Genomic DNA, 60,948 nt, shown 5'->3' with positions numbered 1-60,948 from the left:
GCATGAAGCCGCCCGACCCCGCGGAGCAGCGGCAGCGGCGGACCCCGGCGGCGGCGCGCGGTCGGAGCCGGGCGGCCCGGGAGCCAGCGCCCCGGTGGATGCGCGGCCGGGGGGCGGCCCATGGGCCGGAGCTGAGGCTGCCCGGGGCGGCGGGGCGCGGGGCGGGGGGCGCGGCCGAGGCCCGCGGGCGGCGGCGCAGGAGGAAGCGGAGGAGGACCGGCGCGCGGGGCCCCGGAGGCGGGCAGCGCGCCCCCGCCGCCCCCGCCCCCGCCGCCGCCGCCGCCGCCGCCGCCGCCGCCGCAGCCCGGGGCTCGCCATGCTCCTGGCCTCGGCCGTGGTGGTCTGGGAATGGCTGAACGAGCACGGCCGCTGGCGCCCCTACAGCCCGGCCGTGAGCCACCACATCGAGGCGGTGGTGCGCGCCGCGCCCCGCGCCGGGGGCAGCGTGGTGCTGGGCCAGGTGGACAGCCGGCTCGCGCCCTACATCATCGACCTGCAGTCCATGAACCAGTTCCGCCAGGACACGGGTGAGCCGGCGCCCCTCCCCTCCCCGCCCTGGGACCCCGCGCCGCGAGCCCACCGGGGCGCACCCGCCCGCAGCTCGGTGCTCCGTGTCACCGGGAGGTGGTGGTGGAAGGGGGCGCTTTGCTCCCTGCCGTCCTCCCGATCAACATCCCCCCGCTCCTCGGCCAGCAAATGTCGGTGCAAGGGGTACGGGCGTTCTGGTGGTGCAAATGGAGCTTCCAGCGAGCCCCGGAGAAGCCCCCCTTCCGCGCCCGCCTTTAAGCGCTCGGTGGCCCCAGGTACTCCCGCGTGGAAATAGACCCGAGGGCGGGCGCAGCCCACCGCTCCGGCCGCCGGGGGAGCCGCCCTGCTGCCCTCCTCACGCCTCGGCTGACCCCGCTTTGCCTCGCACCCCCCGCCCCCCCCGGCACCCACCTTACGGCCTCCAACCCCTTCTGCGTGGGATGCCTTCCCACGGCGGGGCCCTGGGGTGGGAACCCGGGGAGGGCAGAAGGGGTTCCCTGAAGGTGTGCGCTGTGCTCTGCTCTGGGAACGGCAGGCACCCGGGAAGGTGCCTGCAGCTGGGGGATCCCGGGGCACGAAAGGCCCTGGGTGCTGCTGTGGCATTGGTGGCTGCCGCCTGTGCCCTCCAAGTGCTGAAGCAACAGGCCAGAGCAGATGGAGGGGGAGGCGGAGGGCCGGCTCGGAATGCCTGGCAGGGCAGCCGCTCCCTTTGTCTGGGGAGGAGGGGGAGGAGGTGGATTCCTAAGGAGAAAGGGTCCCCAAGCTTCCTCCTGAAACCATCCCCTAGCAGGGACACTCTGGTCTCCCAGAGCACAAGCCCTTGTCTTCTCATGAGAATCAAATTGCCACCGGGGGGGCCACCACGATCCCACTTCCCTGCTGACCAGCCTTTCCAGGTGGGAGCAAGGCAGAAAGCCTGCAGGGAGAAGGTCAGGATGGTGGGTCACCCGCAGGGCAGTCGGACTTGTCTTGGCTCAACTCAGGGTGTCCAGGCTTAATTAAGGACCTGGGATGGGCCTGCCTCTCCAGAAGTCTCTTCACTGCGGGTTGGGGGCGGGGAGGTTACTTCTGGAATCTGGGTGGGCTTTCCCAAGAGTGTGGCCCAAGAGCCTGGAGGAACAGGTGTGGTGGGGTGGGGCTAGAGAGGATGACCCAGGGAGTCCCAGAGGATCAGTGAACAGCTGCTTGAACAGGGCATCCCGGCCTCCTTGGAAAGCCCCCACATCCTGTGTGCTAATTAGGATTGTCATGGGAAAAGGGTGTCTCTCCACTCTCTTGTCCCCATCTTTAGGCATAACTCCCAGCAGCCTCTTTGCCAGGGACTTTGCAGCTCCTGGCCAACTGAGTAAAGCTTTCTGGGGGAAAGGATTCCAGAAGTGTTAGCATCTGGAGGAGGGGCTTAAACCCTGGTGAGAAAGGGAGGGAGGTGGAGCTGAGAGAGACTGGGCAGAGGAGGGAATGAGGAGGAATGTGGGGAGATTGAGAAAGAGGATTAAGTGTGGCCAAGGAGGAGGGAGAGAATGTAATTGGGCAATTGGGGTAAAGGTTGTGGAGGTGAAAGGGGGGAGGCGGCAGCTTGGGGGAGGAGGAGGGTGGCTGCTGAGCCCTTGGAGGTGGGACCAGGGAGACACCTGACGGGACATTCCAACCCTGCTCAGAATAGACAGGCAGATTTTAGCTTTTCTGTTTCAGACTAAATCTCTGCAGCATGAAGAGAAACACCCTGGTGACACAAATGTCCCAGCCCCTGTTCGACATTTGGGGAGGAGGTGAAGTTTAATCAGTGTTTAGGGGTATCTTAGACGGGAATGAAAGGCATCCTCTCGACAGATGTGAAGTGACAGAGAAAATGGGGTTGAGGGATAGAAGCTATGGTCCCCAGGTCTGACCACCCTTCCCTGAGACCTGGCTGTCCAGGGCCTGATGGCTTCTCAGATTTTAGACCAGAGCCAGGGAGCTTGCTAGACCCTGCCTCATTTTACAGAGGGCCTCAGGGTCTGTGTGCATTCCTTTCCGTCTTAGAGGCCACGACTCCGACGGCTTAGGTTTCGTGCTCTCATGCTAGTGGTCAGTGGGTGAGCGGGTGCTGAGCGCCTTTCTCCCAGTGCCAGGCCCTGCGCTGGGTGCCGAAGGCACTGGGCTGCATTCCCAGGAATGCCAGGCTGTCAAGGAGCTTGTCAAAGCAGAATAGAATCTCTGGGTTTCTGGCTCGGAGCCCCCTCCTCTCCCTTCTCTGCCAGCAGACACACAGTTCCTCTCAATATAGCTCATTGATGAGACCACGACAGGGTAGGAACTTTATACTGCCGGCACCCAGGCAACCTCGGCCAAGCCCTGGCAATGTTTAATTAAATTACCCGCCATCCCCAAGCCGCAGTTTGAAGCTGGGAACCAGAAACATCCCCATAAACAAAGGAGAGCTGGAAGTCCCCTGCCTAGAGGCGAGTCCTCTCTTTTTTTGTTGCCTCCTCTGTGTGGGGACATTTCCTGACACGGGAGCTTTGTCTCTCCAGAAGTTGCCTGCCCTGCTGGGAGTGAGGCCTCAGACTCTGGGCTCCCGGGGCTCCAGTCTCACCCACCCTGTCTCCAGGGAGATGGCTGGGAGGGTACAGATACCCTCTGCTGCTTTGTTTGCCCTGGGCCCTTCCTCCCCACGAGGCCTCTGGGTTTGAGGTTATTTGCACTCTATGCTGGTCCCCGCCAGTGTTTTGGGAATCTGAAAGGAGGGAGGAGACGGGGCACTCGAGGGGATGGTCTTGGCTGCTTCCAGAGCCTTGTTTGGGTCCATCTACGGGTCATTTGCCTTGACCGGGCTCACCTTTTCTGTCGTACGGCAGTGATTGGAGGACTGTCCTTCAGCATCCCTGTCTCTTGTATCTTCCAGCACGTCTGATCACCAGCACCTCCAGGCTCCAGCAGCAGGACATGGGGAGGGAGCCCCAGGCTGGGAGTGGGGAGACATGACCCAGGCTCTCACCCCACACTCACTGGCTTCCTGGGTGACCTTGAGCAAATCCCTTAGCTGCTCAGTCCTCATTTTTCTCTGGAGGATGAAGAGCAGCCTTAAGATTGCTCTGGCTCCTATCCTGCGTCATGCAGATGGGCAGGTGGATTGGTTCGGCCCCTGCGAGGGCAAGGATACTGCTTAGCAGTGGCGGTGGTACAACGCAGAGTCCTTTCCAGCTCAGAGTTTTCTCGGCAACCTTTGCCTCTTTTATGTCTTTAATGTGGTGAGAAAGGTCAGATGGAGAGAGATGAACAGTTTTGACAAAAGCTGATTTTTAGGTCCTCACGATACTCTCTGCCCTGTGTGAGCCAGGGGTGGAGCACGCAAGTGTCACGAGGACCACATGGTCGATACAGTGTGGGGGACACTCCAAGACCATTGCACACATTGTCTTGCTCAATCCTCGATCTTAGGAAGGACCTGCTGTCCTCATTGTATAGGAAGGGAAACAACTTGGAAGAGATGAATTGCTCAGAGTTTTACAGCTAGTTGATGGCAGAGCTGAGATGCCAAATCAAGTGTCCCATGCTCGGCTCTGTCATTGGTGAACACTCCTGGAGCGCCTACTTCATGCAGGCGCTGTTCCAGGCATGTGGAATATCCCAATAAGGAAACATCCAGGGCTTTGCCCTCGTAAGACATTCCAGTGGGGCTGAGGGGGGCTTTGGAGAGGCCTGGAGTGGGACACAGTGATGCACAGATGTAGGAAAAGTGCCCTCGAGACTGGGTCGTGCGTGGAAGGTGTTTCTTTTGTATTTCCCAGGAGCCAAAACATCTCAGGTGCTTTGTAGTACAGGTGTATGAGTTGCCAGGAAAAACTGATTTTCTTTCTCTTTCTCCCTGCTTAGTATATGAACAGTCTTCATTCCTATCCCATTAGAGGCCTTTTCTTTGGGTCACTGCACCCAAAGGACTAAATGGATTCCTCAGATCATCTAGTTCATGGTCCTGATTATAGAGGAGACCAGACTAGCTGGCACATTCCTGCTACAGTGGTCTCTGAAAACAATCAGAGAAGTGAAATCCCACAACAAAATTCTTTTCATCCCACAAGTTTGATTCTAAAGTCTGCCTTCCATCTCTCTTGGCCTGCTGGGGCTGAACCGAACTCAGCAACTTTCCCTCCAAAAACCAACTCTTCTTCATGACACCCCTCTACCTGCAAACGGTGCCAACTTTTTACCACCTGCCCTCAGGCAAGAACTTAGGATTCTTTGACTCTGTGGTTCAGAGGCTTGTTGGGGTGCCCAGTGCATAGAGGCACATAGACCATGTGACCAAGCTGTTGAAATTAGCGTGCGTGGTGAAAATCCACGGGGGGTGTTCACAGTCAGATTCCCAGGCCGGGGCCCCAGAGATGCTGATGACTCCTCATACGGCCAGGGGGTGCTCTAGAAGGTGGTGCTAACCTGTACCCCCGGAGATTCAGAAGCAGATGATCCTGGAACCTCCCTTGGAAAGCATTCAGCCACTTAAGGTCAAGTTCTACCCACTTCTTCTCGGTGGGGTCCCTCTAGTCTGTCACCTCCCTCTCATTTTCAATGCCAACACCCTCATTACTTCTCACCTGGAACTAATTAACCGAGCAGCTCTGGTCACGTCACTTCTGTGTGTCACAGACTTCACTGGCTCCTCATTGCCTACAAATAAAATGCATCACAACCATTCCAGAGTGTCTATGCCTTGGCTCTAGCATGACTTTCCAGGTTTATCTTCCTCTCTGCCTTCTATTTTCCCCTACTCCTGACAAACAGATGTCCCTTTTATCTCATACATTCCCTTAGAATTCTCTGACACCCCCTCCTCTAGCTATTCACAGAGCCCCTTCTCCTGAAATGCCCTTTTTGCCTCTTGAAATTCTCCTTCTTATTCAAGCCTTATGGTACTTGTCATCCATTTCTTGAAATGTTCTCCCAACCATCATTACATCATTTAGTCAATCAATATTTTTTTAAAGATTTATGTATTTATTCATGAGAGACAGAGAGAGAGGCAGAGAAGCAGGCTTCTCACGGGGAGCCCGATGTGGGACTTGATCCCGGATCCCGGGATCAGGCCCTGAGCCAAAGGCAGATGATCAACTGCTGAGCCACGCAGGCATCCCAGTCAATCAGTATTTATGGAGCTCCTAGGACATGTCAGGCATGGGGGCACGAGCATGAGGAAACCCCTGGATGCCTCCTGTCATGGGACCGGGAGTCCAGTGAAGAGAGACAGACGTTCCCCAAATTGAATCACACCAATAAGCGTGTAACTGCACATCAAGATAAATGCCATTAAAAAAAAATAGGAGTGGGAATCTGATCTGGTCAGGGCAGACGGGAGATGTTTCCTTGAGGAAATGAGCTGAATGAACCCTGAAGGATGAGCAGCAGTGAGGATGCCAGAGTGGGGGAGGGTCCAGCATTGTGACAAGGCCCCGAGAGGAGAAGCATGTCAGAGAGCTGAGACTCGAAGAAGCCAGAGTGGCACAAATCCAGATAGAATGTATTGGGGTGTGAGATGGATGCAGAGATTGGGGGCTGGGATGGGGGTCAGGTCCTGACCCAACGGGAGGTCAAGGAAGAGATTTAAGCATGGAGGGGACATGGGCGGATTTTCTTGGCCCACGTGCGTTTTGTTGGCACCCTTCTTCTGGCATATTCTGCTTCATAAATAGTCATTTGCACAGTTGTCTAGTTTTCGACTGGAAGCTATTTGAGTAGTGCCTGAATTCCTCATAGCAGCCAGTGGGGACTCAGCGATATGGGATAAGTGATTAAATGCCGAAGTAGCCAGAAGTCTTCAATCATCACAGCAGGTTCATGGAGTTCTGGTTACTGCCCTGCCCCGTGCTCGCGCTCGGCACTAGAGCACAGAGCTGGATGGTGGTGTCTCCACCTCCACTCCAGGTCCTCGGGTACACAGCAGGCAGGCAGAGGCAGACGTGCACACCTGCTGAGGGAGGGCTTGGATTGGGAGAACACATCAGGAAACTGGTCACAGGACCCGAATGAGGACGGTTTCAATAGGTACAAATAGCAAAGGAGGGCATTTCAGGGGGCGAGAGCTGGCGAGTAGTAGGTGAGGGACACAGGAGGATAGAAGAGCATTTGTCTGTTCACCCTAAAGAAGACCGGCTTGGGGGAGCTAAACCTGGAAGGGTGTGGAAAAGCCTCAGCTAGCTTCCCAAAGTTCTGGGGCAGCTCTCCAGCATCTCTGGGATCGATAGCACTGTTGTCAAGGATGCCTCTTAAGCACATTTGTGAGCATTGGACAAATGCATTGCCCCTGCTTCCCTGGAGAGAATAGAGAATAGGGTCCTTTAAGCTCTCTAAAGTCAATCCCCTCGTTTCTAAAAGGTGTATCCTAGGGTTGCCATGAAGATCATATGGGCTGAGCTAGGCGCCTCCTAAATGATAAAGATAGTAGAAGGAGTTATATATAACCTTCTCACGCACACACACACCCCACACATCCTCTGAACTAAACTTTTCCTCTGACTTCTCCATTCTGCTTAGACATATAATAGAAAATAAATGACTGTGATGATCAACCAACTTTTATTGAGCTCTTGTCCTGTGGCAGGTGTTATTTTCATGCTTTATAATCCTTCCTTCCTTTAATCCTCAAATCCACGCTTTGAAGTAGCGACTGGGGGGGGGACCCAAGCAGAGGAGGAAACTGAGGCTTAATCACACAGCTGGAAGGGACAGAGTGTCCGCTGTTGGCCCCGAAGCCTGTGCTCTTTGTTTCCCCCAGCTACTTAGGAAGGAAATGGAGGCAAACCAGGAACTAGTGCCCACCCCCCCTTCTTCCTCCTCTCTTCCTCCCATTCCACCCCCCCCCCACTCTGGTCCCCCACCAGAGCTCCTGGTGCTGAATAGGGGATTGTTTTGCTTCTCCCTCCTGCCTCTGAATGTTGATGTTTTGGGTCATTAAGGGGCTCAGAGTTGGGTGGGGGGCGGGTGATGACCCTGGCAAAGGCCTGAATAGCCATTGTTCCTTTTCTTCCCCCCTTGAATGGAATTCTGTCCTGGGTCTTGGTGTCTCCCTCTGGGTTGGAGTAGGGGGTGGGTCAGAGGCCTGCAAAGGGGAACCTTTTCCCACCACTTTGATGGATAGGGCTTAAGCTGACAGATGCGAGATTCGAACACCCTTGGAGCCCTCTTAGGCCCCCTCACCCTGCCTTGACCCAGGCATCTTCAGCCTTGATGTTGATAGCCATGAAATGAGCCCTGATTGGGCGTGAGTCTGAATGCGAGTTTGGGGGTATGTGTGGGGGGAGCAGGGCAGGGGGATGAGAAAGAGGCAAAAGTTATAGGCTTTCCTTTCCCTCCAGACCTGCAAGTTCTTTCCCTTATGCTGCTTCCCCCTGCACTAACCCTGGCCCCTTCCCTGTGCTCCCCCCTCCCCCAGGGAGACAATCCTATCTTTAGGAGGGTTTGAGCTTTTTGAAAGAAAATTGTTAGAGAAATAGAAGATTATTATGATCATTATCATTGTTTTGATACCAGATTTCATGCTCGAAAGTTAAGAGTTCTCTCAACCTGATTTTCTATTTTTGTTTTTACTGCACCCTTAAAAGGACAGAGGGTGAGCTCTAGCTCCACCAAGGCTGGGGTGCCTTCCTGGAGGTGGTGTCTTCTTCCTCTGCCCTCTAGGCTTTGTTCTTTTCCTTCATATCCCTCCAGGCAGGGCCACTTAGGGGAGAAGTGATATGATATTTATGAGCACCTACTAGGTGTCAAGAGCCTTAAGGGCCTCATGCAAATTATGGGGTTACGAGAGATCCAGAACCTGGCACATACAGATATGTATTTGTTGCATAAATAAGTGGGTCTCAATTAATTTCCACAAACATTCTACAAAGGACTCACTGTCAGGGAAGGAAAGGAAGTTGGGGAGTTTTATATAAACTCAGGAGTGACTGATTTGGCTGCAGCCAAGGTCTCCCGACTGCAGGTGGACAGGTGCTCTTTCTGGTTCATGGCACTGCCCCACAGCCTTCACTGCTCCCAGCGAGTGCATGCTCCCCAAGGCGGGAAGGGGCCCCATTTGGGGTGCATACCTCAGTAGGCAGCAGCGGGCCACCCCGCAGTGGGACTGGCTCCAGTTTGCCAATGAACCAACACAGTCCAGGTTCATTCCTTGCTGACCCTGTCCTCTGTCCCACTCCGCAGGGACCCTTCGCCCAGTTCGCCGCAACTACTACGACCCGTCCTCAGCCCCCGGGAAGGGTGTGGTGTGGGAGTGGGAGAATGACAACGGTTCCTGGACGCCCTACGACATGGAGGTGGGCATCACCATCCAGCACGCCTATGAGAAGCAGCACCCCTGGATCGACCTCACTCCCATCGGCTTCAGCTACGTCATCGACTTTAGCACCATGGGCCAGATCAACCGGCAGACCCAGCGCCAGCGCCGCGTGCGCCGGCGCCTGGACCTCGTCTACCCCATGGTCACCGGCACCCTGGCCAAGGCCCAGTCCTGGCCCACCAGCCCCGCGTCGGCCCCCGCGCCTGCCGCCCCGGCCTGCTCCTGCCCGCAGTGCGTCCTGGTGATGAGCGTCAAGGCGGCCGTGGCCCACGGGAGCTCTGCACCGCTGCAGCCCCCCGCGGCCCGCAAGAACCTGCCCCCCGTGCCGGGCCCTGGGGCCAAGTCTCCGGACGGCCTGGGCACCATCCGGGCCCCGGTGAGGACCGTCCCGTCGCAGGCGATCCGGCGACAGGCCTCCAGCACACTGGCAGGGGGGACCGTGGGCTCTCCTGCCAGTCCTCCTGGAGCCAACGGCAAGACCGGAAGGGTGGCCCTGGCGACTTTAAATCGGACCAACCTGCAGCGACTGGCCATTGCCCAGTCCCGGGTGCTGATCGCCTCCGGGTAGGTACTTCTCTGGGTGCCTCTGAGCGTTTACTCACCCGGGCCGATCTGGGTCAGAGATGAAAGAGGGGCTGCCAAGATTTAGGCTGTTTGTCCCTCTGGCTGCAGGTGGGTAAGGGTGGACCTGGCCTCTGGTGTCCATCATATCTGACTTCTTTTTTTTTTTTTTTTAAGATTTTATTTATTTATTCATGAGAGACAGAGACACAGGCAGAGGGAGAAGCAAGCTCCTTGCAGGGAGCCCGATGTGGGACTCGATCCTGGGACTTCAGGATCATGCCCTGGGCTGAAGGCAGGCGCTAAACCGCTGAGCCACCCAGGGATACCCAATAGCACCTTCCTTATCAGGGTTGTCAGGAAGATTCAATGAGATCCTCAGTGTATAGCCTTAGCCCAGGGCATGGCACATAGGAGGAGTCCGGTCAGCATTAGCTGTCATTCACATGTCATCTGTTGGAGGTCCTTGTTGAATTGAAGTCAAAGCTGAGCAGAGTCTAACACCCCCGCCTCATTTCTGGCACCCTTGGCAAAGGCCGAGTGACCCCCATGCCAAAACTGAGGGAAGGGACCCCCAAATCACTTTAAATCTCACCAAGGGGGGCGGCAGCCTCTTTATGTCTGCTTTCTTCCCCCTGCCTGCCAGTGGGACCCGAGCGAGAGAATGGGGCGGAGGTCCGGGCATGGCCATTTCAAAAGGACTATAGAAACAAGCTTTATTTCTGCACTGTTTTCCTGAAAGGGGAGGCCCCGCCCTACCCCTCTATCTTCCAGCCCTTCCCTTTTTCTACCTCTTACCAGCACCCTCTCCCCCACCACCATCTTCTCCTCCAGTCTTTCTTGGCCATTTAATTAGCGTGCTCACTGCCTTTGTCTGGCACTGCCATCGACCTTCTGTCGTGGAATGGCCCCGTCCCCTCCTCTGCCTGTCCGTGAGCTCTTCAAGCAACTTTCCCACGGAAGAAAGGAAGACCAGGGAGGGCGGGAGAGGTGGGCTGAAGAGCAGGGTTTGTGGGGGAACAAAAGACCCTGTGAATTATTCAGAGACACAAGCAGGGGGTTTCTAAAGAGAATAGAGGGGGGCTGTGTGGTGGGGGGCAGGAGTCGCCCCTCTGGCCCTCGCCTCCAGAATCGAGGCTTCTCGATCTCTGGCGAGACTTCGGTTGCTGGAGAGACAAGACCATTGTCCGGCCCGAGGATTCCTGCCTCGGCTCACGGACTCGCAAAAAGACACCACTTCTCACCATGGTATCTGTGGAGCTTTTCTCCTGCCGTCGGCCCCCGTCTTCTCCTTTTGCCAGCTCTTCTCTTTTCTTAGTTTTGTGTTTGAGGCACAGAAATGGAAGCAGAAATGGAAACTGAGAACAGCCCGGCAGAATGGGGGAGGGTGTCTTCTGATGGTTAGGCCAAGACGGCTTTGGCTGAGCGGAGTCGTGAGACGCATACCAGTCACTGGGGTGCTGATTTCTGGAAGGAGGGCTCAGGCACGCACAGCTGGGACTGCAGCTGTGTGCGACCAGCGGGGACTCCTGGGCCACTTGCATGGTTTCCATTAGAACCCGTCACCTTGGGGGAGGGCGGATCAGGTGTTGCAACCAACAATCCTAAGTACTGCCCCACCACCCAGCTTTACACTTCACCCTCATGTCTTCAAGAGTCTGAGAAAAGGCTTTATCAAGCCCAACTTCCTCTTACAGTTGGGAAACAAAAATGTAAACAACCACCCCATTTACATAGGGCTTGCCTGTTTACTGAGTATTTGACCCAGATCCTAACTCCTCACAGGGACCCAAGGGCAGAGATGTAGGGTGCCCTGTTACAGATGTGGTAGCTCAGGATGTGGTCATCGAAGTTCATGGAGGCAGTGTGACTCCCCCAAAGGCACAGAATCCAGTGCCAGGCTGGACTGGAAGGCAGGTGTCCTGACCCCTGAAGGCCCCTGCCCCCCATACCCTTCTGTGTCCCATAAGCAAACGTCCCCCTCCTCCTCAAGTTCCCTGCCACCTCCAGACCCTACTGGACACGTGGTCCGTTTCCTGGAAAGGTGGGGACCCTGCCCCCCTCCCGGTATTCACTGAAGTCTGGGGTCCTCATGTGGACCCCACCCAGCCCCCTCCCCCAGTTCTTGGGCTGTGCTCTGGGGATGGGACTCTTTCCTGGTTCACCAGATTGGGTGTGGAAACCTGCCAGTCCAGTTTGTGGGAACAAAGGTGCCTTTTGTCCCCCAGATCACAGCTACTTATCAGCTGGAGAGGGGCCCTTGGAGCTGGCTGGGGGAAGGCAGGTGCGCGGCTGGGCTGCGAGCGCTGCCCCCTGGTGGGGGTCCCGGAAATAGGCACAGGCCCAGGACCCTTCCCTCCCAGGCTCCAGACCAGCCGGGGTGGGGGACCCAGGGCTGTGGGGGACCCAGGGCTTAGGCGGCCGCCTTGCTCTTAGGCATTGCTTAGGCTGCCTTGCTCCTGGCATCTGTAACTCCGGACCCTCACAGGCTCACAGGTAGGGAGACTGAGGCCCAGAAAAAGTTGAGGGAGGTTGTGAGGAGTAACTGGCAGGGCTGGGTCTCGACCCTGGTTTTCCTGACTCCTGGCCCCACGAGTCCAGAAGCAAGGCTGGACCTCTTTTCTTGGCCAGCTTTCTTTTGTGTTGACTTTGGCTTTTCCTTGACCCCCATCCGAGTTGGATTTTTCCTGGGGAGGAAAGTAGCCTGTGGGGGCTACTCCCACATCCGTTCTTCCACATGCTTCCCATCCTCCCAGTACATGTCCTCGTCCCGGGAAGGGTCACAGGCCCTGGGAAGACTAAGAGTAGCCAGGGAAGCCCCCATCCCTGCAGGCTTGTTGGGGGACAGACAGGCCCTCCTGCAGCCTTGAGGCCCCTCCGACTCCTCTTTCTAAGTCGTGGGTTTATCCCATCTGCTCTCTGAGCTCCCACCTTCTCTGTCCACAGTGGGGGTGATAGAAGATCTGCGCAGACCCAAGAGCGCAGCTTGCCAATGGCTGCAACGGTGGGATCTGGAACCAGATTTCCTGGGTTTGAATCCTTAGCTGCGTGGCCTCCCTCAAGTTTGCCCAACCTCTCTGTGCCTCCACCTCCTTGCCTGTTAAAATGACGTTAATAGTGATAGCACGTCCTGCGTGGGTTGTTGGAAGTCTCAGATGGACTCACACGTTCGGAGAGGTTACACCTGGGCCCGGTACCAGGTGAGCTCTGTGCGTCTTCACCATGACCTCATGTGGAGGAAGGCCCCGGGCTTCCCTGTTCACCGCTGCATCCCAGGCTCTGGTGGGACACCCCACATGAAGTAGGGCTCAGTATGAACGGGCAAATCAAATAATGCACAATGTAAAGGAACAACCGAATGTGCCCTGCCCCCTCCTGTCTCCCCAGCACCACCCTGCCCCCACGGCAGACCTGCTGGCTTCTCAGGCTCTCGGGCTCCTGGAGCCACCTGTGACCCCGTCCGTGTGTCTCCAGACCCACTTTTCCTTCCAAGCCCAGCCATGGAAGCCTGGGTGGCAGGGGCGATGGCACAAGACTCAGCCCCACATGTCCTTTGTTTTTCTCTTCGGCGGCATCGTGGGAGGCCTCGCCTTTCCCAAGCAGCTGTGCAGACTCCTCTCCAGCCTGGCTCGGGTTTCTGGGGAGAAGGACAGAAAGAGGAGGAGGCTTTGCCTGATATTTAGATTTCTCCGGGAAAAGGAGGGGTGACAGCTGTTGGAGCAATGGTTTCCCAATGTTGGGCTGGGGCTGGCTGGATCTGCATCCTCTCCACGAAAGCTCGGGAAAATGCAAGTTCTTGTGCCCCACCGGTAGGAATTCTGATTCAGGGTGCTTGTCTTTTTAAAAGCTTCTCAGGGGACTCTTCTGTACACCCAAGTTTAAACTTGCTTCTTCATTTATCATCCGGTGAGCTAATACTCACTGAATGCCTGCTAGTGTCAGGCTCTGAATGAAATAAAGATATTTGCCCCTATAGAGCTTTGATTCTGGAAGGGGAGATAATAAAGAAACAACTTATTACTTTTTTTTTAAATCGTAAAGTTCCATGAAAAAACAATAGAGTGAGGTAAGAAGAATTGAGGTGGGATGGGAGGGATGCTTTGTATTAAATCAGATGGTCTTAGGAACCTCATGAAAAGTTAAGCCACAACTGAAGGACCTGGAGGAGGAGGCTAAGCAGATACCTGCTGGTAGAGCATTTCAGGCAGAAGGAGCAGCATATGCAAAGGTTCTGAGGAGGGAGCGTGGCTGGCATTTGGGAAGAACAGCTGGAGCAGAGTAAAATGGTGTGTGACATGTGGAGAGAAAAGGGAGGTGAGGGCTTGAGCATGGAGGGTTTGGGCAGGCCATGCAGGGCTGTGTAGGCCTCGCTGAGACCTTGAGTGAACTGAGGAGCCATCCTGAGTTTGGGGTTTTGAGTAGAGGGGTGACCTGGTCTTAGATTTTAAAGGTAACGCTTCTGGCACCCTGGGTGGCTCAGATAAACATCTGACTCTTGATTTTGGCTCAGGTCATGATCTCAGGGTTGTGGGATTAAGCCTCAGTTTGGGCTCCCCAACTCAGTGAAGTCTGCTTGAGATTCTCTCTCTCCCTCTTCTTGCCCCTGCTCTCTCTCTAAAATAAATAAATGAAATCTTGGGACATCTGCGTGGCTCAGTGGTTGAGCGTCTGCCTTGGGCTCAGGTCATGATTCGAGTCCCCCATCGGGCTCCCCACAGGGAGCCTGCTTCTCCCTCTGCCTGTGTCTCTGCCTCTTTGTGTCTCTCATGAATAAATAAATAAAATATTTTTTAAAAAATAAATAGAGGTAACCCTTTTGATTGCAGTGCTAAGAACTGACCCTGCCTTTAGTAGGGGTAAGTAGTTTCTGTGTGAAAGGGGAACCCCTCCGCAGGTGAATTTTTTTGAGGTTCCAACACTGATCCATTTGTTCCCACTTGTCAAAACCATAACGTATGTACTCTTGCCTTCCGCAGGGTCCCCACCGTGCCAGTGAAGAACCTCAATGGGTCCAGCCCTGTTAATCCTGCCTTGGCAGGTAAGAGAAACCCTGGGCTGCCCTGGCTCAGGGCAGAGAAATGGAAGCAGTAAAGTAGGTAGTGAGCATTTATAAAAGAGAAAGAATGAAAGTACATGAGGACTTTAGGAGTGGGGTTGGAAGTGCAGGAAGAAGGTGGGGAGGACCAATAGCTAAGAGCAGAGCATGCTGTTGAAGTGTGTGAATGCATCTATTTCTGGGCAAAGCTGCAGGTCAGTGGAAAGTAAGTGAGTTACGGGAGCTCTGCTGGGAAGCGGGAGGGTAGGTTGTGGGATGCTGGGAGCAAACTCTGCAGTCCTTCCTCATGCCCTGCCCTTCCAGGAATCACTGGGATTCTCATGAGCGCAGCGGGCCTGCCCGTGTGTCTTACCAGGCCCCCGAAGCTGGTCCTCCACCCGCCCCCGGTCAGCAAGAGTGAAATCAAATCCATCCCAGGGGTTTCCAATACGAGCCGCAAAACTACCAAGAAACAAGCCAAGAAAGGTATGGGCCTCCCTATCTTAAGGGGTACGGGTGTCAAAGGGCCTGGCCTTGGCTCTGCTGCCATCACTGAAGGGCATACCCATGGCTTCACCCTCTGTGCCTTTATTTCTGCATCTGCTAAGTGGGGCCCAACTACCTGTTCTGATGATTGTACCCAAGTGGATCGATGGTGTCTGAATCTGATGGAGACAGTTTAGGAAGTATAAAAACGTAGTACAGAAATAGAGGAACACAAACCCATGAGGTGTGATGCAAATAAAATATGATACAGAGGAGGAAGATGACTACAGCACTAGAGCCAAAGCAGACTGGATTCAAATCCCATCTTTGAGGCACCTGGGTGGCTCAGTGGATGAGCATCTGCCTTTGGCTCAGGTCGTGATCCCAGGATCCTGGGATCAAGTCCCACAACAGGCTTCCCGGAGGGAGCCTGCTTCTCCTTCTGCCAATATCTCTGCCTCTCTTTGTGTGTCTTTTGTGAATAAGTAGATAAAATCTTTAAAAAGAAAATAAAAATCCCGACTTTGCTGCTGGCAAGTCACATGACCACAGAGAGCCTGTTTTCATGGCTTTCTGAGGGAGTAAAAAGCTCACGACCAGTACTGGGCAGGTATACATCCTGCTGGAATGCATCCACAGCTGTTAGGGGGATAACGCCATCCTGTGTCCCTCTAGACCCCTAGACCCTGGTCACACGAACCTTCCTCCAGGGCTCCTTCCCAGCCAGTGCACAACCCTGCCGCCTGGGTTGTGTCTACACTGCACCGAAGGACCCCACCTCAGCTCTGCGGCTGGTCCTTCCAGCTGAGGATGTGGGTTGTTAAATGTTTTGCCAGTCACTCCAAACCCCACCTTGCAAACTTGTTTTAAAGTGTCAGCGGGGTCGCAGGCATATCGTAACTTGGCCCAGGGCCCGGCAAGGAATAGGCTCTCAGTTAATAGAAGCTTAATTCGGGGATCCCTGGGTGGCTTAGCGGTTTAGCGCCTGCCTTTGGCCCAGGGCGCGATCCTGGAGACCCGGGATTGAGTCCCACGTTGGGTTCCCGGCATGGAGCCTGCTTCTCCCTCTGCCTGTGTCTCTGCCTCTCCCTCTGCGTGTGTCTCTGCCTCTCTCTCTCTCTCTCTATGTCTATCATAAATAAATAATTCTTTTTTAAAAAAATAGAAGCTTAATTCTTAGAAGCAGGACAGTAGGAAGGAAGGGCCTGCATCCCGGCTTTTGGCTTTTGGCTTCCTCAAACCCTGGCCCCGCTTTCCCACTCCATCAAAAGTTATCTGCTTAAATGAACTCGAAGGCCTTGTTCATCATCTGATGGGAAATGACAGCATTTCACACTTTCCCGCTCTTCCTGTGATTATTAATAGCACACGCTGGGCCCTTACTTGGAGAAGCGCTAAAGGACTGTGGGTCCGTTAGCTCGTTGACTTGTCTGAGCAGCCCTCTGAGCAGCTGCTAGGGCTCTTCCCTATTTTATAAGTGAAAAACAGATGCTCAGAGCCACTGAGAGAGGTGCCTAGGGAGGCGCTGACCCTTTTCAAGGCTGTGTCATCCTGCCTCCAGCCTTCAGACTGGCTGCCTCCCCCGGGCCAGGCCCCAGAGAAACTCCAGCATTGCTGCAGCCTGACAGGATGCTTCCCCGCTGCCGGGCTGTCTGCTGGCTGAGGCAGCCTCATCCCCGGCCAGGGAACACCATCCTGAACGTGTGGGCCTCACTTCCCAGTTTCCCGTGAAGATAATATCGCTCAGGCACCACAGTATCAATCGAGATGGTACTTAGCACTTTGCAAAGGGAAGTGATAATAAGCCTACCTCATGGGTTTTGTTTTTGTTTTTTGTTTTTTTTTAACATGTAACAGTTTACATGGTGCCTTCAGCTGTCACCCCAGCACCTCGTTTGAGCATGCCCAGGCTCTGATTCTGTGGAAGACAAACTCACTCAGCCTATCTCACTCGGAAAGTGGGTTTGTTGAAAATAGGCCCCCGGGGGATGTCGGGTGTGGGGGGGGAGGGGAAGACTGCAGGACGTAAAGACAGGCCCAGACACCTCCCACCTCCCTGGACACCTCTGTCTCTCTTTCTCTCTCTCTCTCTCCTCCATCTGCTGAGTCCCTTTCGGATTCTTAAATCCGATTGCAGAATGGATTCCTCTTCTTTCCTGCTTGGAGCCTGGGTGATAACTCTTCTGTTTGGCATGCCCGGCTTGACAGGGCTGTTTGATCCCTCATCTCTGTCTGGGTGGCCCACCAACCATCCTGTCCCCCCCACAGGTAAAACCCCAGAAGAAGTGCTGAAGAAGTATCTGCAGAAAGTCCGGCACCCACCAGATGAGGTGAGTCGCAGGGAAGCGGGGCGGGGTTCACCCACAGGCATTTCCTCTGCTGGGCTTTTCCGGAGGATGCAGCGGGAGCAGCTGTGTGTGTCCTGACTGGTACAGAGCCAGTCAGAGCCGACCCAGGGCCCTGGTCCGAGGTTTGGTGGTCTGGAGCTGCAGACACCCCTTGACAGCAGCCCTTACCCTCAAGCCACTGTTCAGGAAAGAGCTGATTGATTCTCAACTATGTTACTGTCAACAGTCTGAATTTCAGAAGAAAGTATTATAAGCTATAGGAACTGACTTTTTTTTTAATGAATTAATTTTTATTGGTGTTCAATTTACCAACATACAGAATAACACCCAGTGCTCATCCCGACAAGTGTCCCCCTCAGTGTCCGTCACCCATTCACCCCCACCCCCCGCCCTCCTCCCCCTCCACCACCCCTAGTTCATTTCCCAGAGTTAGGAGTCTTTATGTTCTGTCTCCCTTTCTGATATTTCCCACACATTTCCTCTCCCTTCCCTTATATTCCCTTTCACTATTATTCATATTCCCCAAATGAATGAGAACATACACTGTTTGTCCTTCTCCGATTGACTTACTTCACTCAGCATAATACCCTCCAAGGAACTGACTTTTTAAATGGGTTCAGTGTAGATCAGTGGTTCTCAGCCAGAGGGGATTTTTGCATGTCTGGAGGGGAGAGGGAATGCTCACAAGCACTGGCCCACCTGGGCCCAGGAAAGCCCCCTCAGTGAAGAATTCTCCAACCCCAAATGCCAGCAATGCCACGGTTGAAAAATCCCCTTGTAGACTTACTTAAATAGCAGAAATAGCAGCCCCTCTGGTACACTTGAGATAAAATTCCTTTGCAAACATTCAGCTTAAAGGGTCTGTCAGCCAGAGTCCGTTTCCTACACAAGTCACTGGAGAACACAAAGGATCATGTATCATCATAGCCCTAGAGGACACTACAGCTTTGTCGGTGAGCCCCATGTAGCACGCATCAGCCCCAGCAATTATTTTCACAATTGTTCTGTTGTGTAAAGTGAGATGAAGCTATATTTAGATTCCCAAAGGCAGGTATGCATATATATATATATATAAATATATATATATCCCTCGGTTTGTGGGCTTTCTAGAAGAGTAGAAGTGACCGCGCACCTGACCTCCGATCATACAGGAATCACCACGAAGATGCTCCGGCCTCCCAGGCCGGGTTGAGAGCTGACGGCCTCTCTGCTCTCTCCTCTCCCATCCCCAGGACTGCACCATCTGTATGGAGCGTCTCACGGCCCCCTCGGGTTACAAGGGCCTGCAGCCAACGGTCAAGCCTGACCTGGTGGGAAAGCTGTCCAGATGCGGCCACATCTACCACATATACTGCCTGGTTGCCATGTACAACAACGGCAACAAGGTTAGTGCCAGCCTGTGGGGCTGCTGCCACCGCCCACGCAGGGCCCTGCAGGAGGAAGAGTGTAAAGGCCCTCTTGGGGTTAAGCCCAGGTGATTTGGGGAGCCTCAGAGGCACCCCAGGGTAGGTGGACTGATGATTTTTTTTTAAGATTTTATTTATTTATTCACGAGGGACACAGAAAGAGAGGCAGAGACACGGGCAGAGGGAGAAGCAGGCTCCCTGCAGGGAGCCCGATGCGGGACTGGATCCTGGTATTCCGGGATCACGCCCTGAGTCAAAGGCGGATGCTCAACCACTGAACCACCCAGGCACCCCAGGACTGATGATCTTGACTGTTCTCAGCAAGATCAGGCCTCCACAAAATTATAATGTTGGCCAAACCAGTCTTAGCCAACTGCCCCCAATCTCTACACTGGGTGTGATGGTCTGAGAGGTGTAGCCTTCCAGTCCCCGAAGGCTCTGGAATGGGTCCTTGGGTCCATGTCTGGGTCCATGACATGGGTCCACGGTGGCATTCATTACTACCTGTGTAGGTAGATTTCCCAAATCAGCCTTTTTTACCCAGGGCTAGTGATTTTTAGTTATAATTCATTTTCTTTGAACAATTTCAAAACGCCCTTAACTGCCCCTTCAGAGGCATTAGAGACTGTTGCCAAAATACCCCTGGTAGCCTGTTTGAAGCCCACTGTTGGAGGAGAGAAGGCTGTTTGTGATGCTCGTCTTGTCCATTATTGATGGTGGATTGGTATTCCTCCATTGGGCTGGTTCCCAGGAACCCGGGGAGCCTCCTTAGATGATAACTGTCTCCTGACACTGTCCAAGCTTTCACTAAAAAGCCACTTTTCTCCTGTTCTTTGCTGTGCCTGGAATAACCATCACTCACCTATCTCTGTGAATTCAAATCCTGCTTGCTCCTCCAGACCCAGCTTGGATCGCATCAGAGTCTGAGATTTCCCTGCTGTCCCCAGCTTCTTACTGATCCCTGCTGCCATAAAAGTCTGGCTTTTGAAGGCTGCTCCATACTTCTCCTGCTGTGGGAAAAAGTAGAGGCAGGAGAGGCAGCTTGAACCCTGGCTTGGTCATGGAATGACCTTGGGCAAGGTTTTCAATCTGTCTGAGATTTCATTTTCCATCTGGAAATGGAAATAAAACAATACCTACTTTACAGGGTATGATCACCATTATTATTCAAATTACTATCTCCTTGATATTAAGGCTGTACATTTTCCCCCTTCATCTTTATATTGCCCTGTGATTTCAGTTCCCATAGCGCTGACCTTGGGATCTTTCTCTGACTCAGAGAGTTCATGCTTAGTTGTTGATGGATGCTGCCTGTCTACATCTGATGCTCACTTTCCCAACCCTAGGTTAAAAGGTTTCACTGGGACTTTGCATTTTAAGAGGTTATTTTGGACTGAGAGGGGTTTTGAGCCCATTCATTCCCTTTTTGATGACTGTTTTCGGGAATAATCTAGCACCTCTTTGCATTTATTTCCATGAGGCTTCAGAGATATTTCTCAAGATGCTATCCTTTATTCTTTTTACACCAATACTTTGAAGCATGCATTTTTAAATTTTCTTTGCACAGAGGGGGGAACAAAAGTGCCCAGAGAGAAATGAAGTGATTCACACCCAACGTCATGCAACAAGTTAAAGCTAGAGCACTGAGCAAGACCCTAGTTCTTGACTCCAGCCTTGGGTTCCCGTTCACTGACCACATGAAGTAACTGTCTCCATTGCCCTGGATACAAGTTAGTCTTTTAAATTCATAGAGACTCGTTGACAAGTCCCTAGACAGCTTTGCAGAGGATGTTTGTCCTCCTGAGATGGGGCAGATGTCCTGGAGAGCTCCTGTCCGGGCTGTGCGACAGAGGTGTCTGCACATGTTACTCCCTACCCACGCCTTCCTTCTCACCCACTTTCTTCTGGAAAGCTTGGGAACAAGGTCTCCTCCCACCCAGTCAGGCTGAGACTCACTGGGCCCCCACTGTGAAGCTACCGCCTCTTATGTCTCTCTCCCCCACCCCCAACACAGCCACCTTGGTGCAGTGCGGAGCTGCGGGGTTTATACATACGGGGCCCCTCGCCTAAACGAGCGGCCAGTCCATTAACTGTTGTGCCTCGGTTCTCCTTACCGTAGAAGGGAATCGTTTTTAAGGCTAATAATAAGGCTGGGGCACCTGGGTGGCTCAGCGGTTGAGTGTCTGCCTTGGGCTCAGGTCATGACCCCGAGGTCCTGGGATCGAGTCCCGCATCGGGCTCCCTGCAAGGGAGACTGTTTCTCCCTCTGCTTATGTCTCTGCCTCTCTCTCTGTGTCTCTTATGAATAAATAAATAAAATCTTTAACAATAATAATAAGGCTAATGTTCCATTTTAGCCATTATGAGGTAAGACCTAAATAAAGAAGACATAAACGCTGCTGTAAGGTTTATTAAGATGCTATAACGAGTGCTCACTCCCTCCTTCACTGTGTGTGCAGAACTTATCCTCCCTCCTTGGAAGCCAATTCACAGCTCTTCTTTAGGGATCATTTTCTTAAAAGTCAGCTTCATCTACTCCAACACATGCCACCTGCTTTCTCTTTTCTGAGCAGTGGTTTCCAAACCTGTATGGACACTAGACTTACCACAGAAATTTTTTTGTTTTGTTTTGTTTTTTAGAAATTGTTAAAGTACAAATGACGTTTAGATAAAACACGTAGGGCTTGACACTTTCTGTGGGTTATGTAATTTAATCCTTCCAATAACCCAGAGAGATAGATACTATTATTTTTCTTGTTATGTCAAAAAAAAAAAGGACAAAAAAGGACCCAGAGAGGTTAATTTGCCCAAGGTCACACAGCAAGTACATGGCAGTGCTGAAAATCAAATCCAGGCAGTTGGACTTCAGAGTTCTTACTCTTAACCACTTTGTTCTGTAGCCACTCCCCCCAACTGCCCCCCACCCCCCGATGCTTGGCATTTCGACAGGGGCTGCTCTCTAGTGCTTTGTTGTTCATCCCACTCATTGATACTCAGCAGTTAAATAATGATTTAACCTGTCCGAATGAGCTGGTCTCCCTTTCCAGGCTGGGATCTGTCTAACACATCCCCCAGTGTGGAGCTGAGTTGTGGAATTTACTTATTTGGGTGTATTTTATTCCTCTGGTCCCTTTACTTGTGTTTCCTTCCAGCACTGGGTGGGGAGGGACTTTCTAAAACTGTTTCCCAACCTGGCTGTTTCTGTCTTGTCCCGTCAGGATGGGAGTCTGCAGTGTCCCACGTGTAAGACCATTTATGGAGTGAAGACAGGCACCCAGCCCCCGGGAAAGATGGAGTACCACCTCATCCCTCACTCCCTGCCTGGCCACCCCGACTGCAAAACCATCCGGATCATCTACAGCATCCCTCCTGGCATTCAGGTGAGCTCACTCTCAGCCACTGGCTACTTTGTTTTGTTTTTATAGTTTAAATGTTTGCAGGTGATATGTGTGTCTTAATCCGTTTGGGCTGCTATAACCAAATACCACAGACTGGGTGGCTTTGAAACAACAGAAATTTATTTCTCACTGTTCTACTGGCTGAGGAGTCTAAGGTCCGGGTGGTGGCAGATTCACTGGTAAGGGTCTGCTTCCCAGTTCATAAATGTCTTTTGGCTGTGTCCTCATGGCAGAAAGGGTGAGGGAGCTCTCAGGGGGTCTCTTTCATGCGGGCACTAACCCCATTCGTGAGGGCTCACCTTGTCACCCACCCAAGGCCTCACCTCCAAATACCACTACCTCGGAGGTTAGATTTCAACCCATTCGTTTCAGAGGGACACAGACTTTCAGTTTCTAGCATTCCATCCCTTCCTGTCCTTCTTGCGTGTAAGATACATTCTGTTCTGATAGTGCCCAAAGTCTCACCTGATTGCAGCATTACTAACTCTATAAAGCCTATATCCAAGGTGTCGCCTACGTACCGTGTACATCAGAGGTGAGCGAAACCCCAAGTACAAGTAGTTCCTTTCCAGGTGGGAAGCCAATGAAATTGCACAGGTTGTGTGGTGGAGCCCTCAGGAACGGGATTGGTGCCTTTGTCCCAGAGCACCCCCACCTCCCAGGGCCGCCCCTCTCCGCTTCCTGCATTGAGGCCACACGGAAAAGACAGCTGTCTGTGAACCAGGAAGTGGGTGCCCACTGGACACCGGCTCCACTGGCACCGTGGATGGCCCAGCCTGTGGAACTTGTGAGAAACACATTTCTGTTGTTTGAGCCACCCTGTCTGTGGTATTTGGTTACAGCAGCCTGAAAGGGCTAAGAGAATTTTGTGCTATGAAAAGTTTCCTTTCGGGATCCCTGGGTGGCGCAGCGGTTTGGCGCCTGCCTTTGGCCCAGGGCGCGATCCTGGAGACCCGGGATCGAATCCCACATCGGGCTCCCGGTGCATGGAGCCTGCTTCTCCCTCTGCCTGTGTCTCTGCCCCTCTCTCTCTCTGTGTGACTATCATTAAAAAAAAAAAAAAAAAAGGGTTATTTAAAAAAAAAAAAAGAAAAGTTTCCTTTCTCGCATCTACACGGCCTCACCTCCTGTGCCCAGCCTCTGCCATTGTTCTCACTGTCATATGTATCCCCCAGGATTGTCTCTGCCTGTGCAGCGAAGATTGTTTCCGCCCCTTTGTGCACAAAGGATGACATGTTAGATATACCTTTCTGCATCCTGCATTTTTCAATTAACAATATAGTTCGTAGATCTTCCCATATCCATGTATCTTCCTCATTCCTGCTCAGCTCTGGGTGATAACCCATCATATAAATGTACCATGATTTATATTCTGCAGTCTCCATTTGATGGGCATATATGTGGATTGTTTCCAATCCTTTGCCACAACAAATAATGCTGTAATGAATACCCTTGAATGCGTGTGAGTACATCTGTAGAATAATTTTCCAGAAGTAGAATTTCTTTGTCAAGTCATATTTGCATTTTACAATTTGATAAATGTTCCTTGGCTTTGATTTTTGGAGGCATTTCTCTCCTCTTTTGATTCTTTGAAAGACAGTCCTAAGGAACCAATGGAGCAACATTCCTACCAGTAAATACAAATGTGTTCCTTCCTGCACACATTGCAGCTTTTTCTAAATGATCTAGGGTATTTACTGGCTTCATTTATTTGGCAAATATTTATTAGTTCACCCTTCCTTCCTCCCTCCTCCTTGCCTTCTTCCATTTTGTCTTTTATTCTTTTTTTAAAAAGATTTTATTTATTTGGGAGAGAGAGAGACTGAGAGTAGGGACAGGGGGAAAGGGGGGCCCTGGGCCCTTACCTACCACTAAGTAGGTAGCCCCCCATGCAGGGCCTGATCCCAGGACTCCTAGATCATGACCTGAGCTGAAGTCAGATGCTTAACTGACTGAGCCACCCAGGCACCCCTTATACACTGGAAGATGGATTATGGGCCGGGCATTTTCTAGGTGCTGGAGAAACAATGATGCTCCCCTGAAGTCCCTATTGTAGTGGGATAAGGAAGCCAATACATAAATGCACAACCAAGGTACTTCCACCTATGTGGAAGAAAGAAAACAAGAGGGTGTGAGAATCTGTAAAAGAGTTCAATAAAAAACATGGTTCTTCCTGGAGGGTCTTACCAGCCAGTCAGGGAAAATAAATACACATCAACTAAACTACAGAGCAAGGTGTGGTGTGCACCACTGATAAATATGGTGGGAGGCCACACAAGGTCTCCAAAGGGTGATAGACCTGGGTTCTGACTGCTGGCTGACTCTTTATTGGCTGGGACTTTGGACAACCACTTGACCTGGCTGAGCTCAGTTTCTTTATCGGTACAGCTGGGAGCCTCCTGTGCAGGAGTTTTGTAAGGATCAGAGACCACTTTTGTATGTGGAGACTGTGGTACTGGGCAACGTGCTCAGGTGCTCAGTAGCTGGTCACTGGCAGTCCTTGAGTTTGCTACCTGTCAGGATAAGGAAGAGAGCTTATGTCTGTCTGTCTGTCTGTCTGGGAGGATTGGAGGAGCCTTTCTAGTACAGGGCACATGGTAGGAGAGCCTGGAGAGCCATGAAGAAATGGAGGAGAGCATTTTTAGTGGGAGGACACAGTGGAACTATAGCAGAGAGGAAGTGGGGGTATTGGAGGCCCATGAGGAAGGGTTTAATTTGGGGTTTGCAACTTGCAGAAGTGGAGGATGGGAGGAAAAAGAGGGCACATGAAGGTTGTAGAAGACTTGACAGTGAAGGAGGACTGTGGCCAGGCCCTGAAAGGACACCAACCCTCGGAGGGCTGTAACTTTGTCAGGCTGTGGGGAGTTCTGGGAAGCTGCTGGGCATGACTAGCATCATGGAAAGGTGTGGTTGGGAATGTGCTTCAGGAAGGTCAGCCCGGGAGAAGAACGAGGGGTGACCTGATAGGCCAGTTAGGAGACCACTCTGGTCATGGGGCCTGAACACAGGAGGCGCTGGCGACAAGGGAGAGCGGAGATCTGGTTGCATGTGGGGGCCTCTGAGACTCCTGGGATGATTGGAGGCAACCAGTTGGGATGGTAGAGACATGACTGACCATAAGGGAGTTGGGAGAAAGCCAGTGGCCAAGGAGGCAAGTACAACAGACTGAAGTCCGAGAGGATGGGGCTTGGGGAGAGGCAGCTATTTGGCAGGAGGCTCTTTGTCTCCAGGATTGAGGAAGGACGGGGGTACTGGGGGTAGAGGTGCCCATGGCACCTCCAGTTTGAAAACCCAAGCTTGTGTCAAGGGAAATGCAGCTCTTTGGGTCAGGACAGCCACTCTGTGCACTCGGCCCCGACGGTCAGCAGGTGGACACCCAGTGCCACGTCCCTCCCTGTCCTCAGAGAGCCTAGGGACCGCAGGGGCTCGGGCTTCCCCGACAGGTGGAGAACTTGAAGCTCCGCCTTCACTTCTGAGAGCGGTTCCCTGGGGGAGAAACTGCGGGGAGTTTGTGATTTTATCATTATTATATTATATTATTATTATATTGGTTTCACCTAGAAGGGGTTTTCCAAAGGGTTCCACAGACCCATCCCTGATCAGAGATGCTCAGAAATCACAAATATTTGGGTGGGACGGGAAGGGGTTGGGGGGATGGAAGCGCTGTGGTACTGGGAGAAAGTCCCTCCCTTTTCCCCGAGTTTCTCAGGGGGCCTGTGGACCCTTTCTGGACCCTGATCAGGATGCCTGCCTCCCGGCTGAGTTCTGCTTCAGTTTCTTTCCCACCCAAGCAGCCTGGGACTGCTTGCCTGCTTGGGGGATTGCTGCACAGCCACGTTCAGTGCAGTATTATTCACATTATTCCCAAGAGCCAAGGCTGGGAGGAAATCTAAATGTCCATTAGTGGATGGACAGACGGATAAAGGTGATTGCAGGGCTCCTGGCTCAGAAGCACTTTTGTTATTCTGAGTACTTCAGAGGTAAGCAGTTCACCATGTGCCCCAGGAAATCTAGGCTTAAGTTTCGGCCAAGCCTTTGGAGAAGCCCTGGAACTGCTGTTGCTGTCGTTGTAAAACAAAAGAGCCAGCATAGCTGACGGGTGATGATGTGCTCATACTGTGCACCGGGGTCAAGCACACTTAACATGCATACCCTCCCTGTTTAAGGCATGGGGACCCACGCCCCAGGAGAAGGCTCCAGCCAACACGTCTGGGAGGGGGTAGCTCGGAATCCAAGCCCAGGGCATTCACTCCACAGCGCATACGTGAAACCGCCACTCCCACAGTTTTGGGATCTGTTCTGTGTCTAGACACTGTGACCATTATTATTGTCATCATTATTTGAGTTGCTCATGGTCTGCACCCCTTTGTTAAAAATATTTTGAAAAATGCCCCTCACTGTCTGTCTTTCTGCTTTCAGGGGCCAGAGCACCCGAATCCTGGGAAGAGTTTCAGCGCCCGTGGCTTCCCACGACACTGTTACCTCCCGGACAGCGAGAAAGGGAGAAAAGTAAGAGCCGGAGTCTGGGTGGGGTGGTGGAGGATTTACAGCTCTGACAGGGCCCCAAGTTTTGCTTCCTGCCGTGCTGGGTCTCTTTTTATTCTAGATGCACATGGTAACAGGATCGTATTTGAGTAACCCTAGGTTAGGGGGGCTATGATTAGAATTCTTTTCTCTTGCAGGGTGATGGGGGCAGGGTGTTTTCCTCACCTGGATATTACTGGCAATAATTCATCTATTTTAGGATCCCTTCTATCAGGCTTTGCTGCTTAGCAGCTGGTCCTGGGACCAGCACCAGTAGCAACACCTAGAAGCTTGGTAGAAATGCAGAACCTTAGAACCTACTTCATTTTAACAAGATTCCGGTGATCTGACAGCAGGTTAAAGCTTCAGAGGCATGGCTCTAGGGCAGGGATCTTAATTTGCGGGAGAGTATTTTTTTAGTGTATTTTTGTATTCTATAACTGTCCCAAAAGGCAGAGGGAAAACTCACTGGCTTTCTGGATTCCCAGTGATTCATGGTCACATTTCAGTAGTTCTGTAAATTGTAAAATTAGAATAAAGTTTTTATGTTCATTTTTCTGTGGCTAAGGGCAGAAAATCATTGGATTTTCAAAACCTTGCCTAATCTCAAAAAGGATAAGAACTACTAGTCTAGGGGGCTGTTGGGTCCCTTCTTGTGGGGTGCTAGGGGCAATGCTGGGTAAGAGGTGGATTTTAGCTAGCTTTCTCCAGGTCATGCTGTGTAACAAATAGCCTCAGTCTCCGAGGCTGACTTCAACAAATGTTTATATCTCATGAGCTGCTATGAGTCCGCTCACTCTGCTCCATGTGACTCCATGTCTTGGAATCTAGGCTGAAGGAGCAGCCCTTCTGTGATCTGTGCCCTTCCCATGGAACAGGGCTGCAAACCAAGAGAGAATCCAAGTGGAATGGTACAATGCTAATAGAGTTGCCGTTGAAAGCTTGATGCTCCTACTCACATTTCACAGAGCCCAGCAAGTCATGGGCATCACGCAAGGAATGAGGGCGTGAACTGCCTACAAGGGGCCCCTTGGGTCACATGGCAAAGGGTATGGAAATGTTCTCCTCTTACAGAGGAGGAAGCAGATAATTTGGAACAATGAGAAAATCACCCACATCATAAAGATGGGTCCAGTGCAGTGTCCTTAGATTAGGAGTCAGGATTAGTCGTCCTACCTCCTTGCTCTCAATAGCCACACTTCTGTACCTGAGCCCCAGATTGACAGTCCCGACTGCTGGCTAAACATGTCCACTGTGAAGGCCGACTGCTGAAACTTGAATCCTGGGGCATCTGGGTGACTCAGTGGTTGAGCGTCTGCCTTTGGCTCAGGTCGTGATCCTGGGGTCCTGGGATTGAGTCCCACATTAGACTCCCTGCAGGGAGCCTGCTTCTCTCTCTCTGTGTCTCTCATGAGTAAAAAAAGAAAATCTTTAAAAAATTAATTAATTAATTAATCAAACAAACTTGAATCCTCTTGCCAAGAGCTGCTCCTCTTCCAGGCCTCCTTCCTCGTGTTAATGACATACCCAGGATCCCTGGGACCCAGACTGGACACATTAGTGGACTCTTGCTCTGAGCTACCACCCTACTCAGGGCAGTTTCCCTGTGAACTGCCTGCTAAACCACTTGACTCCTTTTCTAATCATGCCGCCACTAACCTAGTAAATACTTTCATCTTTCATCTGCCACCAGATTAAGTATCCTTTTTTTAAAGTAAGCTCCATGGCCAGCATGGGGCCCATTGCAGGGCTAGAACTCAGGACCTTGAGATCAAGACCTGAGCTGAGATCAAGAGTCAGATGCTGAACAGACTGAGTCACCCAGGTGCTGCTCCCACCCCTCGCCCCCCTCCAAGTTAGGTATCCTAAAGCACGGTTTCTAGCATCAAGCTTTTTTGTTGAAAAGAAATAAAGTAGAAAAAAAACAAAAAATTGTTCTGATATCTTTCCCTTCCTTCTTTACAGTGTACAGTCTTCTCAGCTTAGCATACAGAACCTGCTACAGTGTGGGTCTAAGCCTTCCCTTGCACTAATTCCTCACCTTTATCTTTCATTTGTCTGCTGTTCCGGGGCCCTCACCTTGGGCTCTTGCACAGCAAGGTAATAAGAGCCTGGGTTTTGGAGCCAAACTGGCCTTGGTTCGAGTCCTAGTTTTGCAATTTATCAGATGCAGAGACTGGCATAAAGATTAACATTCTGAAGTCTTGGTTTCCAGATCCATGAAACAGTGGTGATAGCTTCTAGCTGTATGGACAGGATGTTATAAAAATTAAATGAAAGATGCATTTGTAAAATGACCAACATGGTGACAGATGTTGTTGTAATTATACATGCTTTGGCTCATATTTATTTACTGTGTCTTGGTGTCCTTTTCTACTGATAGACAGTTGACCCTTAAACAACTCAGGGGTTAGGGATGCTGACCTCCATCCCCCTGAAGTTGATATCTACCTGTAACTTTTTTTAAAGATCTATTTATTTATTTGAGAGAGAGAGAGAGAGAGAGAGGGAGGGAGTGGGGGTAGGGGCAGAGGGAAAGAATCTTCAAGCAGACTCCCCTCTGAGCGCAGAGCCCTACCCAAGGCTCCATCTCAGGACCCTGAGACCATGATCTGAGCTGAAATCAATCCAACACTTAACCACTAAAGGCCTACTGTTGACTAGACACCTTGTCAATAACATAGGTAGTCAATTAACATATCTTTTGTATGTTATGTATGTGATCTACTGTATTCTTACCATAAAGTAAGCTAGACAAAAGAAAATGTTATTAAGAAAATTGTAAATTTTGTAAAAGTTTTTATAGTACTGTAAAAAAAAAAAAGACTGCATATAAGTGGACCTGCACAGTTCAATCCCATGTTGCTCAGAAGTCAACCATATTCACACCTTCCTCTCCCTCCGACACTCAATTCAGAAGCATCTCTCTCCATGAAATCTATATGGATCTGCATCTAAGAGCCAACAGAGTAGTCATTCAGACCATGGACGGGAAAGTCAGGCAGGTCCAAAGTCAAGGCCTCCCTCTGCACTTACTGGCTGTATGACCAGGGCAGGTCTTATCCTATTGAGCATCATCTGCAGAAGGAAGGTTCATGAGAATACCTATTGTATCTGATTGTTGGAACTACTAAATGACCCAGTGCTTGTAAACGAACACTCAGGGGAAGGTTGATCATCTTTCTAACCTATGCTGTTGTTATTGCTGTGACTGTTGTAATTCCCCACCTCCAACCACGCTGATGGTAGTTCTTTTGTTTTTTAAAGATTTATTAATATTTGTGTTTTTTTAGAGAGAGACAGAGGGAGAGAACAAGGAGAGGGAGAGAAGCAGACTCCCTGCTGAGCATGAAGCCTGTCTCAAGGCTCAATCCCATGACCCAAGCCAAAATCAAGAGTCAGATGTTCAACTGGCTGAGTCACCCAGGTGTCCCATGGTAGTTCTTTTTTTTGAATCCGGGGCATTTTCATCGGGTGCTTTCTTCATGCTGGTTAGGGTGTGAGGCAGTTGTCTTACTCAACAATGGTGTTTTTTTTTTTTTTTTTTTTTTTTTTTACAAATTTAGGTGAATTAGAACATTCTACAAGCCCTAACACCTCTCTGAGCCTCACCTATGAAACACAGATGATAATAGCCCCTGCCACATCTGCCTCAAAGTATGGTTATAGGGGCTAGGTGAGCAAATAAATATGAAATAGCCTGGTCGAGGTCACAGCATTTCAGCCCCGTCTCTGGGGAACTATGGCACGTCTTTAGCTGTGTGTGCACTACTACCACATTGTGGGGGTGGTGGTAGGGGAGGGCACAACTTCAGAAGCTCTCGGATCATACGTGCCTTGAATTCCTAGGTTCTGTCTTGTACCCTTGATGTTGGTAGCTAACATTGGTTGAGTAGCACGTGCCAGGCAGGACTGTGAAAGCACTGGTAACGTTTAGCAGGTCATAGCATTGCCATTTTGTAAGGAAATCAAGGCTCAGAAAGATGACATAATTTGTCCAAATTCACCCAGTTTGTTGGCGACAGAGCCCAGACTTAACTTGTGGCTCCCTGACTCCACACCTAAACTCTCTCTTCACTGTGCCACTTGGGGCATCGTGATGCAAGAAGAGGTGTACCCTCGGCAAGACTCTACCACCCAAGGCATCATCTTTTACTAACACTAAATGTGTACCTTTGGTCTCCTGCCTTGACTCACTTAGGTGCTGAAGCTACTGCTTGTGGCCTGGGATCGCCGCCTCATCTTTGCCATCGGTACCTCCAGCACCACAGGCGAGTCAGATACGGTCATCTGGAATGAGGTCCACCACAAGACGGAGTTCGGCTCTAATCTCACAGGTCATGGCTACCCAGATGCCAATTATCTGGATAACGTGCTGGCTGAACTGGCTGCCCAGGGCATTTCTGAGGACAGCACTGCCCAGGAGAAGGACTGAGCTGGGCGGGGGGTGGGGTAGGGTGGTCTTTGGACCAGGGAGGGCTGTGGGGACCACAGGGCAGGAAGCGGGAGAGTCAAGATGGAGGTTGGTGCCATGCCCTCCCAACTCCCTCATCTCCCCTTCTGTCCTGTCCCCATACCCCATCCCTCTCAGCCACGGGTGGGGAGCGAGATTGAGTAAGGTGACGTCATTCATAAACCTCATCCACCACAAAGGGGACATGGGATGAGGGCCATCCTCGGTCTATTCCCATGGAGTTTTCGGTGCTGGGTAGGCAAGAACCCCCCCACCCCCCTAAATAGGGGGCATGGTCAGCACACTTAGGGTATGGACAGTGTGTGAGCACTCCATACCCTGGCCTTGTGAAGCCTGGGGTTCAATACCTCAGCTGGCTTCTTGCTGCTTCCACTCTGCTTCGAGAGCGGAGTTTCTGCTTTTCTCTCCTCCTCTGGAGGCGAGGAGCTCTCACTGTGCAAGATTGGGGGGCAAAGGGGTGAACCGCTAAACTGCTGTGACATCAGAAATCGATGCCTCGGTGTACAGCGAGGAAGCACTTCTCGCCAAGAGGGTCAGGGAGGCAAAGGCTTCTGGGAGCACATTCAGCTCCCATAATAGTCCTTGGCTTCCCTGGGCCCTCCCTCCTCAAATTTTTGACCTGTCCAAAGAGGCATCCGGTTCTCTTGTGTGGATGGATGGACTCTGGGATTCCTCTCAGGGGTGGCATCCCATGATGTTTCCAGCCCCTCTCTGATCAGACCAGAGTCTGCATCCCACTTTGCATCTGAACTGTCCTCAGGGAGAGGAGCCCATAAGCCTTCTTCCCAACTCATCCCAGACCAGCTCAAAGATTCCATGAGTTTCATCCAGTCACTGTGAGTAGAGCCCACGCTGGGCTCTGTGCCATCTGTGTCTGTGCAGATATATGTGTGTGTGCGTGTGCACCACTGGGCCAGGCTGGTGGACGGTCCCATCCTGTTCTCCCATTCTGTTTTGCAACTGTCAAACTCCAGTTCTGATAGGGATCAAACAACCAGGCTGTGGTTCCTTGACTCTTCTCACCCTTTGCCAACCTGCCCCATAGCAAACGTGGATCTGGATGGTAGTGATCACGCATCTTGCTAGTTGCCCCAGGGAACTGTGCTTGGGGAGATGTGTAAGATGAGGGCTGGACTGACCCCTTTTTATATCTCTTTGGAGATTGGATCTAACCATTTTATCCAGTCTTGTTTCTATGAGGGCTCTGATTTGTCTCCATGCACGTTTGCTAATCAGAGCCCAGAGGTGGTGCTGGGCCCCTCATCTACTACAGATTGGCCTAGAGCATGGAGGGAGGCTTTTTAGCTCATTCCTAACAGGATTGGGACCACATCATGGTCCAGTCCACCCTGCATTTGGGTTGTGTCCCAAGACTCTGTCTGTCCCCTCCCCAGCATTCCTCTTGCTTTTTGCTCCCCTTAAGGAATGAATTGGAGGTCAGGGAGGAGAGAAGGGGGAATCGAGAAGGGAAACCCAACTCCCCCTTTGAAAGTGGGTTCTTTGAACTATGTGTTTGGGGGAAGTTCCTCTGGATACTAATTTGAATTTATATACCTCATGTTTTGGGGGTTTGACGTATATATATTCCATATATATTTCATAATATTCAGAAGGTTTTCGACGCTAGAAAAATTGAAACAAAAGAACCTTCAGAAATGGTACTTAAGTTAGAACCTGAAGCCAGGCTTTCCTGCAGACTGGCTCCGTAGCTGCTTGCTGTTCATCCGCAGCCATTTTGATGTTGGTGTGGCCGGTGGATTCACCTGAATGTCTCTCAGTTCCTTGGGATGTGCTGGTGCTGAGCCTTTCCTCATCCTCCCCATTTGCTGTCCGGATGCTACTGGCTCCAGCAGAGGGAGCCCTGGTAGGGGGATCCGTTCCTGACACCTTAGTTCCAGTTTCTCCCATCAGCCGCCATCTTATCGCACCAGCGGACCAGAACATTGGGCCTGAGTTCACCGCACCACAGGGCACAGTTTCCTGCCATAGTCAGGAGGAAACACCTGAACTCAGTGGAAGGGACGTCACCGTGGTGTTTCATATCACACCCGTGCCCTTGGCCAGGCTACCGTGTACCAGACATCGCTGAAGGGCCTCCTCGTAGACCATCTCGGCCTCCAGTGGGAGGCCTGGGCCAAGCGTCTGCTGAGCTTCTCACCCACAGGGATGAGGAAACAGACTGAGGGTCGGTGGGTAGAAACCCACAGCTGTGGAGCAGGTGGGGAGAGAAAGAAAATGCTCTGTGACACCTGGCAGTGGGCAGCGGTTTCCCCACAGGAGGCAGAAGAAGGGATGCAGGGGGAAGGGGACAGCAGGCGAAGAAGGGAGAGGACTCAGAGGGGGCCAGGCGGGCAGCGTGCCAGGGGCAGTTCCACGTTGAGAGTAAGTCTTCATACCTCCAAGCCTTCCCTCCTGGGATGCTGACTGTGTTTGTGCCCCAATTCCCTACCCCCCCCCACCCCAAGGATGCTCCGAAGGGGCAACCACATCCTCATGCTGCCCTTCTTGCGGGGCTTTTCGGGCAGAAGGGATCTTGAATCTCTTTCCTAACACTGTGCCTGGCAAAGAGGGGAGCGTCCCTTTGCCCCTTCTCCCTGCCAGCCTGGAAAGGCACAGTGTCGGGCTCAGCGAGAGCCCTGCCGGCAGAGGTCCTGAGCACCCACCGCCCCCGACATAGGATGTTTTCCCACCACTGTTCTCGTTGTGTCCCCTGGCCCGCGCGGGGAATCCCATGCCTTGCCTTTCATGCACCAGCAGCCTAGTTTCTCCCTCTTGAGTCTCCAGGGATGACAGATGGGATTGCGGACAAACTGTCAGATGCCCGTCCCTTCGAGGTTAATTGTGTATATGTGGTTGTGCGTGCCTTTGTGTTTCATACCTGCTCCCCAGCCCTTTTTTGTAAAACTTGGATTTCTCTGTGGTTTTATACTTGGTCGAAAGTACTCGTCCTGGTATTGCACGATTGTGTGCATGAGAGGGTAGGGGGCAGTCCCCGTGTAGCACAGGAGAGGGCCCTGTGCCCTTTTCTTGTCTGTGCTCACTGGCATTTGAGTGGGGGATTCCTGGGAGAGGGAAGGTGAATGTCCTGATGTAAATCATTGTGACTGGTGTTTTGAAGTCCTTGGTGTTGCTCTGTGAGAGGACATCGCCACCTGGTGCTCACGAGGTGTGTGTGCAGAACAATAAATGGCAAGTGAACAACCACAAATTGCTGTTAACCTTCTGCTTTTTTGCAAATCAGGGTACCTGGATATGAGGCCTGCGGGCCACCTCCCCAAGTCTGTGAGCAACCACAAACCCTGAATGGGGGTGGGGGAGTCCCTTTTCTCTTACTTTCCCCCCACATCTGTCGCACCCACACATTTCACCAAGGGATCTGGCTTGACTCCTTGTTCCTCTGAAGAAATAGACCACACGGCAGGGGAAAATGTAAGTGAATCTATGCGGGAAAGAGCGCCTTAAAATACGAACATGTGCTTCTTATGGTTCCCTCCACGTGACTATAATACAGGACGTTCCAACAGTTTGCAGGCTGTTGCTCAAACACATGTTTAGCATTAATCCTGCTGCTAACACAAACACGAAACGCAAATGCAAATGCAAAGCTGCCCTTGTCACCCAATGTGTCTCTGTTTCTGAGCGTCTAGGGAGTGCGGTTTTTGCACAAGCTGGGGTTTGGACTTTCCACAGAGCCCAGCTTGAGCTCCTGGGTCAGGACTACAGAGCCTGTGAACTCCTTGCTCTGGGTTCTGACTTTGCAAAATGATCCGATGACCGTAAACTGCAAACCGTCCCACCCCACCCCGAGTTCTCGTTTCCTGTGGATGAACGGTCGGTACAGCATGTTCCTTAAGTACACATTTTAATGCACATTTAGGCATAATTTTATTAGAAAGCTAAGCTTGTGAAGAAGTTTTATTTCAAAGGGCAGTTAGTGCATTGAAAGTCTGAGAGCCTTTAGCTGTACTTTGTCTCTCTAACTCAGTAATCCTCAAGGAATTCATGGGGAATTTGCAGAAAAGTGATGAGCTCAGCTGAAAGTTACCCACAAAACACCCAGAGGTTTTAGAGAATATTTTAATGCTTTAAGTGGTAGGCTCCAGAGAAGAGGCTGCAGAAATCAGTGTCGGTGGCCAGGCAGCTGGGAGAGCCGTGCTCTGCTTCTGTGAGTCCCTTCTCTTCTCTCGCACAGCAGGAGATGAAGGAGTGGTAGCCTCCTTCCCATCTTCCCACAGGCTGCGATGCTGCAAGCGCCTCCGAAGGATTTATGTCAGCCTAAACTCATGATTGCGAATGTCAGTGAGGTGAGGACAGATTATCCTTCATAAGAATTAACGCATGGCATCTAATTTGGTGAAAAGCTATAGAACTATTAAAAAGGTCACAGAGAAGGGATGCCTGGCTGGCTTTGTTAGTAGAGCATGTGACACTTGATCTCAGGGTTGTGAGTTCCAGCCCCACTTTGCAGGGTCCGGGGGGGGGGGTAGTTAATTAAAAAAATTTTTTTTTAATTCTGAGTAGGGGAGTATTAATAGACTCACCCTAATCATTATAATTCAGTGAGATTGGTATTAAAATTGGGCAAGCCTCCCACCACTCCCCGCTACAAAAAGAGAAAAATAAATAAATAAAATTGGGCAAAGCCCTAAATGCTGGGTAACAGTCATATATCCTGCTTGATCCCTGAGGGAAGTCGGCCTGGAACTGAAATAAATGTGTCACAAATGGTGTTGGATGCCTTTTTTGTTTCATGGGTTTGATCACTTCAGGCCCTTTTCTGCTGGGCAAGAAAAAAAAAGGGCACATAATTGGTAGTTTCTACTCTGTTTTGGTTTTAGGGAGGAAATAATATATAGGGTGTGGGCTTACTTTGACTTCTTGCATTTTCCCTTGTCTCCCACCCCCAGAAAAATGCAGACTTCTTGTTGGAATGTGATGTGTTTGGGGGGGGTGTATGGTTTGGGGGAAGGTGGGGGTGCATCTGCACACATGTGTTTGGGTTGTGTGCCTGTGTATGTTCGGGGGTGTATTTGGGGGAATGTGTGTTGGTGTGTTTGGGGGGTGCACATGTGTATGATCGGGGGTGTGTACCCGTGAGGCAAGGGTGGGAAGAGGAAAGGCCACTCACGGACAAAGTAGGGGTGGTTAAGGGGAAGAAGTCTACCTGCGGCTCCACAAGCCAGGTAGGTGGTTAAGGGGAAGAATGGCAGTTTCCCCTGAGCACCGGGATCTTGTCCGGTTTTCACCCTCTCTTCCTTCACACCTTGTCTCCGTCCCTTCTCCCTTGACCTCCTAATAGAAGATTATAAGTTAAAATATTTTTTTGAGGACTTTATGACACTAGTCTGAAGTCTAAGAGTCTGAACTGTGGCTGGGAAGCTGGAAAACGTGGACTTAGTAGGGACAGCATCTTTCCGCTCAGAGATGAGGTTGAGAGGATCCAGTTCGTCAGTACAGAGCCCTCAATGCAGAAAACCAGGGGCTGCGTGGGACTTCCTGTGTCTTCTAGAGGAGCTTTCAGCCTCCAGGAGCATGAAATCCAGAGAGACTTTTAAAAAACAAAACAGTGAGAGGATAACACTCACAGGCAGAAATTCTTCTAGCTCGAGAATTGGAAACAGTGGCCGGTCTCAGATTAAATAAATGCATGGTCTCCAAAGCCAAAGGCCAACATGCTCCTTCAGAGTCTCTGTTTTCACGTATGTATTCAGGTTAAGACAATCAATGACGCACACAGAGAAAAGACACCCCGTTGGTGTTCTAGCCACCAGGCTGGCTTTTGCATAGAAAGTCACATTTGCTCTCCTACCCACCCCAACCCTGTCCACATAGCTCTGTTCACTTCGTCGCCTGGAGCCCTATGGAAGTCATCAAGTTATACCTGCTTTTTGTTGCACCTGCCACCCCAGTCCTCAGGAAGGCAGACACAGAGCGAGACGGGACAAAAGGCGTGCTTGCAGCTCTGGCCAGAGACGAGAGGGACATTTCCCAGGAGACGCTTAGGCTGGACTCTGCTCCTGCTCTTGGCCAGGGGCATCTCCGCTCTCTGCAGTGCCCGCAGCCAAACTCTGCCTCTCATCCTCCAGCGCCTGGTACCCCCTCTTCTTGTACTTCCGGGTGCCGTAGATGGCCAGGGCAATGACAGCCGCCAGTACGGTGGTGACCCCCATGGTGACCCCAGCCGCTGCCCCTCCCGACAGACCCCCGCCGTCCCCACGGATGACCGTCATGGCCCTGCGCAGTTCCAGCGGCTCCCCCAGCCTCCACTGGCGGGTCTGGGAATCCTTAATCCAGGAGCTTGCTGTCTCGCTATTCGTCACAATGACAGTATTGGTGGCAGCCTGACTCATGAGGGGTGGCCGGGTGTAAGGTGGGAGCCTGGCAGGGGGCAGAGACCCTCCTGTGAAAAGCCCGGACTTGACACAGTAGGACACTTGGCATCCATCACTGATAAGGGCTAGGTGTTGGCTGAAGCCCCCAGGACACTTTTTTAGAGAAGGCGCCCCTTCTGTAAAGGCAGAATTTACCAAGGGGTTCCCGACTGCACAGCTAAAGAACCCACCAAAGGGGACCGAAAACCTAAATCCCAACTCATAGTCCAGAGAGGCACATACCTTGAGGTTTTCAAAAAGTCTCAGCGGAAAGTAGCCAGCTGGGCAGGACTGCGCATTCGTCAAGGGGTTTATGCTCTTACCACTGAAGAGGCCCCCGAAGAGTAGTCCTGAGTTTTCCGGTATTTGGCCACTGGCCACACACCAAAAAGCCCTAAATTCAGCCTTCGCCACCCGGAACACGTCTTCGCACACCGTCTTGCAGAAGACGAGGAGGGTGCACTTGCGCCGGCACTCCAGGTGGTTGTAGCCCTCCTCGTGGACCTGGGATAGCAGGCGGATGGGGGAGTAGCCAGAGGGGCAGGAGAAAGCACCAGTGAGGGGGTTCCTCTGCTCCAAGGTTTGGCACAGCTGGGCGGCCTCCTTCCCCGAGAGCTGGGTGCATTCCTGAAAAACCCCCCCAAAGGAGAAGTTGGTCATTTTCCCCTCGCAGGAGCCATCATCGGTGTTGGCCTGAAAGTTGAAGTTGGGCGAATTGGCGTCTGTGCACCCAGGGTAGGTGTTGAATGCGTAATAGTGTCTCACGGCCGCCTCCACCGTCTTGGACAGCTTCTTCACCAGTGGCCCCGGCAGCTCGGGCAGCGTGTCGGGGCTGATGAAGAAGGGCAGAGGCAGGCCAGCACGGTCTATGGCCACCAGGTGGTTGGCGATGCTCTGCTGCCAGGCCTGGAGGGTGATGCCCGGATAGAAAGGAACCCCCCCGATGCTACGGACCCTGGAGTGGGTTCGGTTCGCGAGGTAGCTCTTGGTGAGCGCGTTCTGGGAGGTGTAGTTCTCCTCGAATTTGTAGTTCACGACGTTCATGAAGGTGACACCAGCAGATGCCGTCACGGCAGTGTGGCTGCTCTGGCTGTCCTGTAAGAACGAGGCTCTGATGTGGTCCTCCTGGAGGAGGGCAGCTCCGGCATCCACACTGGTGACAACATGGGTGCCGTAGTTGAGGACCAGAAGCTCTGCCAGGTAGGTGGCCATCCGCGTCTGGTTGTTCTCCAGGCGGTCTGAGATGTCCATGAGGTCCTTCTTGAACCCCCAGCTTAGTTTGGACGCCGAGTTGATTTTGACCGTGTAGATCAGGTTTCGGATCTGAACCCGGGTAGTTATGGCTTGGTCCTTCACTTGAAGGGTCTTCATCTGCTGGAAATCAGAGGAGAATTTGCCATTGACCTTGGAATACAGGGAGAGCTCCAGGTTGATGGAGCTGGAGGTGCTGCTCTGGTAATTCACCCAGGACTCCAGGATTTCGGAGTTCATCTCCAGGTTGCTCTGTTTCTGGGCGATGCTGGTGATTTCATCGGGGATGATGTACTGTCCATCCTCCGTGGTCCTGCAGCTCCTGTAGGTCAAGTCCATCACCCGTCCCATGTCCACATTCCGCAGGTTATCCCAGCCCCCTCCGGGTAAGACTTCTAGAACAGGTAGTTTTAAGGCGTTCTTGCATTTCTGAAATCCAGTCTCATTTGTCTGTTCCGAAGGCTTGTCTGTTTTAGCCCACGCTACCACTACCCAGAAGAGGATAGCACCCCGGACGCTGCTCATGGCTCAGACGGCCCTGGCCGCACGCCAGCCCTAAGCAGCAGCCAGAGAGCTGGGTGCAAACTAAACAGATGGGAAAGAAGGCAGTTGCTGAAACAAACACAACAGTTCTCCCAAAGCCACCAGTTCCTCTTTAGGCTGAGCTAACTGCAAAATAGAGAAATGAGAGTCAATTGGAAAACTAAGGTCCAACAGGACTTTGAAAACCTCATGTTGGGAACGCCTGGGTGGCTCAGCGGTTGAGGGTCCACCTTCGGCTCAGGGCGTGATCCCAGGATCCGGGATCAAGTCCCACACCGGGCTCCCTGCAAGGAGCCTGCTTCTCCCTCTGCCTGTGTCTCTACCTCTCTCTATGTGTCTCTCATGAATAAAAAAAAAAAAAAAGAAAGAAAGAAAAGAAAACCTCATGTTGTACTAGATATATAAAGGCAGCCCTATGTCCCTTATTTTTTTAAATAATAAATTTATTTTTTATTGGTGTTCAATTTGCCAAGATACAGAATAACACCCAGTGCTCATCCCGTCAAGTGGCCCCCTCAGTGCCCGCCAACCAGTCACCCCCACCCCCCGCCCTCCTCCCCTTCCATCACCCCTAGTTCATTTCCCAGAGTTAGGAGTCAAGACTCCTATGTCCCTTATCCAGTTAACTACCCTAACTGCCCCCTAACCCCCCCACCTCCCCAGCCCCAGAGTCCTGCCACAGCAGAGGGCTCTCAGAAAAAGCGCTACCACCTGTCTTAGGGTTTCCTCCACGGGAGGTTTCCTGCTGTGAGAGGAAGCTTTGGTTTCCCTATTTGCTCACACTCTTTTTTTTTTTTTTTTTTGCTCACCCTCTTGATGTCAGATTTTCCTTGACGGTTCTCTCCTGGGACTCCAAAACTAGTTTCCTTTTATTATAAATGCAGAGGTGAAGGGCATCATCGCCCCTGCTGAGATACCCTGCCTCCACCTCACCGGGGCGAGCTGCAGGCCCAGACCAAGGCCTGCGGTTCCCATTCACCTGAGGGTGAAGGCAGTTCACACACAAGAAAGGAGTGAAAATCTTGGCCATGAGTCACATGGGGTTTCATTGCTGCAAGCGTAATAATGCAGGCTTCGGAGGTACCGCTACCTAAGGCGGAGCTGCAGAGACTCGAAGGGGACTCGGTTTTGCTGGAAACTCCAGTGTGCTGCCCTCAGCGCTCAGCCCGAAGGCAAGTGGTTCCTCCCACTGTGTTGTTTCCTTTCAGGCAGAAATGTTTAAGCAAAGAGAAAACCCACACTCTAATCTAGGTTTTGATTGATCAAAGGCAGGCGGTGGCCAAAGAACCCTTGTGTACATATATACACGCTTACCCCTCCTCTGTGTGTGTGTATAGTTGACAATAAGTTGGTACCTGCTGTTACAGCTTTAATTTTTCATTCTGCTGTGAAGTTCATGTACTCAGCATAGAAGCATAAAGAAGAATATGGCTCTTTATTACTCATATTTTTAAAGCACCGGTTCATTTGTTCTGTTGTTAGGAGGACATGATTGCATGCATTTCCTTTTGTGTGCCAATGCTGTATCTATGAGACCCCATAATTTGGAACAGAGTTTTCAGACCCACTGACCTAGGATGAGGATTAATTGAAGCCCGGCACCATCACTTCCTTGAGACCACTAGGGTGCATCTCAGTACATTCAGTGGTAGCAAAAGAAGCCAAAGGTATTAATGCAGCCCCCAGGGGCACCCTACTGGTCCCCCAAGTCTTACCATGAACCAGAGGCAGTGCTGAAGCTGCATGTTTCAGCTTCCGGGTATCACTCCACTATCCCCTGTAGGCAACCTAGGGAAAAGGTTTCAGGGAATTGAATGGTGGCATATTGTCGCTAACGCAGTGACAGGTGTTTTTAGATAGAATGAGGCCAGTTGTCACAGGTTGAATTCCACTAGTCATTATTAAAACCTTGGGTTTATTCATGGCCAGGTTACCATGCTTGGAGGAATTCACTTATATCTAGGAGGGTTTAATGTATGAGCCAGTGTCCAGTTTATATTTGGCCAGAGAAGCAAGTCCGTGCACGGGATGTCTGGCTAATTTATAAATGGGTTCGTTATAAACTTGTAGCTCAGTTGAGTGATTCTACCACTAGAAAAATTAGAGCCGAGTGCCCTCGAGTACTTCCAATATGGTCATTCAAATCCCCACACACTCCTCATCAGACTTTGCAGGACTAGTCAGCATGAGAAAACCCTCACATTTGCCTCGGTTGGGAGACACGCTGATAATTTATTACTTTTTGTTTACCTGTTAACCGATCCTGTTGCGTGCTCACTCTTCTGCGAAGAGAATATGAGCAAGGCAAATACAGATCATTCTTTATGCAGGTGTTGCTGTTTCTCTGAAAAACTAGTCATGTTATTTGAACAGTCTTCTTCATTTGTACCATAGCAAAAAGTGGCAAATAGCTAAAAGAGCCGATAGGAAGGGAAATTATATTGCATCCATATGACAAAATGTTGTACAGCCATCATAATTATACTTTCCAAAGATGTTAGTAACATAAGAAAGTCTTATGCCATAATGTTAAGTGATAAAAGCACGATAGACATTCAGCGTGACCTCCACTATGTACAAATGTGTATCTCCAGAGGGATATACACCCACCCACCGACAGCAATGATATCCAGCTGGTAGGTTTTAGAGATGATGTACATTTTTCCCTCTTACTTTCCTGTATTTTTTTTTAAGTTTTCAAGAAGAGCTTATCTCTACTCATCCGACACATTTTTAGTGAGAATCTGCTAAGTACCAAACACAGTGCTGGGTATGGAATAATCATCGCTCTTGTACTCAGGAAAATAAGCAATGAATATGCATTAAAAAAAAAGCCAAAAGAAACTAATTATTTTTGGAATCTCCATGTACCTGAAATGATCCGAAGCCTGAGTCTGTGAATGCTGTGTTCAAGGAAGTTCTCTTTTCTATTCATGGAGAAACAATGAAAAGAGAAGTGTAAAATGATGGGAATTCCAGCATGACTTAAATTTGCGTGCCACAAGCAGGAATTGTGGCTCATGGCTGTCAGGTGTGAGGAAGTGGCCTGAGACCTTGACTATGCCCCATTTCTTTCTTGCTTGACTCTGCTCACCAGCAGCTTCCTTTGCTTTTTCTTGTGCTGAAATGCATATGCGATTGCAGAAACCCCCCCAGTGGCTACTCTCTAGGGCCTAAACACCAAACTTTGGCCTCTAAAAGAAAAAGGCAACTTTTCTGCAAAAGATAGACATCAGTGCTGCAGAAGACTGATTTCACTTCCTCCAGAAAGAGGCAAGAGGGAAGTCCCATGTCTGCTTTCTTTCTCAGTTTGAGCACGTGCAACCTTCTCAGCCAAACCATGATTCACGTCTGAGGTTCAGTTCTGTGGGGGTTTGGAGCGGGTTCAGGTGTTTCCTACTTCTGCCTCTCACCTGTGGTCTGAATGGCCAGGAAGTCCTGGCTGTGTTTGTGGGGACCAATCTCTTTCTTTTAGCAGGGATCCAGGAAACCAGTCAAATGGTGGCAAAATGCACTGGGGAACAGTGTCTTCTACAGACTCTGGAATAAACTTGGTTCTGGAAAACCCAGGAGGTATCAGTTAACAAAGTGACAACATTTTCTTTTCTGGAAAGTTGATTGCTAAGCTCATGTTTTGAGAGCTGCTTTGTCAAGCCCTTCCCCTCTGAGACTGTTCTTCCCACCAGGATTATTTGCATTCTGACCCCAAAAATAAGAACACTGTGGTTCCTTGTGTCCTTTTAATCTTGGTAAAAACAGAAGGCCCATGTGAAATTCTGCATATTCCCACGGAAAGCAAGGTCAGGATTTGGTGGCCTATTGGTAGCCATTTAACACTTTTTCCTCCTCTCTTCCTCCCCATTCTTCTAATGCTTTTCCTCTTCATCAACTAGTCCCTTTCTGCTCTTTTTTTCCTCTTTACCATTTCTATATATAGGTTTGAGGAACACAAGTCTGTGATGTAAGGTGACATTTCTACTGCACTAAAGAAGAAATAAATACTGATCCCGTCTTTAGGCTGCGCTTCCTTATTCCACATCATGGCAGACATCACTCATCGGACACACCGTCCATTCCTGCTGAGCTCTGAGGCTGCCCCTGTACCCTTCCAGAACATTCTAATGGAAGCTTGTTTCATCCGTCCATTAAATAAATACGTGCTTTTTATTTTTATTTATTTATTTATTTTGCTTTTTAAAATTTAAATTCAATTAGCCATCATTAGTTTCAGAGGCAGAGGTCAGTGATTCATCAGTTGTGTGTAACACCCAGTGTTTATTACATCACGTGCCCTCCTTAATGCCTGTCACCCAGTTACCCCATCCCCCACCACCTCCCTAAATAAATACTTACTGAGTATCTTTTATTTGGCCCATTGTAGAAGCCATATTTGGAGTAGCCAACACCAAATGTAATGCTCTTTTAAAAGTTGGAAAAAAAAAAGTTGGGTGATCGAGTGAGCCCTCAGAATTCCCTTCCCTTTCTACCTCCTTTCCAATCTAAGTTCTGCAGAGACAGAGCAGTTAGGACCCACCCATTCCCCCTCCCTATCTACCTTCAGGATTCCTAATGACATCAGTCTAATATGAAGAGTGCTTCTTGTATTCTCCTTCAGCTGAAAGCAGCTTCACATAAGGGCTTTGCACACAACAGGACCGGAAAGACAGTGGGATTCCCATATGTCCTCGATTCTCAGTCTCCACGTCTTTCCTATTGTGTAACTTCCTCTTTGAGAAACAGCTGAACAAAAGAAGTAAACTGAGTGACATTTGACCTCCCTGGGTTCACTGCTGACAGATTTCGTATTCTACATTTGTTTTGTTATTGGGTAACAAGACCAGTCTAATGTTCAATCTTTCCCTCTTTAACCACAGGATCTTCAGATGGAACTTTTTTTCTTTCCACCTGAAATAATCATGAATAGGTTAAAGTAAAACAAGCAAATTAGGTCAGCTGGTTCTTCCAGAATTATGTGGAATTGGGAGTTTCGGATCCTTCGTTGAAATATTCTTGTTGCCTTAGGGACTCCAGAGTGGCTCAGTCCATTGAGTGTCTGGCTCTTGGTTTTGGCTTGGGTCATGATCTCAGGGTCGTGGGATAGAGACCAACATCAGGCTCTTTGCTCAGGGGGGAGTCTGCTTGGGGCTCTCCCTCTCCCTCTCCTTCTGCCCCTCCCCCAGTTCATGCATTCTCTTGTCTACTTACTTTCTGTGTCTAAAATAAATAAATATTTTTTTAAAAAAGAGATATTCCTATTGTATCTCTCTCTCTCTCTCTCTCTCTCTCTCTCTCTCTCTCTCTCTTTTGGTGATCTAAATGTGACATGGGCTGGAGGGATGCCTGGGTGGCTCAGTGGTTGAGAATCTGCCTTTGGCTCACGTCATGATCCTGGGGTCCTGGGATCAAGTCCCATACCTGTGTCTCTGCCTCTCTCTTCATGTCGCTCATGAATAAATACATAAACTCTTAAAAAAAAAAAGCATGGGCTGTGTTGTGGGTCTATCCAGTCTCTGGGCTATATTCTGCTTAGTGGAGTCACTCAAAATATCTCAAGTCTGGACTGATAAACATGGATGTGAAACAGAGTTTTAAGAATTAAAATGTAGGCAACATCCTAGCTCCATATGTGACTTTGGGCACATTCTGGAAACTCCCGAAACCTCTGTCACCTCAACTATGAAACACAAGCAGTAGCATCTACATGTGTGTAACAGGTAAAGTTGTAAATCATCCATGTAAAGCAATCATCTGTGGAAATCCTTATATGACCGAGATAGGAGCTCTGCTTTCAGCTTTGCTGACTTTGCTGTCATGTTCAAGTTCAGTCCTTTCACAGTGGAAATGGGAGAAAAGGTGTGTTAAAGCTCTTCAGGAGCTTCACTTTCCTCTGGTTGTCCATTTGACAGCATGGGAAACTGTATTGACTCTGAGGGATCACCTGAATATTTTTTACTAATATCCAAAACAAAGACAGGCATCTGTTTAAGGAAGACAATCTAGTAACAATACCACCTGGATTAATGACAAAGGTAGATTAGAAGTAATTGGTTGCTTTATCAAAGAATTCATCCTAGGAGTCTTTTAGAATGGGGTTGACAAGTGTTTTCTGTAAACAGCCAGTGAGGAAAAAATTTAGGCTTTGCAACTAAATGATCTCTGTGGTACCTACTCAATTCTGCCCTGGTAGGTCAAAGGTAGGTGATATGTAAACACACGCACGTGCTACGTTCCAATAAATCTTTATTTATAAAAACAGGGTGGGAGCAGGGCTGGATTTTGGCTGTGGTCTTTAGTTTACTGATGCCCAATTTAGAATCACAGAATTATAGAATCCCATAATTGGAATGGACCTGCTCTCCCAGCCGAAGCTTGAGCCTCCTCCAATACAGTCTTACAATCTGGTATAATCCAACCTCTGCTTAGATGTCTCTAGGACAGGGTGGTTTTTTACCTACTGTCTGCAGAAAATTCTGATTCTTAGAAAACGCTTTATTCAACTGAACCCAAATTGTCCATTTGATCCTCTGGTGGCTAAGATCAGACTTTTTGGGCTATGGCCATCTTGACACGATACTGTATACCAGATCCAAGTAAGAGAAGGTGTTTGCCTTACATGCCCACCATCCTGGGTGTTCTGTGGGAGTATGATTAAGTCTTTCTTGTTTAATGACTAATCAGAATGGATGAGGACCATAGTGTGAGGATCCTAGAGGCCTCTTTTTGGCCCAACTATTCCTCTACTGGTGGATCATGGAGAATTTCAGGGTTTCCAAGGCAGGGATCAGAGCAGATAGGGTACTTTGTAGGCTTGGAAAAGCACCTGTTAACCTACAAGAATATATTTCAATATTTTCAAAATCTATCTGCATGAATCCCAGTCTTCCACAGAAGAGCATCTGACACAGTAGGTGGTCAATAAATATTTGTTGGAAAAAATAGCTGAATAAAGGAACTTTATTTGTTCTTGGAACTCTATTAATGAGATTCTAGAACAGTCAATGACATAGACATATGGGCCCCGAGGTGATGAAACAAATAGGGCAAGACATTCCATTTGAGAGGGTCATCCAATTTATGTTTGAAGCTGGTAAGAATCTACATCCCAGAAATTATTTTATGCCAGCAGTCTGAGGCTTGTCAAAATTAGGACTAGACAGACAAAAAAGACAAATACTGTAGGATCCTGCTTATATGAGGTTCCTAGAATAAGCAAATTCATAGACAGAAAGTAGAATAACATTTACCAAGGATTAGAGCAGGGAGAAATGAAGAGTGTGAACATGTAAGAAAATTTTGACCATGTGTGTTTTTTAGTGAGTGTTATGGAGACAAATCCAAACTGAAGAGTCATCTTTTGACATCCTATGTTGTATCTGGAGACCATAAACACTGCTGACCCAAAGAGACTTTGGCTCTTGCCTCACTTTTGAGTTCAGCTGTAGCACTGGGCCATGTGGGACATGTTTTTTCTAGTCATTGGTCAGAGGAACTGGATAATGCAACCCTGAAGTACAGAGGACTTAATTCCATGGATCAGCGAATATTAGAGAATTAGAGACAAGAGATAGGCAGGATCTGGCAAATAATTTGCTCTTCCTTCCAATGGCCTGTTTGGAGGACTGGTGGCTTCTGTGATCTGTCTGAAGATACTACAAAACTGTGTCTTTCCTGAAGCTGTGATCAGCTCAGTAATATACCCTCTTAGTTTGCTTTATGTCCCTCCTTGCCTTAGCTCCTTTGCCCCTTTACCTTTGCTGCCCTGGGACTGTATCTCCCAATGAAACACTAATTAATGTACAGCATTAGTTAATATTATAATGTCCCTCTTGTGGGCTCCATAGCATTCCTTGGATTTCTCACTGCATATTTTAATGGCCTTTTTTGTTTGACTTTCTCTTCTAGTAAATTGTGAGCTCCTTATGGGAAAAGACTGTGTCCTTTCACGTTGTTGTATTACAGGGTCTAGCGCAGTATCTGGTACATAGCTGATGCCCAATCAATATTTGTTATTACTGAATGTGTAAATAAATGAGTAAAGCAGACAAAGCTGACAATAATTCTAAAACACAACCCTAAAAAAAAAAATAAAATAAAACACAACCCTGGAAAATCAGGTCCTGAGCAGTTGGGAATGAATATTCAAGCCGAGACAACATTATTATAGGATTTTTATTTCAATTTACACAAATATTTCTGAGCACACGCTCTGGGCCTACTGTGTGCTCTTTGTATTTCTTATTGTAAAATAATTTGGTTTTTTTTTAACTTTTTTTTAAAATTTATTTATTTATGATAGTCACACACACACACACAGAGAGAGAGAGAGAGAGAGAGAGAGAGAGAGAGAGAGAGAGAGGCAGAGACACAGGCAGAGGGAGAAGCAGGCTCCATGCACCGGGAGCCCGATACGGGATTCGATCCCGGGTCTCCAGGATCACGCCCTGAGCCAAAGGCATGCGCCAAACCGCTGCGCCACCCAGGGATCCCAATAATTTGGTTTTCTGATCTATAATTATATCCTCAACGAATCTGGAATTGTGTGAGCCTAGTGTCTTACATAACAAATGAATAATAAAAGCCCAGAGGGAGTGCTCCTATGTACCAAGAGCTTTTGCCTTATTTATGTCTGAACTAAACTTTACATGTTTAAATCTCTGGCCCTGCAGGACTGAACCCATGTCTACTCCCATGTGGGATATGGGTTCAGTCCACCTTCATCTCTATCTCTGCCAAGTACCTGCAGCCAGTGAGACTGACCTAAAGGTACCAGGCTTAGCCTCTCCGCACCCTTCCTTCCTCTCTCCTCTCCCTGGTTCTCATGCACAGTGTGCAAGCGGGGCCTGCATGGAGGGTGGGGTAGAAGTTGAGTAGGAAGGGGAAACTATCAGAACTGACCTGCCCCAATTCTGATGACAGTTCCATCATGCTGACAGTCAGGACAAGGACAAAGGAAAGTAGAGGAAGAATTGGAAAGAGAAACAGGTCAGCATAATGCAGAAGAAAATAGGAAGGGTTTATTTAAAATTTCTGGTTGTTTCACAGCCAAATCTGAGCTTGAGAACTGGCTAATGAGAGTGAGGGTCTTGGCTCTGGGGTTTCCCAGGTCTTGAGAAGGTTTTTCTTTCCCTCTTTCCTCCTAGTCCTTTTTTGAAGCTAGGTTTTCACATCTACCTGGGAAATTAGGGCATCGTGGGGCAGTACAAGTAGCACAGGGCTAGAAGTCTGGGGATATGGATTCTGTTCCTCACCGCCACTAACCTGTTGGTGGCCTTAGTAAGTCACTTCTCTCTGAATCTCTGTTTCTTCATCTATAAAATAAAAGTTTATTGAGCTCCTTTGCAGCATCTGCATGATGTGTGATCCATGAGTCCACCATCCAATTAACTTGCTTCAGCTGAAAGCTACAGCCGGGGTCTTTTCCTAATCAATGTTGAAGATATTTTGTCCCATATGGGTCATGGTATGTACCTTTATCCACTTGTTGTTCCTGCTGCTACTTCCTCTTGCTGGCTTGTTTCCTTGTGTGGTTTATAACTTATGACTCTTGAGCTCCTTTTCCACCAGGGTTTGCTGTGGGAGGCCGGTTTGCTCTGGTTTGTGTATTTGTCCCTCCAAGGTGGCTTTGAACTTGCCCGATACTCCTACTGGACCAGTGTTTATATTAATTTCTTTGTTTGCCATCAGTGTGAAGACCTCACATCTGCGTGAACACAGGCCTGGGGTTCTGATATTTCTTAGAAGATGGAAAGCATCTCAACCATTTTCTACAAACACATGGGTGGGATTTTTCTCATCTGCAGGTGGTGGGTTGGACAGCAGCCTCTCTTGACTCCTAGCCCGCTTATATTTTGCACATGGGCCCAGTGGCCCGGATCACCTCCCACAGCCCAGTACCTCGCTGTAACTCAGAAATCCCCTTAGCCACAGAGCTTCAGCTCCACTCTGATTTTGAGTTCTCTCCTCTCTGGTACCCAAATATTTCCCTCCTTGGTTTTGAGCTTAAATCTTTGTGTTTGGAGAAATGTGTCTCTGCCTGTGTGTCTAAGGCAGAGATGAGTCCTCCACAGGTGGAGTCAGCTCAATCAGCCACATTCTGCCTTGTTGTAGTTATTTTGTATGGTGAACTCCTCCTAGATATACTGGCTGGCCACACATGCACTGTGGTATCAGGGCTTTGGGAGGCACACTTTCCTGCTATCACATTCTTCCTCCCACTAAGAGAACTCCTTTGAAGTCTGAAGTTGTTTCTCCACAGGCAACAACTCTGTTTCCACTGGGAGAGCTCGGGCTTCCAGTGTGACCAGTCTTTCCCTCTTGCTGCACCCCCAGAAAAAGATGGAGAATAGCTATTCTCACAAAGTGACAAGGACAGAACATTTCCTGAGCCGGGGAAAGGAAGGAGAGCATCTGTTACTGTACCAGTAGGGTGGAGAGAGGGAAAGATGAAATAAGATTAGGTCCTGGGTGGAGGAAGGCCTGAGACCAACTTTATTGGTAGTGGGATGTTAACAAGACCCACCTCTTCCCTCTTTCCCCTTCAGGTCCATGGTGTGTGTGTGTGACTGTGTGTGTTTCTATGTGTGATTGTGTATGAGTGTATGTGTTTGTGTGTCAGAGTACTCTGTGTGTGTGTGTTTCTATGTTGTACGATTGTGTATGAGTGTATGTGTTTGTGAATGAGAGTACTGAGTGTGTGTGTGTGTGTGTGTGGAGAAAAGTGCATGCTCAAGGCACTGGGAGTCAGGAGAAATACACTTGAGTCCTAGTCTTGTTGTTCTCTCACGAATTGCTTCTTTTCCTTGGCCTGTCTTTTCCTTGTTTACAAAATTAGAGGACCAGATTAAATTCACAGATTATAACATAATTTTAGCAGTGGAACCTTTATTTTCAAATGCAAGTTTACACAAAAACTCATATTTAAAACATGTAAAAAAGGGGGGGGATGGGGAATTGCCTTGATTAGCTGAACAAGAGGCCAGGGCCCCAAAGCCCAGTGGCTTCCCCTCACCCTCCCGGCATGGGAGAGGCCTGTACGGATCCCTGCGACCCCCAGAACATGATATGAAAACAGCCGCTCCACATGTACTTTTCCATTTCTTCTAGGGAAGCATCATAATTATGATCAGAAGGAGCAAAGTATCCCTCGCCATGAAATTCACACGACAAAGCTGAGTGGCATGATTTCCCTGAAAACAGGAAGTCAGAGTTGCCAGACTTGAAGCAAAGATCCTTGGCCCACACCATGTTCCCCACTGGAGCAGTTTCACCTCCTCCTGGAGAAGCTGTTCCACAGGCCGCGCCAGCTGTCCTGGAGCACTTGGAGGGCTGCTGGGCTGGAAAGGGGGTGCGTTCATGAACCAGCTGCGAGCCATTAGCAAATCAGTTCACCCCCACCCCCACTGTGAGCTTCAAGTCTTTATTTGTGCAAAGAGGGGAGTGGAACAGTTTAGTCAATGGTAGGTCACCTACAGCTCTAAAAACGTCCTGAGATACAGTCATATGATTAATGTACTCACAGAAACTCTTTGTGCACACAGTGCATGTCCGGCACCGCACTGCCATGGTGATTGCAGTTTAATGGGAAGGCAGACATGAAAAAATGAGGAACTGTATGAAAGGGAAGTATGGAGGGCTAAGAGAACATTTGGGAGGTCCTCAACTTTGACTGGGGGGTCAGGATGGTCCTCCAACATAGAGAGAGAGAGAGAGAGAGAGAGAGAGAGAGAGAGAGAGAGAGAAACATAGAGGCTCAGAGAGAGACAGAGACTGAGAGAGAACAGGGGGAATTATGGGGAAGAAGTCTAGAAAGACTACAGAGTAGGAACATGGGTGAAATTGGAGCAGAGGTCAGAGACATCAGCGACTTCCATGACTAATTCACTTTCAAATGTACCAACCCAATTCTTGACTTGGTTGGTCCAACAGCACAGGTAAAAATGCCCCACATCACTCAGCATCAGGGAAATACAAATCAAAACCACAATGAGATACCACCTCATACCAGTGAGAATGGCTAAAATTAACAACTCAGGAAACAATAGATGCTGGCAAGGATACAGAGGGGAACACTCTTGCACTGCTGGTGGGAATGCAAGCTGGTGCAGCCACTCTGGAAAACAGTATGGAGGTTCTTCAAGAAGTTAAAAATAGGGCTACCTATGACCCAGCAATTGCACTACTGTTTACCACAAAGATACTGATGTGGAATGCCAGGACACCTGCACCCCAATGTTCATAGCAGCAATGTCCACAACAGCCAAACTATGGAAAGAGTCCAGATGTTCATTGACAGATGAATGGATAAAGAAGATATGGTCTACATATACAACAGAATATTACTCAGTCATCAAAAAGAATGATCCACTTGTAACAATGTGGATGGAACTAGAGGGTATTATGCTCAGTGAAATAAGTCAGAGAGAGACAAATATGCTATGATTTCATTGATACATGGAATTTAAGAAACAAAACAGATGACGATAGAGGAAGGAAAGGAAAAATAAAATAAGATAAAAACATAGAGGGAGGAAAACCATAAAAGACTCTTAACTATAGGAAACAAAGGGTCGTTGGAGGGGGAGCTTGCTGGGGTGTGGGCATTAAGGAGGGCACTTGATGTAATGAACCCTGGACATTATATGCAACTGACAACCCACTAAATTCTACCCCTGAAACTAATAATATAGGATATGTTACCAAAATTGAATTTAAAAAAAATTTTAAATGCACCAACCTTGTGCATAAAGCAAACTCTTAGACATTTTTATATTCTACTTTGCTCTCAAATACTTGAGCAAGCAGTTTGCAAAGATATATAAAATATATATGGTCATAGAACAAAGAATGGTGAGAGACACAAAGCAGGGATGCAGAGGAGAACCGGGAATATGAATAAGAGTGCGCACCCGGTGACCCAAATTCTTACTACAGATGGGTCACAGATTTCGCTCAGAACTTTTCAGCAGCCAGTGTAGACAGAGTTCATGTTTCCAAGTTCACTGATACAATTCACAAGTGTTAATAGGGGGAATACAGAAAAATTATTGCTATAAAGGCAGGTGTTTGTATATTTCTTCTAGAGTCCTCTAGTATAAACAGTTCATTGTGGATGCTGATACAATGCCTCTTATCTGGCTTAATCCAGGGGTAGACTTTAAAACATCAATCCTCCTCCCTAATGGTCCCATTGACCCAATGATATTGCTCCTCCAGACTGTTCTCCTTCACCAGAGACTACAGCACAACTGGACACTTCTTCATCTGAACCCAAATGCAAATACTCTAAGTTGAGATGGAGTATCATCACTACTGTTACCTTTTAAGAGCATTACAAATTCATTATTTATTTCATTTTGCTTTTGTTTTAACATTTCTGTATCTCCCTTGTCTCAAGGTCACTTGGGAATAAAACCATTTATAAAACTGTCTCAAAAATATATAAATAAAACTGTCTCACTGAAAAATCCAGTTTTGAATAATACTGTTTTATTTTATCATTTTATTTGCTTTTTTATTTAAATTCAGTCAGCCAATATATAGAATAATATTAGTTTCAGATGTAGTGTTCAGTAATTCATCAGTTGTGTATAAGTTTTTGACAGAATTTGCTTTAATATTTTTTTCTTCATTTCTGGACAATGCCAAACATACATTGTCTGCAATGCACAGGAGAATGTGCATTTTCAATTAATGATCTTAGTGTTGTGTAGATATGTGCTTAGGATCTCCCTCACTTGTTAGTGTGTGCCTTTGTGTTTACTTGACCACCTTCTGAGACTTACATATTTCATTTCTTAGATAAAAATGGTTAAAACCCTATTTTGTGTTTATATGTGGTCGTAAGAACTGGAAAAGAAAGTATACAGAGTATATAGGTATTACATTGTATGTAAATGAAAACAATAAACAATCTTATCTAGCAGAATCATTTTAAGGATTAAAAGAATACATATAAAGAGGTTATCAGGTAGGAAAAAATTAAGTTTTGTTAACATCATCCTTCATCAAGGATATGAGAAGACAGGTGCCCTAGAATGTTATTGGCAGCAATATCTATCGGTAGCCACTTTAGAGAGAATTTGGCAGTGTCTATTAAAATTTTAAAATAGACAAACCCTATAAATAGCAATTCAACTTCTGTTTCTTTTTTAAAAAAAAAAGATTTTTATTATTTATTTATCCATGAGAGACAGAGAGAGAAAGAGAGAGAGAGAGAGGGGCAGAGACACAGGCAGAGGGAGAAGCAGGCTCCATGCAGGGAACCCGATGCGAAACTCGATTCCAGGACCCCAGGATCACGCCCTGGGCAAAAGGCAGGCGATAAACTGCTGAGCCACCCAGGGATCCTCAATTTCTCTGTTTCTACCAGAAAAATTTGGTATTAGCAGGAAAAGTTATGTATAAGCACGTATATTGCAACGCTGTTTGTAATAAACTAACAAAACTGGAAAGTACCTAAATGTCCATCAATGCAGAATAGGTACATAAATTTTGGTGTGACAATTTTGTGAAATAATTTAAAAGACTGAGGTAGATTTATATGGATAGCATGGAAAGAGCTCCAAGAAATAATGTTGAATGGAAAAAAAAAGTATGGAAGGACCACTCAGTGTGATACCATTTATGTAAATATACACAGAGCTACATAAGGCAATATTATATATTGGTATGCTTATGAATGTTAGTATGCAGGAAAACTATAAATTTGCACACTAACATAACAGTCATTACCTCCTGGGGAGTGCAGGAAGGAATTGAAACTGAGAACTATGGTCAAAGGGGACATTTTCTTATCTATAGTATTCTAACCCAGAAAGGAATCTGTGTGTATGCTATAGACTTGAAATGGAACCTTGGGGCACCTGGGTGGCTCAGTCAGTTGAACATCTGGATTCTTGATTTCAGTTCAGATCATGGTCTCAGGAACCTGGGATAAGCCCCATGTCAGGCTCCATGCTCAGTGGAAGGATTTCTCTCTCCCCCTCCCCCTACTCTCTCTCTCTGTCTCTCTAAAATAAGTCTTAAAAAAAAAGAATTGAAACAGAATTTTTTTAAACTGCTGGGCACAATGCCTAGCATATAGTAAGCATCTAATAAGTGTTAATTCCCTTACTTTGGCATAAAATCTCAAAAACATCTGCCAAGTGAATTCGGATTTTATTCATTTATTAAACAAATATGTATGTATTAAACTTATAGTTTGCCCCAGTCATGTCTTATGTTTTAACAGAGAGCAGTTTACATAAGATGTTAACAACTCAAGGAGAAGACTAATAACTGAACAATAAAAAATAAGAAAGTGTCACAGGTGCTGGCAGAAATAGAGGATGTGATGGGAACATGTTGCTGTAACTCTTAACTTGGTTTGGAGAAATCAAGGATCAAGGAACACTACAGATAATGCAAGTGGTCAGAGACGAGATCAAATAACAGCATGAATTAAAAGAAGGCAGACTATTTATAGCCAAAGTTGATATGACTTAGGGATGGCTGTCATGACTCACCACAACTTATATACACAACCATTAGAGAAGCAGGACTTCAGAAATGTTTGTCCTTTGCTCAAGAACTATCTTGTAAAATAGGATCAAAGACAATTTAAAATCTACACTCAATTCTGCTCACTGACTTGGTTGTCCCATCTCGTGTCCTGGAGTGGGATAGTGCATAAAAATGAAAGCAGAGATATCGGATTCATGGGACAGGCTGAGGTCAAATTCCAGAGAGACAAGAGACAAGATAAGAACCCTAGAACACAAAGTGCAAGTGAGCTGGGGATAGGGTGAGGACAGAGAGGAAATATCCATACAGGGCGAAGAGTAAGAATTGTCCAGGAAGCAGATATAGAATTAGAGTTTCCAGAGGAAGTTTTCCTTCCCTGATCCTGTTCCTTAAACCAGGTGGTCCAACCCAGTAACTAGACGGTTTCAGTCATGAAAATGAAACATATGGCACTCTACTCTCCTTTAGAGTTTCTTACTTAACCTTCTTTCTGCTTTTTGCTCTCTGTGACTTCACAACTTTGGATCTACTGGTTTGGGCTCCTATTTCTGGTTCAGTGGACTTCAGGCCCTCACATATGTGACCATTGGTTCATCTCAAACATAGTCTAAAGACATCCTATTGGTCTCCTGGCTCTGAGAAACCATTTCTAGACCCAACCAGTTAGAGCTCTCAGGCTCCTGAGCCAGAGTCAGCCTTCCTGGTCAGTATCAACCTTTGGTTAGGTAGGAATCCAAAGGAAGAGGAATAGAAAACTATTCCACTAGTCCCAAGTGGTGAATAGATTGGTATGAGGAGTGTTACATTGTAAAGAGGTCTGTAGTGGATTCTTGTGGTCCTGGGTCATGACCCAACTGGCTCTAAGACACGGCATCCTGGACCCAGTGCCTGATGCCAGTAAGCTAAAGAGCATCATCAAAAAAGCATATTTATTTTCTATTGCAAGTGACCAAAATCAAAACTGTATCTGTCCATGACAAGAAAGGTAAAGAGAAGAAAAACCTTTGTTGTACCTAATCGTGCAATAGGCATGTAGGTTGGGGAATCTTGCTTGAAATAGTTTCTTCATTACTTAAAATCTGTGACCCACTTATTATTATGTCTATTTACATATAGCAAAACTTAGGATTTTTTTAACTCAAGGAACTATAAGACACAGAGAGGATATCTGCTTCTTCCTGTCCTTGAGCTTTTTCAATGCATCTTTGATGTCCTTGTTTCGCAAACTATATATGATAGGATTCAGCATGGGAATCACAGCTCCATAGAACATGGACACCACCTTGTCTTGGTCCTGCGAGTAGCTAGCACTAGAATGAAGGTATGAGAAGAGACCAGAGCCATAGAAGAGAATCACCGTGGTCAGATGAGAGGCACAGGTGTTGAAAGCCTTCATCCGCCCTTGGGTTGAATGGATCTTCATGACAGCAGCAATGATGTAGCCATAGGACACCAGGACAACAAGAGCTGATGTCCCACCAACTGCACACACAACAAGAAAGTTCACTACCTGGCTGAGGAAGGTACTAGAGCAAGATAAGACCAGCAGAGGTGGCAGGTCACAGAAAAAATGATTAATGACTCGTGGCCCACAGAAATGCAGCTGGAATACAGAGCTGGTTTGGACCAATCCAGTGAGGAACCCTCCAGTGTATGCTGTAATGACCATCCTCACACAGATGGTGGGTGACATGAGGGCTGTGTAGAGCAGAGGGTTGGAGATAGCCGCATATCGGTCATATGCCATGGCTGCCAGAAGACAACATTCAGTGCCTCCCATCCCAATGAAGAAGAAAAATTGAGCAGCACAGCCCACAAAGGAGATGGTCTTCTGCTGCTTGAAGAAGTCACAGAGCATCTTGGGGGCAATGGAGGATGTATATGAGATATCAACAAAAGACAAATTTCCAAGGAAGAAATACATGGGGGAATGGAGGCATGATTCCATCCTGATCAAGACAATGAGGCCCAGGTTCCAAGCCAGAGTCATGGAGTAGATCCCCAGAAACAACACAAAGAGGACAACCTGTAGCTCTGGATGCTCTGAAAATCCCACAAGAATGAAATTGGCTGTCATGCTGATGTTCCTTCGCACGGCCATGTGTCTTCTCTCTGCTGCCTGCAGAGCCCCAGAGGGAGATTCCTGGGGAATGAAAATCCAGGTGAAGAAACCGCTTTGTTCCGCCATGGAGTCATAGACTCCCTGAGTCACAAGAGACACTAGAAAGCAAATGTCCTACCTCTATCCAACGTGGAACTCCTCTCTACAGGACTTATTGGGTCTTTCATGGAGATCATTGTCACCTGATCTGAAGCACTGTTCATGCAAAACTGACAGCTCAGAATTGACTGGCATTTTTGCATTGTGTGGTTCATCACCTTCGCTTCCAAGGCTACCACTTTCCTGAAGGAAGTTATTAATACTTGGACTAAATACCCCATTTTTTCTCACTTGCTTCTAAGCATTGTGTTCAGATCATTGAGCCACTCAGATTTATGCTAGATACTTTTTTCTTTTCTTTAAGAAAATTAATATGTCAGAAATAAAAATATCCAGAGACGTAATTCTGTGCTTATCATCATAGCTCATTCTGACCAGCTTTTATAGGGTCAAGGTGTTCTTTTTCCTTTAAGTCAGTGGAATGAAGCATGTAAAGGTGAAACACTTGCATCCCCTTTAAAGAGTCACCTGGGTGGCTCAGTTGGTTAAGCATCTGACTCTTGATTTCCACTCAGGTCATGATCTCAGGGTCATGAGATGGAGTCCCACACCCAGTGGGGAGTCTGCTTCTCTCTCTCTCTCTCTCTCTCTCTCCCTCTGCCCCTCCCCCTGCTCGCACTCATCTCTCTCTAAAATAAATCTTTAAAAAAATAAAAATAAAAGTTCAACACTGGGGTGTGCCAGTGCTCATTTTGCACAAATATTATCAACTGATCACAAACTTTGCACCGTATGCTTGATAGATCTAAATGTAGATGATGCAAAAAGTAATAAAACATTATTATTTTCCTCAGACAGACAGGAAACAGATAAACCACAACACAATGTGACAGGCACCCTGAGGGAAATATTTGTACTGTGTCCTGGATCCTGGGCACAGTAGCTGGAGTCCTCCATGTGTTTGAGGAGGGTTCAAACAGTGAGTAAAGGATTACCAGGATGAAAACTTGGCATGTGAGGGGGTTGGTGGCAGTTGGTTCAGATAATTTTGTATTAAAGATGGTAAAAGTGGGCACTAGGTGGCCCAGTGGTTGAGCACCTGCCTTTGGCTCAGGTTGTGGTCCCAGGGTCCTGGGACTGAGTCCTGCAATGGACTCCCTGCGGAGAGCCTGCTTCTCCCTCTGCCTGTGTCTCCACCTCTCTCTCTCTCTGTGTGTGTCTCTCATGAATAAATAAATAAAATCTTAAAAAAAATACAGAGGAGAGCACAGTACTTGGGACACCTTAAAAATGTCAGCATGGCCAGGAGCACAGGTTGAACAGGGTCAAGAGACGATTAACAGAAGTCTAGTTCTGAGAGACGGGGGAGGTGGGCAAATTGTGAGAGATCTATAAAAGCAAAAGCAAAGATGACAAAAACATTTGTTTGACTGATTCATATATATGTATGTTCAATTTCATATACTATGTATATAATTGCATATTCTATGCATATAATTGCATACACGTATGTACATGTTCATATTTAATTTCAGCCTTCTTTCCACTTCTGAACTTCCGTCCCCCTTTACCCTACTCTGCTCTCTTTATAGGACTTCTCACCTTCTCCCATTGCTACAATTGATTGGTTGTTGATAGTTGATTATCTCCCTTTACTAGAATATAAGCTTAAGGAAGACCAGGATTAGTAGGAATTTTTGTCTCTTTTGTTCATTGAAGTATCCCATGCACCTACACCAGTACCTGGCACATAGTGGGTGCTCAATAAATATTTGTTGGGTAAGTACCATGCTAGGGAATTTGATCTTTCTCCTATGGGCAAAAGGGAAAATGTGAAAGTTTTTGTTCTGTGTGGTTTTTTTTAATTTTAATTATTCCTTTGTAAACAGGGAACTAGTCATTAAATACGTGTTTAACAATATAACAGAGCAATGTTGCATTGTGGAAGCAGGTGTGGAAGATGCACAGGAGTGAAAAGAAACTGAGGAGACCAGAGAGTTGTTTCAAAAGCCAGGAGGAAAGTTATTGCTGATCTGAGTTGAGATGAGTAGGTTTAGAAACACACACTCCCCTGAGATACAACAGCGCCATTCATTCTGGAGTGCGGCAGGGGAGAGAAACCATAAATGGCCAATTAGTACCTGCTCCCTTATTTCTCATGTTCATAGTCATCATCAAAGGTATGCAGGGGTTTGGCACCTGCCTTTGGCCCAGGGTGAGATCCTGGAGACCCGGGATCGAATCCCACATCAGGCTCCCGGTGCATGGAGCCTGCTTCTCCCTCTGCCTGTGTCTCTGCCTGTCTCTCTCTCTCTCTCTCTCTCTCTCTGACTATCATAAATAAATAAATAAATAAATAAAATTAAAAAAAACCAAAGGTATCTTTTAGTAAGATTCACCATGATTTTTTTCTGTTTCAATCCAAGAGTCTATGATATATAGTCTAACACATTTTTAGAGTTTGATAAAAGTAAATTACCAATCATCCTATATGATTACTATACCAATAACCTGGTTATTTTGACTTGAATTATCTGGAGATACAAATATCCTTATAAGGATAACTATATATAATGTATATTATAAGAATATATTACATATACTTATATGCAATATATTATATATGATATTTATTTGTAATATATTACAATATATGTATATATATATCATAGTTTGCATGGTCTCAGGGCCACCACAACTACTTAGACAGCTTTTTTGACTGACGCAGCATTCTTAAACCTGTTTTCTCATCTGTGGGCATCTAAAGCAAAGCTCTTATGTCAGACAGAGCCAGTCTCCAACCCCGTATCCCCACTCGCAGGCTGTGCAGCCTTAGGTAAGCTGACACATCACTCTTAAATTTCCTCCTTTCATTTCCCTCAACTGTAAAACCAAGACAAAAATAGTTCTCATAGAGTATGAGGATTAAAAGAAATAAGTTACATCAGGTTTCGGAGAGAAAAAGAAATAATTTTTATTGCTTAACAAATGATCAGTACTGTCAGGATTTGAATCCGGGTCTCTCCATTCCTAACCCAGAGTCTCCTCTCCACTGCACCTGCTGCTTAAAGCCAGGTGCACATACTTGTACATAAGAGTAGCTACACTGACCATAAGCCCTTTGCTTATATTATTGCCAATATGTACAGCAATATGTTGGCTTCATTACACTTTGTTCCTCCTTTTGTTTGCTGACTTGCTCTGTCTGTATCCTTAACTATAAAGTCTGGGAAGACATTATAAGCTCAGCGCCTTCTATAGTTCCTTGCATGTAGACATAAAATAATACTTGCTGAGTTTAATTTACAACAATTCAAAAAGATGCCTATGACAGACCAGAAGCTCACTGAGGTTATGACAAGTCAAGGACTCAAGTGACCAAGCCAAGATTTAAATAACTAATTTGGGGGCACCTGGGTAGCTCAGTCAGTTAAACATCTGCCTTCAGCTCACGTCATGATCCCGGGATCCTGGGATCAAGCCCCGCATCTGGCTCCCTGCTAGGTGGGGAGCCTACTTCTTCCTCTCCCTCTGCTCCCCCCTGCTTGTATGTACGCTCTCTCTGTCAAATAAATAAATAAAATCTAAAAAAATAATAAATCACTGATTCCTTGACTGTGGAGCCTGTTCTTTTTTTTTTTTTTTGAATGCTATAAAAGATTTTGGCAGAGGATTTGAGCAATCTACAGGACCATTGCAACTATAGGTGTAGCTGCAATAGACGTATGATCCTTTCCCTATCCTAACTGACTAAACAAGATTGGTTATGTGAAACCTGAATTTTGAAAATCACTGTAAAAAGTTTTCTTATCCTCTCCTGGGAAGGTCTGCTTCACTTTTGACAAGGTCGAAGCTACATACTAAGATAAAGAGAAATGTTATTCTGTATGTTGGTAAATTGAACACCAATAAAAATTAATTTATAAAAAAAAAAAAAGAAAAAGAAGAAATCATGGATATACTCCATGTCAGTTTCAGTGGCTGCACAGAGTTTTAGTTTATGGATAAGGTATAAATAAATTAACCATCCAAATGTCAAAAAAAAAAAGAGAAATG

General features: G+C 48.4%; 3 protein-coding genes across 3 annotated transcripts; 1 reads left to right on the top strand and 2 right to left on the bottom strand.

Annotated features, from left to right (window-relative positions):
- The first annotated feature begins 272 nt into the window (after positions 1-272).
- Positions 273-34,273, top strand: DTX4 (deltex E3 ubiquitin ligase 4). The gene is made up of 9 exons (XM_055300987.1): positions 273-527; positions 8,698-9,397; positions 14,371-14,432; positions 14,754-14,915; positions 17,184-17,245; positions 18,496-18,648; positions 21,888-22,049; positions 26,487-26,576; positions 30,793-34,273. Exons 1-9 carry the CDS (start codon positions 317-319, stop codon positions 31,024-31,026), a joined length of 1,836 nt encoding a protein of 611 aa, XP_055156962.1. The 5' UTR covers positions 273-316; the 3' UTR covers positions 31,027-34,273.
- A 646-nt stretch (positions 34,274-34,919) lies between these two features.
- MPEG1 (macrophage expressed 1) lies at positions 34,920-39,361 on the bottom strand. Its single transcript, XM_055301334.1, has one exon. The coding sequence runs from the start codon at positions 39,210-39,212 to the stop codon at positions 37,065-37,067; it is 2,148 nt and encodes a 715-aa protein (XP_055157309.1). The 5' UTR covers positions 39,213-39,361; the 3' UTR covers positions 34,920-37,064.
- A 16,508-nt stretch (positions 39,362-55,869) lies between these two features.
- LOC129494178 (olfactory receptor 5A1-like) lies at positions 55,870-56,832 on the bottom strand. Its single transcript, XM_055300934.1, has one exon. It carries the CDS (start codon positions 56,830-56,832, stop codon positions 55,870-55,872), a length of 963 nt encoding a protein of 320 aa, XP_055156909.1.
- Between the last annotated feature and the right edge of the window lie 4,116 nt (positions 56,833-60,948).

Source organism: Nyctereutes procyonoides, unplaced genomic scaffold (assembly GCF_905146905.1).
Source record: "Nyctereutes procyonoides isolate TBG_1078 unplaced genomic scaffold, NYPRO_anot_genome, whole genome shotgun sequence".
Taxonomy (NCBI): domain Eukaryota; kingdom Metazoa; phylum Chordata; class Mammalia; order Carnivora; family Canidae; genus Nyctereutes; species Nyctereutes procyonoides.
This window is presented reverse-complemented; position numbering and strand designations above follow the sequence as displayed.

Coding starts and splice junctions, on each gene's coding strand:
- DTX4 (XM_055300987.1), top strand. CDS start 317: ATGCTCCTGGCCTCGGCCGTGGTGGTCTGGGAATGGCTGAACGAGCAC. Junction 14,433..14,753: donor TGTTAATCCTGCCTTGGCAG/GTAAGAGAAACC, acceptor CTGCCCTTCCAG/GAATCACTGGGATTCTCATG. Junction 18,649..21,887: donor TGTACAACAACGGCAACAAG/GTTAGTGCCAGC, acceptor TTGTCCCGTCAG/GATGGGAGTCTGCAGTGTCC.
- MPEG1 (XM_055301334.1), bottom strand. CDS start 39,212: ATGAGCAGCGTCCGGGGTGCTATCCTCTTCTGGGTAGTGGTAGCGTGG.
- LOC129494178 (XM_055300934.1), bottom strand. CDS start 56,832: ATGGCCGTGCGAAGGAACATCAGCATGACAGCCAATTTCATTCTTGTG.